This window comes from Chenopodium album, chromosome 15 (assembly GCF_948465745.1).
Source record: "Chenopodium album chromosome 15, dcCheAlbu1.1, whole genome shotgun sequence".
Classification (NCBI taxonomy): domain Eukaryota; kingdom Viridiplantae; phylum Streptophyta; class Magnoliopsida; order Caryophyllales; family Amaranthaceae; genus Chenopodium; species Chenopodium album.
In genome coordinates, this window is record NC_137848.1 from 42,252,904 (window position 1) to 42,324,992 (window position 72,089).

Sequence of the window (72,089 nt, forward strand, 5' to 3'; positions counted from 1 at the left end):
CTGTATAAGTATTCCCTTTTCTTGTTCCTTCTAAAACAGCCTTTCCTGACTTATTGTTGATGATGTTGCAAGAGTCAGAAGTAAAACTTACAGAGTTTCCTTTATCATAAAACTGTGATATGCTGAGCAAATTGTGCATTAAGCCCTCGACCAGGAACACATTATCAATGGAATGAGATTTTGATCTTCCAATTTTTCCTTTTCCAATGATCTTGCCCTTCTTATTATCCCCAAAGGTTACTGTTCCTCCAGGGTAGTCTTCTAGTGAGAGGAATTTTGATTTATCACCTGTCATATGCTTTGAACACCCGCTGTCGAGATACCACGAGTTATTCCCCCCTTACTAGGACCTGCAAGAAAACTAAGCATTAGGATCAGGAACCTAGGTTTCCTTGGGTTTTTTGGACGTGGATGCAATATCAGTTTACTTGACCCACACTTGTTTTACATTTCTTTTATCAGCTTCTTCTCTTATTCTACATTGACCATAGATATGTTCAGTCTTTCCACAAAAAGTGCATACCTTCATGCTAGGAAGCTCAACATATTTCTTTTACTTACCTTTTCTCTTGGCCATGTAACCAAGGCCTTCAGTTCGTTTTCCTTGTGCTTCAGCTATCCACTTAGGTATGACCTTTGGGTCAATACTTCTATCCTTTCTAGCATTCAGTTCTGATTCAAGTTGATCCTTTTGAGTTTTTAAAGTAGAGAGTTCATTTTTCAAATTTTTAAAATCAACATTGAATTTAAGCAACTGATCGCTTGAGGAACTGCTAGAACTGATATTAGAATTCATGAGCTTATACTGAGTTAATTCAACATTCAGAAGAATACTTTCATTTTTGATTCTATCAGCTATCTCTGTTATGTGTTTATATTTAAAATCAAGCTCTCTTAATTTGCTTTGAGACTTTGCATAGGCTGTTTCCAACCAAGCACCATGTTCTTTGAAAATCTTAAGAGCTTTTTCACATTTGTTCAGTTTCACACAAGTATCTCTAAATAATTCTTCTTCTTCTAGACATATATCTATTAGGACATCTTTAGAGAGAGTTTTAAGCTGTTTAGGATCAAGAAATACCTCTTTCTGGAGTTCCTCAAGGTAGGCCTTTTCATCATCTGATTTAGCCATCAGACAAAGATTAGCCGTCTCTTCTTCTGGTTGGTCATCCTCTTCTTCTTCACTGTCTGAGTCTCCCCAGGCTGCTATCATGGCCTTCCTCATGTCTGACTTTTGGTAGTTTGCTTTGCTGTATTTTTCTCTTCCTTGTTCCTTAGCCTTTCCTTTTCCTTTATCATTTTCCCAGAGGGGACAGTCTTTGATAAAGTGATCTGGGGATCCACACTTGTGGCAGCTGTAGTCAGGTTTTAGATTTGAGGTCTTTTTCCCGAAGTTCCTTGAGGTGCGGCCTTTCTTGAACATCTTCTTGAATCTTCGCACAATTAGGGCAGCCTCATCCTCATCTACTTCTGAGTCTTCTTCCTCATCAGCCTAAAGATCCAATCCCTTGTTCCTCATGGATTCGTTGTTGACTCCAAGGTGCAGCTCATGAGTCATGAGAGAACCTGCTAGTTGTTCAATGTTGAACTTGGTAAAGTCCTTAGTTTCCTGAAGGGCTGTCACCTTAGCTCTCCATTTCTCATCTTGCGGAAGACTTCTAAGAACCTTCCTAACCTGCTCATCTATAGGAATCTGTCTACCAAGGGAAACCAACTCATTTATGATGTTAGTAAAACGGGTTAGCATCTCTTGGATGGTTTCCTTAGGTTGCATCTCAAATCTTTCATACTTTGACATAAGCAGATCGATTTTTGAGCGTTTAACCTCATTGGTTCCTTCATGAGTAATCTGCAGCAAATCCCAGATTTCCTTAGCGTTCTTGCACCCCATAACACAATTGTGTTCATGAGGTCCAATTCCACAGTGGAGCAATTTCACAGCCATAGCATTGATTTCCATTTTATCAAAATCCTCTTTCTCAAATTCAGACATAGGCTTAGGGATTACCTCATTTTGAGCGTTTGTTTTGGTGACTTCGAAATCACCAACCTCGATGACCTTTCAGACTTGGTAGTTCTCTGCCTTGATAAAGATATCCATGCGGTTCTTCCAGTAGGTATAGAACTTGCCGTTGAACATAGGAGGCCTCTGAGTCGAGTATCCTTCCTCGAGCTTTTCATGAGTATTCATTTTCTCCAAGACCTTTCTTCTTCAGAGTTTCCTGATTTTCCTAGAAGTTAGGCTCTGATACCAATTGTTGTTTCAATGAATACTACAAGAAGGGGGGTTGAATTGTAGTATGAGAGTTTAGCCAAACTTTTTGCGGAATTAAAACTAAGTAAGCTAAAGGAACAGAAAGATAAACTGAAGGAACTAAAAGATGCAAGAGAGATTTTTACGTGGAAAACTCCTTGGCCCTAACAAGGAGTTTTCCACGACCACTTGGGATTTTGGGAAAAGAATCTTCACTAGAATAGGGCAAATGGTCCTATTACAAACTAAAGACTCAAACTTCAAGTTCCTCAACGAACTTGAAACCCCGAGGAACAAGTCACCCAACTTGTTACTCTTCTCTTCTCTTTCTCTCTTCTCTTTCTCTTCTCTTTCTCACTTCTCTTTCTCTTCTCTTTCTCTTCTCTTTCTCACTTCTCTTTCTCACAAACAGAAATGCACTCAAACTTCCCCATTCCCCAAATTACAACTCGAAAAATAAATAACTCTAGTATAAGAACATAAGAACACTCTATATCACTTATGTGGAATTGACACTTAACTCAAATTAAAGCTTGAAAACTTATGTGAGTAAAGGTGAGTTTTTCCAACTGATTTCAAAGACTATTTATAGATCAAATTCGTTTAGGAAAAACTCCTTTGTGCAGCAAATCCATTACGCCACTACTCCAACCCACTAAGAAGATCATGTTCCTAAAATTAAGGAAACATGAACTCCTCAATGTGCAAGACCATGACTTGAAGAAGATCATGGAGGAGTAGGCCGCAAGTTTTTAGAAAACGTGGAAGATTTTATTTGCAAAAGATATTTTCAAAAATCAGAATAAATAAAATCTTTTAGTTAGAAAAAGATAACCGTTAGAAGATAACAGTTTTCCTAAAAACTAGCATGCACAATTTTATCAACTTAGACCAATTCCACATAGCTTTTCCGAGTGTAACTAATTTCTTATACTTACATAAATCCTAAAATATAAAAATATATTTAGTCTTCATGTCTTCTGGTGAAGCTTCTACTCCGAGGCTTCTGTTCCTCAAGGGGAACTTCTCTTCTCCGGTGAAGCTTCTACTCTGAGGCTTCTGTTCCCTGAGGGGAACCTTCTCCTCTCAAGTCTTCATTTCTGAAGCACCAGTTCCTGCAAAGGAACTCTTCTTTTTGGATAGCTTTGCTTCTGGCCTTCTTGTTCCTCATGGTATCTTTGCACGACACTTAATTCTCCTAGTCATTGCATCTGATCACACACTTAAACAATCAAGCTCTTATTAGTCTGTAAGTAAGTGAGGTTGTGTAATCATCAAAATCATTAAATCCAACATTCCACCTACACAGCTCATCCTTTGGGACAAAGATTTCACTGATGAGGAGATAAGGAGAGCGATCTTTAGCCTCAATGGTGCAAAAACTTCGGGGCCAGATGGTTTTATGGCAGAGTTTTTTAAGAAACATTGGAATACGGTGGGTTAGACAGTTACTCTTGTGGCCAAGAGTTTCTTGAAGACAGGTTTTCTTTTGAAAGAATGGAATCATTCCATTCTGGTAATGATTCCTAAAGTTGAGTCACCTGAGACCGCTTGTCAACTTCGGCCTATTAGTCTTTGCAACACTATCTATAAGTGCGTGTCCAACTGTTTAGTTAACAGATTAAAACATGCTATGTCGGACTTGATCTCAAATACTCAACATGCGTTTCTTACTGAGAGACAAATGACAGATAACATTCTTTTGAGCCATAAGGTATTAGATAAGATAAATAAAAGGAGGAGGGATACAAATTTTCTGGTGGCGGTTAAGATTGATATGAGTAAGGCTTATGATAGGGTAAATTGGACGTTCTTACTCCAAGTTTTACAGGCCTATGGGTTCCCTCCTCACTGGATTCACATGATCCATCAGTGCATTTCTATAGTTTCATACAAAGTTCTACTAAATGGAGATACTTCTCAACAGTTCAAGCCCACAGGAGGATTACGTCAAGGAGATCCTTTATCGCCTTATTTATTTCGTTTCTGTATGGATATCCTTTCAAGAATATTGGATATAGGTTGTGCTTTGAAGATGTTTGAGGGCATTAAATTGGCAAGAAGAGGTTCCTCTATTTCCCACTTATTTTTTGCAGATGACGCCCTTCTCTTTTTCAAGGGAACTGAAAGTAGCTGTCAAACTGTTACTAATATCTTACACAGGTTCTGCAAAGTTTCAGGACAACAAATAAACTTGGGAAAATCGCACTTCAAAGTCAGTCCCAATACTCCTCTCAATGATCAAAGAATGTTTAAAAACATATTGTGCATGGGACAGAGGTAAGTCAGCTTGATCCGCATTTGGGGGTGCCTATTGATATGGTAGGAACAAAGGCAATAGCCTTTCATTTCATTGTGGATAAGATTGGTAAGAAGATTGTTGGGTGGAATACAGTTCCCCTCTCCCAACCCCAAAAGTTAATTTTGATTAATTCAGTGCTGATAGCATCAACAGCCAATATTCTTACTTGTTTTGAGATGCCAGTTTCTATTGCTAACAAAATTGATTCTCTTCTGGCAAGATTCTTCTGGGCGTCTATAGGGTCACAGGGTATGCATTGGGTTAATAGAAATACAATTCAACTGCCTAAGGGTATGGGAGGATTAGGAGTGCGTAACTTGGCTTGTTTGAATAGTGCACTTCTTATGAAACAGGTCTGGAGAGTGAGTAACAATCCACAGCTTTTGTTGTCTGAGGTGTGCAGGGCGCGTTTTGTAAGCCCTATTCTCTCATGGAAACCAGCTTCTTTGGCAAACAAGACCTACTCTTGGGGAATGAGAGATTAGTTAAATTTGGGAACATTTTGGTTAAGGAGTGTGGTTGGAAGTTTGGGAATGGGAAAACAATTATGGCTACGAAAGATAGGTGGATGGAAGGGAAGATTCTGACAACGCGGTCTTTGGATACGACGAGCGAGGTTTGGAATTGGAGGGCTAAGGATTTGTTAGACCAATATGGTACAGGATGGAATCACAGAAGACTCAATTCTTGTTTTAATCTCAAGGATGCGACTGTTATAGCATCAGTGGAAGTGCCAGTGTCAGAGGCAGAGGACTACATGTACTGGTTAGACCATAAGTCTGGTTGTTATACAGTCAAAACGGGTTATGCTTTTGTTAAAGGATTGGAATCTCAGACAGGAAATGTGGCGGTTTTGGAGTTTTATAAAGTTATTTTAGGCTCTTCATATACTCCCCAAAAGGAAACTTTTTGTGTGGAAATTATTCCATAATGGTTTGGCCACAAAAGGTAATCTAGGTAGAAGAGGGTTGGATATTCAAGTTTACTGTGATCTTTGTGAGGATTTGGAGGAATATATGCAACATATTTTCAAGTTTTGTACGACGGCAAAAGATATTTGGAGGGGTAGAATACTAGGCATCCACTCAGAAGATAATGCAGACCAGTCCTTTGTAGATTGGAATCTGTACTATATCCAGCTTTACCTTAGCTTGGATGGGAAACATGGCCATAGGATTACCTTCTGTTTGGCCACTTTGTGGGGTTTGTGATATGTTAGGAATAACAGGGTTTTTAGGAGGTCAGGGTCGAGTTTGTTGTCGACTACGACAATTATTTTAGAGGGATTGCGTCAACATGATCTTTTTAGCGGTAATGGAGAGACGACCTTACGCTGCCTTCACCCTCCAGAGAGTTTACATGATCACCCGCCAGGATTCATACGGGCAATTCAAACTAATGATGGAACTCAAGAGGGGTCAACTGTAATACAAGTTGATGGGTCCCGGAATAGCAGACAAGGAGATCAGGAATGGGGTGGTGCCCAAACGGGGTGGAGGAAGATGAATTCGATGGTCTCGGAGGTGCGACACATGGCCTAACTCAGTCGGCCGTGCAAACTGAGATGAATGCTTGTATCCATGGTCTTAAGTGGGGAGCTCTTCGACATCCAACGTCGATAACAATTTACACGGATTCGGCAGAGAATATGGTTAGGATGCTGAGAAATAATAGCAACATCGACGTTGATCTAAGATGGACAGTGGATCATATTCTTCATTTGGGATCGGCCTTCTCCTGGTGTAGCATTCATAAGGTGGACAGGACCAAGGTGCAAAAGGCACATTTGCGGGCATCGACGGCAAATACTAATTTACTATCTTTTAATAATGTTTAGTAGTGTAGTTTGTTTAAGCATATGTCAAAAAAAAAAAAAAAGGATTATTTTGTCTCAAAACTTAAGTTGTCATCAAGGAAATTAGCAAATGAGTGAAAACCTAGCGGCACGTTTGGTGAACAGTTGTAAATCATGAAAATGTTAAACCAATGTGCAAATACTTCAAAAAATGTGTACAGTATATTATTACATGTGGTATGTGAGATCATCTCTAAGCCATGTTCCTCATAAAATTTTGGGCCTGTTCATTTCAGCTTAATTTTAATTCAGTTCAGTTCAATTCAGCTCCAATCAGTTCAGTTCAGTTCCTAATTTCATTCTCTCATAAAATATTCATTTTCGCTCTATTCAGTTCAGTTCAGTTCAGCTCCAATCAATTCAGTTCAGTTCAGCTCATCTCAATTCAGTAAATGTGAAGAGGTCCTTCACTATTACCATTTGTAAGATGGTATTGATGAGAGGTAATAGAGATTTATGAAGAAAATTCACTTGTATGTGGATGGAGTTTCATTACCATGATATCCAACTTATTTAAGTGGAGTAGGAAAACATAGCTAAATAGCTAATGAATATTTGAAATGGTTAGATGCAATGTCTAATTCATATTTCTAAATAGTAAAACAATTTTTGTCATGTATTAACAGTATATTTGTAACTGGCCAAATAATATGATACAAGTATATGTTATTACTGTTTTAGGCTAAAGTCACACCTCACACGTGATACATATACTAGTAATCGTTTTTTTAATTCATTTTTTTATACCAAATAGTATACTTGCCACTGACTCATATTTCCACCGTAATTTTAGTCGAAACCATATGACTTTTACACTATTCATACATTATACTTTGACTCGTTTTTGTGATTTATAAATAAGATAAAATATAGTTATGTGGAATTTTGTTTAAATCGTCTTGATATATATTTTATTAATATCCATTTTTTATAATCTTACAATGTTGATATTTATAGTTATTAAGTGTTAAAAATATGCATTGACAAGCGTGATAATGGAAAGGTGTCAACTAAAAAAACAGATGAAGTATAAGGTGTCATGGGTTGCTACTCACCTATTTGTCATAAATATTGCCCACTAATTAAATATCTATAGTGGAACAAACCATTTTAGCACACATTGGCATATCAATATAGACAAATAAAAGCTATAAAAACCACTTGATAATTAGTTGCCCTAAATTGCGTGGGAAAAAAAACTTGAGCTTTTGTTTCGTTGTCTCCTCCGGACACCCTACCATTAAAGGAATCACTCCCAACATATGAACAATTATTTAGGATGCTTTAGGGTTTCCATTTCTTATTTCATAGTTTTTAGCTACTTGATTAATTATATTGTTGATCCATACTTGCACATTTAAGTTTTAGTTTTAAACTCAAATTAATTATATACGCTATGCAGCTTAATCAACAAATATTATTGTTTTTGCCAAATTGGATTGCAATTAATATTGAGGATTAATAGCACACATTGAACAAATTGATTAATGTGTTATATTTAAAACATGTGGATTAATCTACACATAACAAACTAACATATATATATAAAGTACATTTTTATTTTTTACAAAATTTATCGTAAATTGTAGGATAATATCATAGATTAAACGACTCCCCTGGCGAACAATATTGCGGTAGGCCGTTGTGCTAGAAATTCAACAATATTATCGTCAATGGTGTTGCTACTTCGATAGTAATCAGTGCGAAAGGAGTTATATTTCATTTTCTAAATGCTATGATAATCTTCATTTGAAGATGTCAAAAAAGAATAGAGTGAATTTTTAAAATGCGTGTATTGAAATATATATTATATTTTTTTATGAATAATGTTTTGTATAATAAATAGTTCAATTTTAAATAATTACAGAGGTTTTTCAGCGTGGCAGGCCACATGGTGCGGCAGGGTTTACTTGTCAGGTGTTACTGGTTTTGTCAAAGGTTACTTGTAGGTGTTACTTGTATTTTGGGATTACTTGTATGGATTACATGTAGGTGTTACTGGTTTTGTCAAAGGTTACTTGTAGGTGTTACTTGTATTTTGGGATTACTTGTATGGGTTACTTATAGGTGTTACTGGTTTTGTCAAAGGTTACTTGTAGGTGTTACTTGTATTTTGGGGTTACTTGTATGGGTTACTTGTAGGTGTTACTTGTATTTTAAGTAACCCCTACAAGTAACCCCAGACCAAACCCACATACCAAACCAGTAACATCTAACCAAAACCAGTAAGACCATACAAGTAACCCCAGAATACACTATACAAGTAACACCCTCACCAGAACCAGTAACACCCTACAAGTAACCCCAGAATACAAGTAACACCATGTGTTACTTGTATGTGTTACTTGTATTTTGGGGTTACTTATAGGTGTTACTTGTATTCTGAGTAACCCCTACAAGTACCCCAGACCAAACCAGTTACACCTAACCAAAACCAGTAAGACCATAATACAAGTAACCCTAGGATACAAGTAATACCTACAAGTAACACCCTGACCAAGACCAATAACACTTTACAAGTAACCCCATAATACAAGTAACACCTACAAGTAACCCCTGCCACACCATGTGGCCAGCCACATACAAAAATTTGTAAAATAACTATTATTCTCTCAATAGAAAAATAAAGTTGCATGCACGATGCACCAAATTATATAAAGAAGAAACCAATTTAGAATATGTTTTCTTCACCTTATTAAAATATAGAATTTGTTATATACACCTGGGTGTACCGTACACCCAACTAATCTAAGGTTAGTTTTTGCTCTTTATTTGATGATAAAATAAAAACACAATCATCCAAGTGAGAACAAATACTCATGGGTGTATGGTACACCCGAGTATATATAAAACATTCTCATTAAATTATGTTACATGTCTAATAAGTTCGGATAAATTTAATAAGGTTCATAAAGTTCTAATAAGTTCGATAAGCTCTAATAAGTTCCAATAAATTAAATAATGTTATGAAATATATTTGTGGATGCCTATTACACCATTGTATTATTCCAAAACTTTCTAGTTATTCTCCAAGCAAACCCTATCAATTGTACTGTTTATATATATGTATACCTTCCTTATATGAAATACAAGTAGAATAATCATTTTATTCTTTCTCAATCTCTGATGTTTTTCCTTTATTTATAACACGTTATCAGCACCAAACTAATAAAACAATTGATTTGAGGAGGCTACTAAGAAATTCACATATTGTCGACATAATTCTGTAAGTATCAATCATGTTCATGCCTCCCTATTACTTTTGCTCATGAGTTATTGGCTTATATGGAAAAAAAAAATATTATTTCCTTCACATATTAGCATCTCTCGGTGTAAATTGCTTAACGATTTAGAGTTCAATAGTACGTATTGATATGTTATCGAGTCATACGATTCATTGAAATGGAGTTAGATAAATATATATATATATATATATATATATATATATATATATATATATATATATATATATATATATATATATATATATATATAGTATCTCTTTAATTGCTAATTATCATCATTTCTTTTACGCAAGTAATTTCGTAAAACAAAGTTATATTGCATCCAATAGCTTTAAATGTTGATAAACTTCTAAAAATTATCAAAAGATCGGCCTAGGCTTTTTACCAATTCTTTACTCAAAGTTGTAGGCAAGTTGTTAAATATGTATAAGTATGAATTAATCCTAATACTTTTGTTTAATTTTAATTTCAATTCACATTATTACTTCTTTTAGTATTTATTCCGATAACAGGTTTGATAAAATATATCACATATATCCTAAGGTATCATATATTCTATCAAGGTTCATGATTAAGTTTTCACAATTGAAATCCATCGGGAAGTGATGAATAAAGTTAGGCTATTTGACTTGAAATATGGAGGATAATTGTTTTACTTAATTTTTTCGTTTAACGGAGGATAATTGTTTTACTTATTTTTCGTTTTCTAATAAGTTCCTTGTGAACTTATTGACAGTATGATATGATTTGTCATTTCAGTCATTTGTTCATATGAATCATAAAAAATAAATTTTTGTGGGCTTGTGGCCATTACATTAGTCATATTTGCATTTTAGGTAAACTTAATTCTTAGTGTAATTATGTGTATGAAAGTTATCCATACTAATTTTCTCTAAATTAATGATCTTTGGATTAATCGGCTTAACTTGACTTTGATAATAAGTTAATATTGATAGAATATAATGTCGTTATATTCCCCTTGTATATCTTTAAGTAGATCTTTCTTTTTACACTCTATCCTTAGTTAATTAACTATGAAATAAGAAAGTCAAAGTTTGTTTCCATAATGTTAGTGATAGATGTATCTAATCTTTTTAGTATTGATTTTACCAATTACGAATTATTTATGATTGGCTAGTGTTTATAATTGTATTTCAATAAATAGTTATAAATTTTGGAAAAATCATATACAATTGTTTAAATATGGATTTGAGAACAATCTCTTACTTTGTTACTTAGATGAGAACGGAAGATCGAGTTGATTCATGAATATAATTTTAGTTTGTTATGATGATGAATATTTTCACGAGATATTATTCTTTCCTATGAAATAGGTAAGATGAGTATTAAAGGTTTATACTCTATAACTGCATTATTCCCGATTTTATTTATTTTATTTTTTTTACTATAAGTTTTGGATTTTTTTTTTCACGTACATGAATTAAAATTACAATTGACATGAACTTAGTATCATGGTCAAATTATTAGTTAAGTTGATAGTGTATTATGAATCATATTGTCATGCTGATTGATATACGATTGAATCCAATTATATATATTTGATACTATATGTCTACTTGAAATCAGATCAGATTATTTGAATAATATTTCAATTGAACATAAAATCTCATATAAATATGGAGTTGAAGTCCCTTAAATTTTAGACGGACCAAAAACCACCATTGACAAAACTAATGTGTTCCTATATACACAATGTCATGTATAATATATGAATTTTTTTTTCTTTTGTCATGTATAAAGGGTGAGATTTGATTATTCGTAACTAATTAATTAAATTTACTAGCTCATTTCCAGAAGTGAATGACAAAGTACATAGTTGAAATAACAGCAAAGTAACACTTTACATGATGTTTTCTTAATTATATAATATTCTTGGAAAATTTATAAGAATTGTAAACATGCATAAGATTAAATTTATGAGTTAAAGAGATTCTTAGTTGAAATATGTATTTATTATGCCCATAGTTTTAAAAAAATTTCAATATAAAGATTAATATAATTGGACAAGAGTTACGAGTACAAGTTTATAAAAATTTATTATGTTTGATACATGCATTGTTAAAAGAATTTATGGCTTAAAAGGAGCAAGAGATTTAAAGATTGTTGGACTATTTTTATACCCCCATATGCAAGGATTAGGGGGAGATAGTGTTTATTCCATTGTTTTTATGTAATCCTTGCACATGAATAATTAAATATGTTGATGGTCAGTTTGGTACATACACTAGCCTAAATATCAATAATTTATTTAATAGAGGTGGCCACATGATAATCAAATATTTAGAATGATACCATCCTGAAGATGGATATGAATAAATGTCATTACCTATATACTAGCTATAAATATACATATTAAGTTGATGTCCTAGATGGACAAGATCAGTTGCTATTGAAGTAGCACACCTGAAGTGTGGAATCCTTGGAAGAGGAAAGGAGCACTAATTGACAATGAAAAATTTGAGAAAGTGACACATTTTGATGTATCTCCTGTAGAGATCATTTCTAATACATTAAAATGTGATATGATTATATAAAGTACTCCAGAAGAGTATAAAATGTTGTCCAACAAGGTTAGCATGTATCAAGATTAAAATCAATGCTCCAGTGGAGTATGAGTAATTGAGTATTAGATAATTGTCTTGTCAGTTTTAGAAAGAGATACATTGGTGTACTTATATCACATCATATTCATGGCCATGCATAAAGTATTTTTAATAAGGTGATCACCAATATTATATAACTGACCATAATTTAAATACTAAAGGAAAAGTGATTGGATGTGATAATTAATAATTAGGCCATCCGGGGTTTAATAAATTCCCGTTATGAAAACCTTAGGTTTCATTTGATATGAAAGAAATAATGTGCTGACGCTCTCTCATGTTAAATATATGAAATAAATTGAATGGCAAGACATAACATTGAGATTGAGCTATTGTGGTTTTTAATAGTTTGTGTTAAAAGAAAAGTTTAAGAGATAATATATTGGTTTTTCTGAATAATTGGTTCACTAGAATAATTTATATGTTGACAAATATTAGGTGACCAGAAACTCATCACGTACAAGTTATATGTGGAAATTTTAAGTAACTAGTATCATACTATCAATATTTCTAATGATCCCAAAGATCACAACCTAGTGAAATTACAAGAAAGTTTATATTTGTTTAACAATTCTCTTAGTTAGGGCTATTGTATGTCAGCACATAAGAAATAGAATAAGAAATTAGACAACTGCACAATTTATTATCACCCCTCTATTAATATTGATATCTATAAGAGAACAAAATTTTATTATTTTCCAGAAGAGATGGAAATTTGTTGAATATATATTATTATCCTACGAGATGAAATTTGTTGCACATGAAATTATATTCTAAGTGGGTGAAGAACGAATTGCCTCAATATTTGAGATATTTTACCAACTTAGGGGGGAAGAATTGAAGTAAGTTGGCAAAATTATAAAATTATAATTAGTTGATCTCTCTAATGATACTTTGTACAGTTATATATATGTCAACTTTTGTATCAACATATGTTGCACATCTATGATTTGTTTTGTACACCATTATGACCCATTTAGAGGCATAAAGAGATATATATTGATTATAGTGATAATGATATTATGTGCATACATTAAGATAGATCTTGCCAATTTTTCATTAAATCACTACACCTGAAGTGTAGTTTGTATGATCGGTTCCAATATAAATATGCGATATATGCCAAGATAGTGCAGTTGATACTTGTAAAGTATAATAATAGTATATTATACCATAGTGTAAGAAATACCCTTGGTAGGTGGTATTAATATCTGAATTATTATAATATATGGCCTATTATGTAAGAAAAATTATGATGGTATCAATGAGAAATGTATTCATATCTCATTGTCAAAATAGCAAGCAAATTAAAATCGTATCTTGAGAAATTATATGATATCGGTATAAGATGGAACCGATATATAATATGCATATGCAGAAGGAATGGACTTGTGACTAAGGGATCAGAAATATATGTCAATTTGATGTCGACGTGAAACTAAGATAATGAATTAAAAGCTTATCATGGACAAGATGTCCAACGAAATATGAATGCTAATGATCAAAAGTTTATCACGGACTGGTAGTCCAATTAGAAAATGGATTTCTGAAATCCACACCGTACAGGTGTTTGCATTTTTGAGTCTTTAATTTATGTGCATATTTGAGTTTTATATTTATACATTACTCATTGTATGTGTAGGATGTAGTTTGATGCATTACTCATCACATATATATTTTGTTTAATATTTTATCATGAATTCTACATTTCATATTGTATGCAATAGTACTAGTTCTATACAACAACAATTGTGTTATATGTGAATGTTTGTGGTATGACGAGTTTAGAATTATGATGAAGACTTACAAGAAGAAACTTTTACTCTGATGGGCTTATAATTGTGATGAAAGATTATATGATGACGATCCAATTACAATTGCATGTTATGTATCACGCATGAAAAGTTCCCGAAGAACTTGCACACAACGTATTCAAATATCTAGCTTAGCCCTTAATATTCTATATTCTGAAAAATGAAAATGTTGATATTGTTATCAAACTCATGGAGAGTATTGGTGACTAAGTTATTAAGATATCAACATGAAGTTTAACCATGTAAGAGTTAACCGATTTTTATATTCATTGGAGAACTCTCGTATAAAATGCAAAATAATGCGTAAAGAAGAATAGTAATGATATATATTATAGTAAGAATAATCTTCTTATGGTCCAGAAAAACCATGAGTAAAGTATGTAGTAATTACTTATGTTACATTATTACTAATTCATATAAGTTTAGATAATGATATCAAGGTATCACGAGTTGCCATAAATTATTATTAATATTTGATTATCAATAACTATTTTTATGACCTCCAGAAGTAGGTACTATTTTGATGGCAAGGCAACTTGAAACAAAAATGTCATATAAGGTAATGGTAAACGCAACATAGATATTGTTCTCACGGGTATGGAGAAATGAAGATGCCTCACAGTGAAGATTTGAAGATTCAAGTTTGATCATGGAAGATCAATTATCAAGGAATGTTATTCAGCTACAAGTTTGAAGTTACTTAGGCATTGGATCACTATATTGGAAGATCTCAAGTTATGCATTCATCAAGGGGAGAAAATACGCGCTGCATTCTTTTTCCCTTAACCATGGTTTTGTCCCACATTGGGTTTTCCTGGTAAGGTTTTTAATGAGGCAGCATTGCAAGCGTATTACAAAGAATGTTGTACTCTTTTTCCTTCATTAGGTTTTTATCCCATAGGGTTTTTCCTAATAAGGTTTTAACGAGGCACAGTCTTCGATAATGGACATCCAAGGGGGAGCGTTATAAAATATATTTGTAGATGCCCATTACACCATTGTATTATTCCAGAACTTTCAAGATTTTAGGGTTTATTATTCTCCAAGCAAACCCTATCAATTGTACTGTTTATATATATGTATACCTTCCTTATATGTAATACAAGTAGAATAATCATTTTATTCTTTCTCAATCTCTGATGTTTCCCTTTATTTATAACAAATAAGGTTTTATAAGTTTTATTAAATTCCATTTAAAAAAAAAATTATTGTGCTTAGTTACTCCGTGCTATACACATAATAATTAATGAAAAAAATTATTAGAATTAAAAAAAAAAAAATCAAAGTAAGAATTGTATTTTTTTTTTCATCTTTCGACTTTTTTTTTTTTTTTGAAACAAGCAAGCGAGGTTTTATTTAAAATAAGTCAATCTCCGAGAAAGCGATAATGCTTTCCAGGAAAGTTCGACAAACAAATACGTTCCGATGAGATCGAAGTATCCCATCTAGCTACACTATGTGCAAGCACATTCCCCCCTCGCTTCACATGTAAGCATTTAAAAGAAGAAAAGAAGATTTACTACGAACAATATCATCATAGAAGAGGAACACAGGTGCAGCCCCTTTATTTTCACTGTTAATGGCATTCACGACCCCCATTGCATCACATTCAAGGACAATTTCATCAAACCCAAATCTGGTAGCTAATTGCACTCCATAAGCAGCAGCCCTTGCCTCTGCGTGCTCTGCAGACCAACGAACCTCAAGGCGTTTCATAGCAGCCACCAAGAGCTTGCCAGCAGCATCCCTGATCACTACCCCATAGCACACTCCCACCCCACTCATTATATGAGCATCGACATTGACTTTGACAGTAGAAGCAGTTGGTGGTTTCCAGCTTCTGTTTGAGATGCTATAACTCGGCCCTGTGTGATTCACCTTGACCCTCGCATTATACAAACGATAGTCTGCACAATGCTTCACATAACCCACTGCCACACCCACGGGATCAGCCACAATCTCACCACCAAATATAGCCTTATTGCGGCAGTGCCACGCCGCCCACGCCAAGGTGCAAAACAAATTCAACTTTTCCCCATCAACCCGATCAGCCACCCATAAGAACATCTCCGCAAACGAGCTAGAGGGAGCATCAGCAATTAATTCCAAAAAATTACTCTAAGCCCAAATTTTATTGGCAGACTTACAGTGGAATAGAGTGTGTATAATTGATTCACCACCATTGTTGCAGATGGTACAAGCTTTTGTTGGACGAATGTGGCGATTATACAGCACCTCAAGCACACCTAGACTCCCCATACATGCCCTCCAAGTAAAATGACAGAGTTTAGGAGGGGCCGACATGCTCTAAATCTTCTTCCAGAGCTCGAAGGAATCACCATTGAAGAGCTCCCAAGTACGGAGGTGTCCCATTCTGCCAAGCCTATAGCCTGATTTGACTGTGTAAATCCCATCCTTTGTTGGCCACCAATAACGAGAGTCATGCTGCCACGACCTTGGTAAAGGAACATCGAGGATAGCTCGTGCATCATCAGCATTAAACTGAGCAGAAATGGCATCCGAATCCCAGCAGCCACTGTCATAATTAATCAGATTGCACACTCGAAGCTCCGGATCATGGTTGGGAAGAGGAGTTGGGACGTGATTTTGGAACTCCCTATTGCACCAAAATTCATCCCATACCCGAATAGAACTCCCATTACCCACTCTCCACTTTAGGCCTTCCAACAAAAGAGACTTTGCTCCCCAAATACTCCTCCAACTGTAGCTCGGATCATGACCACGAGAGGCATCAACAAAATCAGAATTTTTGTATTACCTCGCCTTTAGAGTCGCATGAAGTAGGGAATTACCATTTTAATGCAGCCGCCAACATTGCTTTGCCAGCAATGCTTGATTAAAGCACTTGAGATCTCTAAAGCCAAGCCCACCCATTGATTTTGGCATACACAATTTCTCCCAACTATACCAATGTATTTTCCGTTCTGATCCAATCGACCCCCACCAAAATCGGGCTAACAATGCTTGAATTTCCTCGATCAAACCATCAGGAATTGTAAAAATGCTCATCATATAAGTAGGAATAGCTTGTGCAACCGCTTTAATCATTACCTCTTTCCCGGGCCTAGACAACAACTTTTCCTTCCATCCGTGCAATTTCTTCCAGATTCATTCCTTAAGGCAAGAGAACACCATTTTCTTCGATCTCCCAATAATGGTCGGCAATCCCAAATATTTCTCATGTCTATCGACTTCTCTAACTCCCAAAGCTCCAACGATTAAGCTCCTGTGATAAGATGAAACTCCCTTACTAAAAGCCACTTCAGTCTTGCTCATATTAACTTTCTGACCCGATGCTCTTTCATATGTACTGATAATATCAGCAACCTTAGAACATTCTTGCAAGTTTGCTTTGGCAAAGATAACACTATCGTCGGCAAAAAACAGATGTGAAATCTTGGGAGCTCCTCTGCAAATCCGAACCCCACTAATACTCTTCTCAGTTACAGCTTTGGAAATGAGGGTAGAGAAAGCCTCGGCACAAAGGAGGAAAAGATAGAGAGAAATCGGATCTCCCTGTCTTAAACCTCGGGAAGGAACAAGAGACCCCTAAATCATCCCGTTGTACTTGAAAGAAAAGGAGACACTCGAAAGGCATTGCATGATACGGTTGATCCAAGCAATCCGAAAGCCAAACTTCGCCATCACCTTCTCTAAAAAAATCCATTCTACTCTATCGTATGCCTTACTCATGTCAAGCTTTAGGGTCGCCGTACCATCCCGACCTATAACCCCTCTCTTCATAGCATGAAAAACCTCGAAAGCAACAAGTGCATTATCAGAAATGAGTCTCTTCGGAACAAAAGCACTCTGTTGAATAGAGACCACCAATTCCAGCAAGGGCTTTAGCTTATTTGCAAGAGTCTTCGAGATTATTTTGTATAATACATTGCATAAACTAATAGGTCGGAATTCCGTCATACTCTTCGGATCTTGGCATTTTGGAATAAGAACAATACAAGTAGCATTCACCTCATGTAGCATGATATCACCCCTCCACCAACTCTTAACAAAGCGCACAACATCACCACCCATAATTCCCCAAAATTTTTGAAAGAAAACAGCATGCATACCATCGGGCCCCGGGACTTTGTTTGGGTGCATTTGAAATATGCCTCTCTAACTTCCTCATCAGTTGGCTCAAGCTCTAGATTATCGTTCATCTCATCTGTGATAAGATGATCAATTCCAACCAAAGCATCATCAAAATTTGTCGGGGTGCTTATGCTAAACAACTCATCAAAATACTCTGCAATGGTCCTCGTAATCCCAGCTTCCGAACTCTGCCAAACACCATTTTTATCATTAAGGCCACTAATTCAATTTCGAGCCCTTCTTTGGCTAGCCTTATGATGAAAATATTTGGTGTTTTTATCACCATCACGCATCTCATTTTCTCTTGCTCGGGCATGCCAATAAGATTCCTCAAGGCGACGAAGATCATCAATTTCATTAGCTACCCCATTACATGGCTGCAATCGAGACGCATCAAGTCTGCCTCCTTGTAGACCACTAAGCCGAGATTCAGCATTTTTAATTCTCTTTTTAACCACCCCAAATTCCTTATCAGCCCAATCTGTAAGTTTCCCAGCAACATGATCAATTCTATACTTCATAGACATGGAGCTACTATCACTCCAAGCATTCTCAACCACCTTACCACAAGCATCACTCAATAACCACATAGCCTCAAACCTGAAAAGTCTTCCCTGTCACTTGTCTTCAAATTTATCACTAAATTTCAGCAATATGGACGCATGGTCTGAATGACAGATAGGGAGGTGCAACATTTCCGAGTAGGGGAACAAAGAACACCACATATCGTCTGCAATATATCTATCAAGCCGCTCTCTAACCATAGTGCTCACCGAAATGCCACGTTGCCATGTATACATATTACCTTTGAAGCCCAAATCCCTACAGGAACAATCATCCACGGCTGCCCGAAATGCGTCAATTTGACGCTCGCCCCTTACCGCACCACCGTCCTTTTCATTCATACCCAATATTTCATTAAAATCCCCACACATCATCATAGGAATAGTAGTGGTCGACCTGATACTTCTCATCAAACTCCAAGTGAGGTGCTTATTGCCAGCTTCCGGCCACCCGTACAAACCTACCCATTTTCCATTTCGGGTTATTATCAACATCATGGATCGTAGTCTCAATGTGGTGAGCCAAGAAGGAATTTATAGCCACATTTAAATCCCTCCACCATAAGCCAAGGCCACCCGACCTCCCATTACTATTTAGACAGAAACCACTAGAAAAAACACATCTATTTCGAATAAGCTCAAGTCTTTGTGCATTGATTTTTGTCTCCGACACAAACACCAACTCTGGTTTATCTCTCCAACACCAATCTTGGAGAGCTTTGACTCGCAATGGGTTGCCAAACCCATTGCAGTTCCAGCATAAGGTTTTCATTGTTGTTCGCGGGGTTGGTGTGATCCAACCTCCGCTACTTTCTTCAATTCGTTCAACTCAACATCCATACCACTCTCCTTCACCCTTTTATCACCTGGAAGCCCCTCTTCCCTCCCCCTTATCTCCACCCCTTTTCTTTTTTTCACCCCAACAACACTTAAGCCACTATTAGCACACTCCATGTGTTCATCGAAGGGGATTAGTCGAGGGATTTTTTTAAAGGTTTTTTTGTAGCTAGTAAGAACCATTCCTCCACTTCCCACCAAAGCTATAGTACTTTGATGTAAAGCAGGCTGTTCAGCATTGATAGGAGAGTTTATTAAGTGGCTGCTAATCACATCCTCCTTTCCCCACTTCTTTCTCACCAATAAATTCAAGTAGAGTAGGGATATTATTTTTTGTAACATCAGCATTCTTTTTTGTCACAAAAGTTAATTTTTTTGAGACACTTAGCTTGTTCACCTCTTCCATATTATTCAACCAACCTTTCCTGGGTGAAGCCTTAAGCCAAATACCCCACCCATTACCTCGATTCTGTGCTTCTTCAGGTACATTCAAACAATCTTTCTCACTATGCCCCATAACTCCACACATAAAGCAAAAGAAAGGTAAACGTTCATACTTCAATTTTATTTTAGCAATGTTACCTTCCTTGTTCAAAATATTCTGAAAGCGTCTCAAGGGCTTACGAACATCAAGACATACCTTCACTCGCCTTGCTTTGTTGATTCCCAAAGAGTCCTTCTCAATCTCCAAAACATCTCCAAGATTGCTAGCAATGGTTCGAACATGATCATCCGACCTATAGTTGAACGGCAAATCTTCCAGTCTAACCCAGAACGGAGAGGTGTCTAGCGTCACTGTATTTGGTTTCTCGTCCCCTTCAATCTCCTTTAGGATAAGCAAATTTTGTTCAAAGCACCAAGGTCGACCGGCCATAAGTTTCTCTTTATCTTTCCAATGAAAGAATTGGAAAGCAAATCTATTCGCCCCAATAGAGTGAATAGCAACACGTTCGTTCAATCCCCATGATCTCATCATAGTTTTCTTGAAAGCATCTAGGTTAACTCCACGATCCGATAATAATCTCCGCACCAATAATAGGGACACCCTAGCATCATGTTCACTTGTATTAACACCTCCTAAATCAACAACGTCCTTCTCCTCGTCATCAATAGACAAATTGGAGCACTGAGCAATCAAGTCATCAGCCATGGAAGCAAAGATTCGACCACACTCGATGGTAGAACAGCCTTTCTTTCGAGGTAACGTGCCCTTTCTTTCGAGGGAGTTCTTATTTTTTAATCTTTGATAATTTTCATCTTTCGACTTGAAACTGCCTTCTTCTGTAGTTCGTAGCTTTTTTTTTTTTTTTTTTGACGAGCTGTAATTCATAGCTTAAAAAAGCTTAATAAATCTAAAATTTTAATTATCTGTCAAACTAAATTATGTACAAGAAATCGGATTGCCTCTATTTAATGATCACACTCACACAATTTAAAGTCACGTAATAGAAAAAAACAATTGTAGTACGTGTAATCAATAACTTAATAACTATATACAAAAAGACACACCAGTAATGACATGTGTCATCTCCTAGCGTGTTCTTATTTTTTTTATTTTTTTATCTAAATAAAATTATATTATATAGCAAATCTTATACAAAAATAATTCCCTAATCTTATACAATATGATTACTTAAAATAAAAAAGCATTCTTAACATAATTTTGATAATTTTCTGTATCATTTTATCTCTAACATATCTTTAGTAATATTATATTTTATCAAAATTTATCAACTATACTTTTAGATTTTATTTTGTTTATAAAAATTAAATTATAATAATAGTTTGATAATGGTTATTAAAAATTATTGTGCATGGCACGGGAATTATAGATAATTTGGATCAACAAGTATTGAAGGAGGAGGATAAATGTTGCGTGCGTTTTGCCAGAAAATAATTGTATTTAGAGGGTAGCTGCACCATTGTGGCATTGTGCAGCTGAGAATCTGCCATAGATTGGGATGACAGTCCAATTCGAATCTAACCTTGGCCCGATCCTATTTGGAGAAAAACATCTGAGCTAAATTCGAGAGCTAATAATCCGAATTCAACTCTGAAAGTCGGAGCGGGAGTGCTTGTTAAGGATAATTATTGACTTTTGGGATCGCATTTGTAATTTTTTTTTTTTTTTTTTTTGACGAGAATAAAACTTAAGGGACAATTAGTTATACGGAGTAATATTTTGCACAATGCTACAATGGTGGGACAATTAGCTCCACCATTGTGGCATTGTTTTCAAAAAAAAGTTATACGGAGTAATATTTTGCTGATATGATTAGTTGTACAAATCTTCAAGTCGAGGTGGCCATATCATATAATTTTTCAAGGCCAAATGACCAATTCGGTAATAAAAAAAATGACACTTAGGAGCCTAGCGAGGGTAAAAGTAAAAAATTTAACTCTTACGTCAATTTGATAATTAAAAAATTAACTCTATACACTTAGGGTTTGTTCATTTCAGTTTAATTTTAGTTTAGTTTAGTTTAATTTAATTCAGTTCTAATTAGTTAGTTCAGTTCAGTTCAGCTCCTAATTTACTTCTCTTATAAAATATTCATTTCAATTCAGTTCAGTTCAGCTCCAATCAGTTCAATTCAATAATGTGAACAGGCCCTTAATAAAAAATTATAAAAAATAAAAAATAAAAAAAACTCATGCCACATTTTTTTTTTTTTTTGACAAGCCTGAAAAACTCTTCAAAATGTCTAATCTAATTCATTTTTCCATAGTTAATATTCCATCCCTTTTATTTCGGAAAATCTCTAATTACAAAACTTTTTTCTCATTCCTTTTTTCTTAAATGAATCATATGGTTGGGAAATTGAGTGCAAATTAATACTCCTATTTATACCTCTTTTTTTCTCCAACTTCGTATTTAAGTGGAAAAATACATGAGAGAGATAAGTTAAAAAAATAAAAAATAAAAAATAAAAAATAAAAAAATAAAATAAAATAAGAACAGCCACAAAATTTAAATTAGACATTTGAGAGTAGTTTACTGGAAAATTTTAGTAGATTTTTTGGGACAAATGTTGCTTGAGTTAATTTTAACCAAATTGTTGTTATGAGTCATTTATTATAATACCAATTTGGTCAATTCGCCCATGAATCTGATTGAACAAATCGCTTTCTATTTCTTTTTCTAGATTTGTAGATTATACAAGTATAACTCTGCATTATTGAACTAATAATTTGAGAGTATAATCTGACTGATGCAATAACAGTATGCACAATACCTGAACTCCTGAACTACTAAATTAGGATTTGTTTGGCATCATTTTTTGTTTTCAGTTTCCTGTTTTTTTGAAAACCAAAAACCAAAAACAGGAAACAAGAAAAAGATATTTTCACTTTTCTGTTGTCAGTTTTCAAAATTATCATGATTTTAATAAGTTTAAATAATTTTTAATTCATTATGGGACACATCATACACTTTTAAAAAACAAAAAACAAAAAAACAGAAAACCACAACAATGTCAAACGAACCCTTAATAATGGAATTTGTTAAAGATCGAGTCGCTTCCATATATAGTGTAGCGGCCGGATAGGCCCTTCCCCTTACCAACCAAAAAGAAAAACATATTGTGCAGTGTTTAACTAGTTTTCAGAAATATGCAGCAGTCAGCAGAGACATCTCTTAGCTGTTAATGGTCCGATTTCAAAGATTGGTTCTAAGGCTAATGTTAATGTTGTGTCAGATTTAAGGAATCCTTCTGGGAAGATTTAGCTTCAATATTCTGTTAAATATATACGTATGATTAGAAAGTTTCTGATTTGTTCGTTACTAAGCAAGCTCGTTCGTATGTTCTACAGTAAAATTTCTGTGAGAACAACTCTGAGGAGTTACTTTTATTGTTCCTTATATCTCACCAGGGCTGAACTCACAGGTTCCTAACCACAAGAACTTCATCGACATTCAATTCAATAAGTTAAATGTACAGTCCTTAACCTTGTATAGTTACTGCATAAGATAAGAACGAAACCATACATCATGTCGTTCACGTTTTCCATCAAATAGTTCAGCAAAAAATCTATACAGATGATTGCAGCCCAATTACACCTGCAAAATGGTTAAGCATGCAGCATGGTTATCAGTCTTTCACAAGGAGATGATGTGGAAGGGTCTCGCACTTAACAGATAAATTAATAAGCTTAAGAGAAAATGTCGAATATGAACCAACTATGCCACATGGAATCAGCTAACCGAATCTTGCAAAGTTTGTGTTCCGGGGTTAGAACTCAGGCAATATCGTCTTTTCAAATTTTTAGCCTAAAATTCAAGAATTTAAGCAACCGTATCTATGTTAACCTAAGAGCTAAATTGGGATAATAAAGGCAGCAATAAAAGCAAGAAGGTTACAGCTTACAAATGCTGAACTTTCTATTTTGAATTTCTGGGTTTCAAGAAAGTGTTTGAGATGTCCATATGTACCAACAGGAATTGGATGGTCAGAAGGTAAGCTCTACAGAAATAAGGTAACGGCCTATCTTTTTCTTTATATCATTATTTCTAAATTTAATCAAGGACAAAAATGAATAACTGCAAATGAAGATAATTACCGCATCCTACTCTAGCACCAGCATTCCCTGTTGTTTTGCTGAGTTCATGTCCACCTGTTCATCAATGAATATAATCAGAATAGACTAAGAGAGTGCAGCCAGACCAAACAAACCCCCAGAATTATTTCCTAATGAAGAAAGGTATAAGGAGAAACCATGGCCCTCGAGTAATTGCTATTTGTTTGTCGACAGTAAGAAAAGATTTTTTTTTCTGCTATTCGGCTCAAATGAAACAGGTCATCGGAGGTACAATGATCTCAGCGACATTAACCCAAATCATCCACAAATCAGGAAGATGTAGGACGTTGCATGTAATGATGTAATAACATTATTACAAATTCATTTAAGCTAGGTATTGGCGTGGTCAACATTAAAGAAACTTAAAGAAAAAACACCAAAAGAAATTCTTCTCACATAAGACATCAAACATATGGTCTGGAAATTTCTCCCCTGCGTAGACAAGTACTTATATAGTCTTTTTAATGTGGTTATACTACTAGCAATAGACAGCATACAATCCATTGAAAGATTTAGTATCAAAAAATACAAAGGTAGAACTTATAACATATAGAGGTTATTTAGGATCAACAAGTCACTTATTGATTACCGACAATAATAGGTGGAAGTCAGACTACAAAGTAAACAGAGAACTCTGAGAACCCTTTAATTATGATGAAAAGGGTAACAGGATTGGAAAAATTCTTCATGTACAAGGTGATGCTTGGTTGAATCAACACAAGTTCTGTGTAGCCAAGATGTATAAAGAGTTGGTTAGCCTAGTTGGTTGGAAGCCCTCCTTCCACCGCCGTGAGGCTGTGAGAGGGGTTCGATTCTCACCCCAAGCAAGTGGGATCCCTACTTCCCCCCTCCCCCCTACTTTTAAGGGAATTCTCCTTACCCAAAAAAAATAAGGAAAAAAAAAAAAATGTATAAAGAGTTGGTGGAGCTTGTCAGCCTAGCCAGAGACTACATTAGAGTATATTGGTTTGGGATCATATAAGTGCTCCTAAACACTAGTGCAGTAGTGCACAGTCTGGCTAGAGCACAAAAGATAGCAAACCAGACAAAAACTTCAGAAAACAGTAGCATAATTCAGATAAATGTTCGAATTTTGATCAAGAGGTGGAATCACATCAGCATATGTTCTTTGATTGTACTTACAATAGGCAATCCATACAGTGATACAGGGGATTAAGAATTTGGTTAGGTGTGCACACCAGGGCCAAGGAACTTCCTATACCTCTTAGCTAGGTAGAGAGGAGAAACAAGAGCTCAAAGTTCAGAAAAAGGATCTTAGTGGCTGCTATTTTATCGGTGGTGCACAAGATTTGGATGGAAAGGAATAATGTTCTCTGGAAGAGAAGAATTATTACAGTACAGAAGGTGATTCAGGATGTCCAGTATAATGTAAAGAAAAGAATGCCAAGACTCAGATTTTGATTGTTTTCAGTTTCTTAGATGTTGCTCGAGGATGGTTGTAATTCTGCTTGTTTTCGTAGTTTTGTGGTGTTTAAATGGTTCTAAGCCTTAATATTTCTAGCCTTGCGGCCGTTCAAAAAAAAAAAAAAAAATAATGGTTCTAAGCCTTTTTTCACTCCTTATGGATGTAATTAAAAAGTCAGCAACCAGTTTTATGTTTAGCTTAAACAAATCATTGCCTAGTCCAAGCACAAAAAAATTTCAAACATCTTAAAAATACTCTTTATATATTGCAAAAGGAACTTCCACAAATGACATTAATTATTATGAAAAGATGAAAAAACAGAGAGCACAGCGAGAAGGAAATTCGCAAATTGAAATTAAAGAAAAGGAGATGTAGATGTTAAGCAACATTCAACATGATTAAAGACTTTCTTGGCTCACCTCTTCCTAGATCATCTGGATCAGCATGCACCACAACAGCCCTCCCAAGAATTGAGTGTTGCCCACTAAGTGGTATCTAAATTACCAAACGTAACAAGATTATGAGAAAAATAGCTTGCTTTAACAATCCGATAATGCTACATGTATTTGTTCATTTTTTTTTTACAGGAAATACTAAGTGTTTTACAAGGCCAATAGGCCATAATCAATCAAATTAACCAACTGGCTAGCTCTATAAAGCTAAAATTAAACATTCACCCACTAAATTACACCCTACTCATTCTATGTTAAGCATTCGTGTTAGATAATCAAAATTTTGGGAAAATTAATGGTAACTATAACATAAGTACAACCATATCATTATCCATTACACTCAAATCAATCGGAAAATCTCACCAATTCAACTGGTGCTAGAATTAAAAGCAATGGCATTTCTAATTATAAAATCTTACCTCGGAATCAATAATTGAAACCTCAGCAACCCCTAAAAACACAAAGAATATAAGATCATGATATTATCAACCAAATAATTCAAAATTTTGCAAAAATAACAACCAAAAAACTACTTACCATCACTGTTTGCAACAATGTTTCCCAGGTCACCCGCATGTCTCTCTGAATCAAATGGAGCTCCATGATCCTTCTTCAACGGATTATAATGAGGCCCTTAAGAAAGAAAAACATTTCAAATTTCAAAAAATTATGAGTTAAAGAAAAACAACTCTGGAAAAAAAAAACACCCCATAAATTGATAAACTCCCTTGAGAAAAAAAAAAAAAAACATTAATTAATCAAATTAAAATAATAAAGATTGAAAAATTTAAAAGCAAAACCCAGAAATAAATTTAATCAAGCTATCATACAAATAATATCAAATTAAAAAAAATAAAATAAAAAAATCAGAAAATACAATTAATCAAGCAAAATCAAAAAAAGTTAATCAAATCAAAAGAATTGAGATAAAAAATTATAAAAATGAATTTAATCAAGTTATCATAAAACACCCAAAAAGAATTTTTATTTTAATCAAAGTAAGAGTATAGATATAAAAACCAATGAATATGGATGATTAATAATAAGAATTACCAGTGGAGTTGCAACCATTAGTGGTATCACCAAGAGAATGAATATGGAAACCATGAAGACCAGGAGTGAGGCCTGTAATTCTTCCTTTTACATGAGTTACCCCTGATTTTTTTCACAAATTACAATATTCAAGTGATTGATTTTTGGGTAAAAATGGAGGAGAGAGAAAATTTAGAAAGACGAACCATTGGAGTTTTGGATGAAGTGGAGAGAGCCGTTGATGGTGTTATTGGCGCCGGAGATTACTGCCACTCCTTTCACTGTGCTCATTCTACTTGTCCAGCTTTTGGTTTATTTCACAAGAAATGGATAGGTCATATACTCATATATATAAACTGATGATATGGTTAATTATGATTGGTTAAGGATTTGGGCCCTAAAAATAATCTATTTTATTATTTTATTCAAATTTTAAATTAAAAAATTCAAAATATTTCAAATTAGTTTGTGTTTTCAATGTAAATTGAATGATCCTCACATTTCAAACCACCCCTTTTTCTCTCCTTTCATTATTTTGCCTGTGTTAAATATAGAAGAGAATTATAGAGAAATATAGAGAGATAGAGAAATATATTTTTACGTTGTGTATATTCTTCCATACTGTACGGGATATATATATACATGAATAATATCTAGAGTTCCATCAACGGATAAGATCAAATACCCAACTCTAGAGTATTCTAGATGGTACATGGGATAATAGTCATTCATATTTTGATATTTTCATAACACTACCCCTTGGATGACTATATATTACATAAAACAATAACTAACATAACCCGTACAAAATAATACACTATAATGCGCATAAGATGCTGCCTCGTTAAAAACCTTATCAGGAAAACCCAGTGGGAAAAACCATGGTTAAGGAAAAAAGAGTGCAGCGCGCATTAACTCCCCCTCATGACTACATCACTTGAGATCTCTAAGACGACGCAATCCAATGCCGTAAGCTAACCTTTTGAATGTGGCTGTTGGGAGCGCCTTAGTAAACAAATCTGCCAAGTTTTCACTCGAGCGGATCTTAAGGACTTTTATATCGCCATTTTTCTAGAGATCATGAGTGTAGAAGAATTTTGGTAAAATGTGCTTCGTTCTATCACCTTTGATATACCCTTCCTTAAGCTGCGCGATGCATGCTGCATTATCCTCATATAAAATTGTTGGAACTTCTTTCTCGGAATTTATGCCACAATCTGTTTGAATGTGTTGAATTACAGACCTTAACCATACACATTCACGACTAGCCTCATGGATTGCCAAAATTTCTGCATGGTTAGAAGAAGTAGCTGCAATTGTTTGTTTCATCGAACGCCAAGAAATAGAAGTACCTCCACACATAAACACATATCCAGTTTGTGATCTAGCATTATGAGGATCAGACATGTACCCTGCATCTGCAAAACCAATCAAACTTTCTTTGGATAGATTAGAGAAAAACAAACCCATATCTTTCGTACCTTGAAGGTAACGAAATACATGCTTAACCCCATTCCAATGCCGTCGGGTGGGGCATGAGCTAAATCTTGCCAACAAATTTACTGAAAATGATATGTCAGGTCGTGTATGACTAGCAAGATACATTAATGCCCCTATTGCACTTAAATATGGTACTTCAGGACAAAGAATTTTTTTGTCATTCTCCCGAGGTCGGAAGGGATCTTTTTCTACATCAAGTGTTCTAACAACCATAGGGCTACTCAATGGATATGATGTATCCATAGAAAATCTTTTAAGAATCTTCTCTATATATGTTGACTGGTGCACAAGGATTCCATTCTTAAGGTGTTCAATTTGTAACCCTAGGCAAAACTTAGTTTTTCCAAGATCTTTCATTTCAAATTCTTTCTTTAAGCACTCTACTGTTATTGAAATCTCTTCAGGGGTTCCAATGATATTCAAATCATCAACATATACTGCAATTATAACATATCCTGATACAAATCTCTTTATAAAAATACATGGGCATATAGGGTCATTCTTATACCCTTCTTTCAACAAGTACTCACTTAGTCGATTATACCACATACGCCCTGATTGTTTCAATCCATATAGAGATCTATTTAATTTTATTGAGTATTGTTCTCGAGAACCTGAATTTGCTGCTTTTGGCAGTTTAAATCCTTCTGGGAGTTTCATGTAAATGTCATTATCCAGTGGGCCATATAAATAAGCTGTGACTACATCCATCAAGCGTAAATCAAGTCCTTCTCTTATTGCCAGACTGATTAGAAATCTAAAAGTAGTTGCATCCACCACAGGAGAGTATGTCTCCTCATAATCAATACCGGGTCTTTGTGAGAATCCTTCTGCACCTAATCGGGCCTTATATCTTACAATATCACCATTTTCATTTCTTTTTCGTACAAAGACCCATTTATATCCCACTGGTATTACACCTTCAGGTGTACGGACTACAGGTCCGAATACTCCTCTTTTTTCGAGAGATTTCAATTCAGTTTCAATTGCTTCTTTCCATTTTGGTCAATCGCTTCTGTGTCTACATTCATCAATGGATTTTGGCTCATGATCCTCATCATCATTCATGACATCTAATGCTACATTGCATGCAAGAACATCATCGACGTCGATTTGGTTTCGGTTCCATGTAATTCCAGACATGATAAAATTTGTTGAAATTTCTTCATTGTCAGGTACCTGAATATCCTTTTCCATCATGTCTAAGGTCTCTTCTGGAGATCCTTCAAAATTAATAGCTTCCTCGGTATGGCCATTGTCAATTGTTGCTCCTTTTCTTTTTCGAGGATTTTTATCTTTGGAACCGATGGGTCTACCACGCTTCAGGCGTGCTTTAGAATCATTTGCAACTTGGGCTTGTCCTTCTGGGACATCAATTTTAATAGGAGCATTTTCAGCTGGTATATGTGACTTTGTCACTTTCTTTGGGTCAGTAAATGAGTCTGGCAATTGATTTGCTAAGTTCTGTAAATGAATTATCTTTTGGACTTCCAACTCACATTGTTTAGTACGAGGATCTAGATGAGATAATGATAATTCATTCCAACTAATTTCCTTTTCCAGCTGTTTGTTTTCTCCCCCTAATGTTGGAAAAATTGATTCATCAAAATGGCAATCTGCATAGCGAGCCGTAAATAAATCTCCTGTAGTTGGCTCTAAGTACTTAATTATCGATGGAGATTCAAATCCAACATATATCCCTAGTCTTCTTTGAGGGCCCATTTTAGTGCGTTGTGGTGGAGCAATTGGAACATATACTGCACATCCAAATATTCTCAAATGGGATACATTTGGTTCCTGACCAAAAACCAATTGTGATGGGGAGAACTTATGATGACTTGTCGGCCTGATGCGAATTAGTGCTGCTGCATGTAATATAGCATGCCCCCAAGCAGAAATTGGGAGCTTAGATTTCATAAGTAATGGTCTAGCTATTAACTGCAAACGTTTAATTAATGATTCCGCAAGACCATTTTGTGTGTGAACATGTGCTACAGGATGTTCAACACTGATCCCAATTGACATGCAATATTCATCAAAGGCCTGGGATGTGAATTCACCAGCGTTATCAAGACGAATAGCCTTAATAGGAAAATCTGGAAAATGTGCTCGTAACCTGATCAACTGAGCAAGTAGTCTCGCAAACGCCAGGTTGCGAGTTGATAACAATGATACGTGTGACCATCTGGTTGATGCATCTATTAAAACCATGAAATATCTAAATGGCCCACACAGGGGATGAATTGGTCCACATATATCCACTTGTATACGTTCTAGAAAAGTAATTGATTCGAAATTTATTTTAGCTGGTGATGGTCGAAGTATTAACTTGCCTATTGAGCAAGCAACACATGAAAAACTATTATGAAGAATCTACTGGCTCTTCAATGAGTGTCCACATGAATTTTCAAGTATTTTTCGCATCATTATTGAACCGGGATGGCCTAACCGGTCATGCCAAACCTTAAAGTCATCAGTAAACTTCTGGTTTACTATAGCATGTGATTCAATTGTATTGATTTTTGTATAGTACAAACCAGTGGAGAATGTAGGTAATTTCTCCATAATAAGTTTATTGCCTTGAGCTATACTCGTGATTTGAAGGAATTCATCATTTCCTTCACTAATTGTCTCAATATGGTATCCATTTTTTCGAATATCTTTAAAACTTAGTAAATTTCTTTGAGACTTAGGGGAGTATAATGCATCAATAATTTCCAATTTTGTTCCCCTTGGCAATAAAACACTTGCTCTTCCGGAGCCTTCTATAATTTTTGTACTACCTGATATAGTACTCACATTAATTTCTTTCATCATCAATTGCGAAAAATATTTCTTATTCTTAAGTATGGTGTGAGTGGTAGCACTATCAACTAGACATAAATCTTCACCACTGGTTGATGATTGAGCTCCAAAAGAATTCATATTCTAATAGAATTAAAGGAACTAAAATAAGATTCACAATATTAAATAACTTAAATTAATAAATGATAATAATGAAATATCCGAAAACATAAAAATGTCCAAAAACATAAAATTGTCCAAAACAAATATCCCATAAAGCATAAAGTCATAGTACTATGATAAAATTATAAAATAAATGCAAGCTAATTAACAGAGTTTATTCGTCAGTGGATCATAATTTATTCAATTGTTTTCTTCAAGATTAGGTAAGAAATCAGCCGCTTCTAGGTGAGTTGTATCACCGCAATCAAAATCACCTTCGCCATCTTCATACACCAAATTTGTTTCCACTTTCTTTCCTTTCTGTTTGATTGATTGTTGATAAAGGTCTACTAGATGTTTTGGTGTACGACACACACGAGACCAATGGCCTTTTCCTCCACAACGATAGCATATATTTTCATTTTTATCCTTCTCATTCTTATTTCCATCTTTGTTGTCCCACTTCTGGTGGGAGTATGAGTTCCTAAAACGACCACCTCGACCACGACCATATCCACGTCCGCGGCCGCGACCACGACCTTGACCACGGCCTCGACCACGACTGTTGGCGTGATCTCTAGCCTTTTGCTCTTTCCCACTATGGGATGTCGCATTCGCTTCAGGGAATGGAGTAGAGCCAGTTGGGCGTGATTCATGATTTTTCATTAATAGTTCATTATTTTGCTCAGCCACAAGGAGACAAGATATCAATTCAGAATATTTTTTAAAGCCCTTTTCACGATATTGTGTCTGCAGGACAACATTGTTTGCATGAAAAGTAGAGTATGTTTTTTCTAACATTTCTACATCCGTGATTTTCTCTCCAGATAATTTCAATTGTGATGTAATTCTAAACATGGCTGAGTTGTATTCACTCACAGACTTAAAGTCTTGTAATCTTAAATGTAACCAATCATAACGAGCTTTTGGTAATATCACAGTTTTCTGGTGGTCATACCTTTCCTTTAGATTACTCCAAAGGACTTGTGGGTCTTAAACAGTCAAGTACTCAGTCTTTAGGCCTTCATGAAGGTGATGGCGAAGGAATATCATAGCTTTAGCCTTATCTTGGCTAGTTGCAGTGTTGTTTTCTTTGATAGTGTCACCAAGTCCCTTTGCATTTAAATGTATTTCAGCATCTAACACCCAAGACAGATAGTTGTTTCCGGTAATATCAAGGGCAACAAATTCGAGTTTTGCAAGGTTTGACATGATTCACTGATATATAAAACAATATTATAAATTAGGAGGGCTTTTAAAAATAACATACTTACATTGTACCATAATGATTATCTATGATATTTAGATAATATATATGTCAGATTGATCAAATTGAACAAATAGAATACTAGATATAAAATTTATAATATTAGTACTAACCATATAACGTGAAAATATGATCATGAATATGCTATTTACACAATATTATTATTAGGCAAGATAATTATTGAAGTAATAAAGTAGGTAAAGTGGGTTCCAAAATTAAGTGAAACATATACATAAAATCATCTAAAGTAACCAAAAATATATTACGGCAAAATTTAGCTAAAATTATCATTATTTCATTGATCTCCTGTTTTATCAGTCTGACACAAATTAAGGCAAAATTACGGAAAATATCATTCGGAAATGTCCTTCACAAAAATAATTACGCATGGCACAAGATTATAGTCGGTGATGGTATTTACAAAATCTAATACGAATTATTGGTAGTAATTACCATCTAGAATACTTATGCTAGTTTATAATCAATTGAGATAATATAATACAGTATATGCAAACCTTTAATTGCTATTGAGATCTATTTTAATTGATTGCGATAAAAATTTTATCAATTATAAACAATCAGGCTCTATTGGGAATTGTAGGCGGTGATAATAAATTCCTAAACAAAAACATGCTCATACATAGTTTATTAAAACGAAACTATAAAATCAAATGATGAATAATAGAATTAGTAGTGTGCACACAAGTCAATAAAGCAATGGAAATATATACTTTGCAGAAGCCAATCTTGTTGTCAAATAATCCAAATATTACTCCGTATTTTAAAACAAGTGCGTCTCAATAAACCAAATAAAAGGCCAATTTCTATGTATCAAACAATACTAAATAACTTTATAATAATTGCTTCACAACACACGTCATTATAATAGCTTTCAAATCCTAATTCCATATCAAAAAGTATAATAAATATTATTAAAGTATAAAAAGGTATAGCAGAACATACTAGTTTGGTGGTAACTACAACAAAGTAAATGAACAATTCAAAACAAATTTATATAAAAGATTATTGCAAATCAGAATACGAAATGCATGCAACATAATATTGTGGCTACGACTAATACGAATGAAGTATTTGGTAATTGTATAATAGTTACGTTATATTAAACGTACCTGAATTTAGAGTAGGATAACTTAATTCAACTAGGTAGAACTATGGTGCTGATAACGTGTTAAATATAGAAGAGAATTATAGAGAAATATAGAGAGATAGAGAAATATATTTTTACGTTGTGTATATTCTTCCATACTGTACGGGATATATATATACATGAATAATATCTAGAGTTCCATCAACAGATAAGATCAAATACCCAACTCTAGAGTATTCTAGATGGTACATGGGATAATAGTCATCCATATTTTGATATTTTCATAACAGCCTGATTATTTTTTGCTTTTGTTTTTCTCTCTTCTCTCTCTTCTTCTTCTTGTTCTTCATGTTCGTACCTTCAAATTTAATTTTTTTTTGTCCGATTTTTTTTTCTGTATTTTTTTATATACAATGTATATTATATATGTCATGACTAATTCATCGCATATTTATCTTTGGCTTAAAATTTTTGCATTCCGAATTTCGATTTTATCTTTTTCTTGTTCTTCATGTTCTTGATGATTTTACTAAAAAAAATTCATCCTTGGCTTGAAAATATTTGTTTTTTTTTCAGAAATTCATTTAATATACAATGTTATGTTATACAATAAATTATTAATTGTTATTTATTTTTATTTTACAGATCTAGTAATTCATAATTTGATTTGTAGGAATGCCTTGTTGTTACAGATCTGGAAAATTTTCGTTGTTTTTTTTTTTTTTTTTTTGTGTGTGTGTGTAGATTAGCTTCATTGTTTCAATTTTTTTTTATAGACAAATTATGTATAAGTATAAAATTCACCAAGATTAAATATCGTGTGTAGGGAATATTTCAAGCATTATGATAACCCCAAACTTGAACCCCACTGTGATCATACACTAAAGTACGGTGGCGTTCCAAAGGGAAAGACAAAGAGCAAAAAGAGTCGCCAACAAGTTTTAGGAACTTGTAAACCCAAAAGACAATCCAAAGGACCGTCAACTACTCCATAAGGTCTTGAACCAAACAGGGTCCGGGGATGAAGGTACGAATCCAATCTACAAAAGAAAGAACCCGCCCTATAAAATAGGCCTCTACTTTGTTCTGCTCGTATTCATGCGCGTTTTTCGAATAACATACAAACATTATATTAAACCTACCCTGTTTAATCTATGTTGGTTGAATATTAATGCACAAATAATACTATTATTGGTGATCACTTGAATTAAAATCACATTAGCCTAAACCAAATTATTAATTATCTTATTAAGCGTGATTTCAAGTACAAATTCCCTTTAAACCTGCATAAAAGGCGTGATCAAGCAATAACAATAAAATATAATATCAAGCAACATAAATAATAAACAATAAATAAATAATAACAACGATAATAGCATGATAAGGCATAATAAAGCTTGATAATAATAGCAAGATCCTAGGCATGATACTAACAAGATTAATAACAAACCCTAGCATGTCACTAAACAATAAATATCAAAGCTTTAAACCTAACATGGTACTAACATGATATTATGATATTAGAAAAGAGTAAAGGCACCCTAAACATGATACTAGAAAGCATAAAATAACATCCTAACATGATACTAGGAATTAAATACATCCTAACATGATACTAGGAATCATAAAATAATAATAAGCATGCAATCTACATTGTGAAAGAAGTAGGGAGTAAGCTAATCTACTTACTTTGAAGCCTCATACCTCTTTCTAATAACAAAATACACAAGTTAGTAAACTTCAATGAAAGTAATAAAGAACAACTAAGGAATTAAATTGAAATCAAATTAAATAAAGTTTAGACTAGATTTGGACCAAACCCTCAGAAAATATCAAACCTTGCACGTCTAGGGCGAAGGCAACTTCGAACTTGGCTAAGAGACTCTAAGTCTTGTGAATGCAGAATATTGTATTTGAAAAAAGGTTGTTTAGAAAGAGAGAGAAAGAAAAGAATTAAGTAATTCTTGAGAGGGAATAGAGAGAATTGATGAGAGAGTTGATGATTGTGAATGATTAAAAACGGAGGTTTGAGACCCTATTTATAGGAAAATAGTCCGGAAAATCATAGAATTTGATAAGGAATAAAACTCCACTCTGTCGCTAATCAAACCGACCTTGTCGCCAAGAATTTATCTTGTCGCCAGGCGACAGAGTCTGTCGCGAGGCGACAAGCCTGTCGTTTGGCGACAGAGACAGTTTTTGCGGATTTTGTTTTTATCATATCTTTTGATCTAGAAGTCCAAATAAGTCATATAATATGTCGTTGGAAAGCTCTTGAAGTCTACTTTCTAATGCAATTGAAATCAGATTAAAATATTTTGTATATAAAAAGATATGGCCGAAATAGTGAAAGGGTGTCAGTTTTGGATAGAGTTTCGTATATCTTTAATATCTTTTTCGTTATAGCTCGGAATTAATATTATAATATATCATTGGAAAGATAATTTCAAGATCTATCCAACCATATTAAATTTGGGTATAAAATATGAGGCACGAAAATAATATCTGACTATCTTGAACATCTTTAAATCCGAATAGAATTAGGAAAGTTTTTAAAAAGGAAAGTTTATATTCAAATCAAATTCCATGATCTTATCTTTTCAAAAAAGGATAATTAAGATATTTTCGAAACTTATAGAAGATTCTAATCAATCCTAATTAGTTTAGGAATAGGATTAAACCTTTGGACCCTCCTCATGATCATTGGGTCGTAGGTAAAATCCGGTTTGGGCCCAGTTTAGTATTTTGGCCATAACTTCCTCATTATTCATCGGAATTGGGCTTATAATATATCGTTGGAAAGGTCTTTTCAAGCCCCATCCATCTACACCATTATTGGACCCTTATCATGGACCAAAATAAACTGAATTGGACGTTTTCAAATAAATAAAGTCATTTTCAAAAACAGAGAGAAAAGAATTTAATTAAAACTAAACCACAACACTTGGCTTTCAAATCACTTTCACCTAATTCGATAATAATACAACGTGCAAGGCATTCATCACTGGGTTTGGTTTTGGGGAGACACAAATGGGTGTCTACATCGTGCTATATCATCCGAGCTTAAACATCGTTATTTCCAATGTTTGTCCATTTACCCATTATTTGTTTTGACGAACAATTTTCCCATAATTTAAACATCAAACCTTTAAATTCCTGCAAGTTAGATTATTGGCCGATAACATATGTTGGACATTAGTATTCAATTTTAGCACCAAACTCTTGAAAACAAATTAAAGTAAAACAAAGGGAAAAAATTGTAATTATAAAATAGGAAATAAAATTAAAAATAAATAAATAAATAAATAAATGGGTGGTAACGATTGTAAATTTCTAATTTATTTAGTAACACCATCAATTGTTTAGTATTCATTAACCTGATTACGGTAACAAGATTTATTTAAATAGTATTTAAAACCTATATTATAGTTTTAAAATAATGGCGGCCTATACTATAAAAATGTGGAGTTTGAAGATGTTAACATGGTGAATGATGTCACTTATTTTATAACATGTTATTGATATTTAGTTGTTAATATCTCAGTATTAACAATTATAATTTCATTTTTAAAAAAAACAATTGATCAAGAGCTATGGAGAGTTTCTATTAAGTGTGTATGTGTAGTTTATAATAATAATGATTAATCTAATATTAATATTAACCGACGAAAACATAACTAGTAATGCTAGTTAAAAATTTCCTTACTAGATGTAAACAAACATTCCAAAACTTTAAGTACTATTAATATGTTTTAAAATTTTTGATTGGTAAGCATTTTCAATCCTTTTTGAAAAAATGAAATATTTATTAGTAACCGGTAACTATTATGTTTAATCTAAATTTAGTATATTTTAACCCTTCACCATTGCACTTTGTAAATGATAATTTTTGCATAATCTTACTTTTTGCTAATAAAATTTATCGAGTGATAGAATTTTTATATTACAATATTAATAATTGTAATTCATATTAATAATCAATTATTATCTAAGATTTATATGAAGTAGCGTAATTTCATATTTTGGTAAAGCAATTCATCGAGATTTAGTATTTGTATTATTATAAATGGAGGGTTATTTCATTATTAAAAGTAACTAGTGATTGAGCAATAATTTATAACATGTTATTGATATTTAGTTGTTAAATATCTCCGTATTAACAATTATAATTTCACTTTTTAAAAAAAAACTATTGATTGAGGGTTATGGAGAGTTTCTATTAAGTGTATATGTGTGGCTTATAATAATAATGATTAATCTAATATTAATATTAACCAACGAATACATAACTAGTCATACTAGTTAAAAATTTCCTTATTAGATGTAAACAAAGTTTTCAAAACTTTTAGTACTATTAATATGTTTTAAAATTTTTGATTGGTAAGCATTTTCAATCCTATTTGAAAAAATGGAATATTGTCTAGTAACCGATAACTATTATGTTTAATCCAAATTTAATATATTTTAACCCTTCACCATTGCATTTTGTAAATGATAATTTTTGCATAATCTTACTTTTTGCTAAAACAATTTATCGAGTGATAGAATTTGTATATTACAATATTGATAATTGTAATTCATTTTAATAATTAATTATTATCTAATATTTATATGAAGTAGCTAATTTCATATTTTGGTAAAGCAATTCATCGAGATTTAGTATTTGTATTATTATAAATGGAGCGTTATTTCATTATTAAAAGTAAGTAGTGATTAAGCATTAGTTCATAAACGATCTTCTCACTTGCAATCTTTTTTTCCTAATTAAAGGCGATAAAAAATTTAAGTACGTTGTGACCACTTATTATTTTGGAATGATGTACATTTGACGACTTATTATTTTGGAATGATGTACATTGAGACTTTTTCATTTTTGGATTGAGACCATTAAAATGAGAAAACTATAAGAAACTAATTATTGAGGATTTAAAATAGAAAGTTGGAAGATTATTTTGCAAAGAGGGGAGTATATTACAAGATTAATAACATTCGCGCCTTATCATAATCAATAAATATAAATGCTAACATAGAAAAAATTATAGTAGTAATGCTAACATACAAAAAAGTGAAATTATTTCGCAATACAAAGATAAGTTATAAATTTACTTAGAAGATTTGTTTTTGAAAATTTTAAGTTTTATCATTAATATGATTTTATAAAGAGATATTTTATTTGCATATTAATTTTTGTTTTTTGACAAAATGATATATAGTTTAGTAACAGATAACTATTTCTCGTATTCCAATCGATATATTTTATAACCCTCCATAGTTTGATTATAACCCTTCAAGCTTCAGTATGTCGTTTAAGCCCTTCAACTGAAATTTGGTTTTAATTTTTTTGGATAATATTCATAATTGGTTATACAATTGATCGAGAGTGAATTACTAGCTACATTACAATAATAATAATAATAATAATAATAATAATAATAATAATAATAATTTTTTAATTTTTTAATAATAATAATAATAATAATGATAAGATTTTAAATCCTAAAATTCCCTTTTATTCCTAAAATCGTTTGTTATTTAAATCCTAAAATTATATATCTAGGGATATTTTAAAACATTTATATCGTTATAAAGTGAAATATCATATTTCCCTCATAAAAAAAATTAAAAATAATGAGATACCATATTTTTCTATAAATATGTTATTTTATGTATTTGTATTTAGAAGATGCATTTTTTATCATTGTAGCATTGTAAATAGTCATAACTCATTTTTTATGTAATGCAGATATTTATTTTCATTACTTTATAAAATAAATTAATTATTACATTATTTATTTTAACTAATAAATTACATATTTGTTTAGTAAATATGCTTGGTTCAATCATTTAATAAGAGTTTCATATGAGTTTTATATGATCAGATATTTTAACACATTTGAAATTGTTTATTCGTATCAAATTTGAAGTGAACATTTACTATTTACTTCATTTATCTATCAAATATTGTATTTTTTTTTTTTTTTGCAATTTCTGAAAAGAAATGCGTTGCTTGATCTATTTTTTTTGTAGTTTAGAGACATTTAAATACTAATTAATCCCCGAAATCAATAATGTCTTATCAATTTGATCAAAGGAAATAAAATTTTAGATACAAATATTATTTATTTGGTACTATTTTAATAACAAACATAATTGTTACAAAGGGTAGTGACACCAACTTAAAGTCATAACATTACTTGTCAGGTTTTTTAACATCTGTATCTATGATACTAAAATATTGTTTAAAATTACTATTTTAATCTGAATCTTGTTAACACGAACTATAACTCAATAAATGTTCTTATTGGGGTTCTCTGAATCTCTCTCCATCATCAAATGTTATGTACAAATTCCAATTGTCAAAATCAGATTAGAAGATTCATATAACAAAATAATTACCGTGAGATTTATTTGGATTCAGTATGTAACGATTTCAATTGGACTAGAAAATTCAAGGTTAGCACATTGGCAATAACTTAAATTCCTAGTTATAGACTGTTGAATGTTTTATGCACCAAACAAAGTAAAAGAACTAAAATGAGTTCAATAACAGTATGGAGTGTATTAGTTCAATATGAGTAAGAAGTACTCATACTGCTTTCACAATTTACGCTTTTTATTATCGGAAAAAATTAAAATCTCTTCATCGGAAAACTCACCGTCGTTAATGGCTTGCATACTTGTAGTTGTATTCTCTGGCCATTAATTTTGAAGTATGAACAACCTCTTGATTTTTTTATTGAAAATATGTTGGTGGGATTATGTAGCATTAATTTAGGCATGGCGCCAAGCTTTTCTCCCGCCCAACAGAGCATTTTAGCGCCTAAAGCCAAAATATTTCCCCCTCTCCCCCAATTTCCCTCTTTTGTTTTTTGGCTTGCATTGACTTGGCAGCTTTTTAGTGGGAGTTTATGTTTGCCCCACATCAACTGAGTTTATGTGTATCTTCTCCCATTTAAGTGCCCCAAATATAATTGAATTTGGCCTATTCATATATCCGTTTGACTTTTATGAGTATAAATAAAATTATGTAGGGTCTACGAGTACTAGTTAGAATCGTCTAAAGGTAAATATCTACTTTTTATAATTTAATTTATTGAAACTAATATAATGTAGTTGAGGCTTTAGCGACTCTTATTATACTATCAAAACTTATAGAAATCTTATTTGCAAATGTGTTCTAATATATCAACTCAATTTTAGCTTGTAAAAATCATCTAATTTATCTTCATGTTCATACTACCTGCATTTCTGAAAATTCGACTCACTTACTATACATGTAGTAACTTTGACCACATGTTATGATTTATGGACAGTTTTCAAATGGCTACAATAAAAATGTGGCCATTGTAACTGAGTGAATCACAACCCTCGATTAATAAAATTCATCATATCCATCCTTTTAGTTGACTTTACAAAAAAAAAAAAAAAAAAAAAAAAAAAAAAAAAAAAAAAAAAAAGAAGAAGAAGAAGAAGAGTAGAGAGAGAGAGAGAGATTTTTTTTTTAAAAAAAAAACACACTTTTTAAATACCGGAAAATTTGGTCAAAGGATGAAATTTCTAATTTATCTTACTTGATGTTTCCAAATTTTTTCATCTTTAATGTCAATTGATTGGTTTCTTGAAAATTAGAGACAAATTTCGCAATTTTTTTTTTAATCATCTTCTTCTTTTTTCCTCCCTTTTTCTGGTTTTCTTTAACAATGGAGGATGATTCTTTTTTTTTTTTTAAATTTGATGCAAAAATTATGGACTTGTAATATATAATGCGGTAAATAATTATTGTTAATAAACTGTAATCAAATATTGATTTTTAATGGAGATGGGAGAATTATTAGAACTTAGAAATTGGTAGAATATGCATCAATGGCAAAGTTCAAAATTTTTGCATTAGAAACTGTAAAACAGTTTTTTACTCGTGATCAAGAAAACTGTTTTATTTATTTTTTTTAAAAAAATAAAAGTCAATTGGATGAATGAACAAGATTGAACATTAAAAATATAGGGCTAAGATTAAAACTAATTACAATAGCTACAATTTTATTATAGCCAACAATAATTTAAATTAGCATGAGGGATTTTATTAGATTCCCCTTATTATAAAAGTTTCAAATATCAACTTTTTATAATTTTCATTTATATATAGTCGAAGATATTCATGATAAAAGATTTTCATTGGAGACCGCGCAAATGCAAAGTGAGTCAAATTTTCAGAAATGGAGAGAGTATATATTCTTTCAAATCATCAAATGCCTTTTTCAAATAGTCGGCAGTGCTTTTCTTTTTTCAACGTTATATTATTGCGTAGCTCCTCCAAGCTTGGATATTATTGTTTTATATAGAGCATCAACACTCGTGGTATAATTTTATCACAAATGTTTATTAAAGGCCGTTTTACACTAATTTAGTGTAAATCAGCTTGTTAAAGGAAAAAAAATTTGTTTCCTTTTTTATCACATGTGCCAGGCGGTTTTTTAAATTTTATCAAAACAATTTTTCTCTCTCTTCTTCATTATTCAGCACAACTACTTTCTCTCTCTTGTTTCTTTCTCAATTCGGCATTTTCTCTCTCTTTGAACGAATCTTCGCTCTCCTTAATCGCTATTCTCTAGTTGATTGTTGCTCTCTGCGTTTCAATTTCGAAGTTTATTTGCTAATTTTAGGTTTGTTTATTTAATTTTTTGCAATTTTTCTTAGTTTTAGTTATTTTTATTCTTCAATTTTTAGGTTTTTTGATTTTGTTTTTGTTTTCGATTTTTGTAGTGTTTGATCTGCAATGGTGAAGAAGAAGAGTACAAAGAAGACTTCAGATGCTGAAGAAGGTGTGTTTACTTAATTTTTTCATCAATTTTTCAAAATTTTCAGTTCAATTTCGCACATATATGTCGAATTACTAGTGCATGTTATTTTCAGAGTTTGCATTTGCCTTTTTGCTTATTTTGTATGCAGATTATGGTAATAGGAGTTGAATTTTGAAGTTAATGTGTTTATTTTTGTTTTAATTTTTTGTTTATTGTATTTAATTGGTTAAAAATTGCTTATTCATGTGTTGTTATGTGTTAAACAACTTTTACATGTTATTTTTGCGAATTTGCACTTTGATTTTTGCCTTTTTTTTTAACGGAGATTATGATAATTTGAATTGATAATTGTATTTACTTGTTGTATGTCCATTAACTAGTGCATGATATTTTCAGAATTTGCTCTTTGTTATTTTTCAATGCTTAGATATTAGGTCGAGTATGCTAATTGGAATTGATCTTGGTTTTAGGTTGAGTATGCTAATAGGCAGTATGTCATTGTGTTTAGAAGGGTCACTTTATGCATATTTTTAGGGTCACTTTTTGCTGTTAAAAGGGCCACTTTGTGCTGTTAAAAGGGTCACTTTGTGCTGTTAAAAGGGTCACTTTTTTCTGTTAAAAGGGTCACTTTGTGCTGTTAAAAGGGTCACTTTGTGCTGTTAAAATGGTCACTTTTTTCTGTTAAAAGGGTCACTTTTGTAGTTTATAGTTTTGCTAGGGTAACTTATGAATTGTTAATTTGTGTTAATTTTTTCTGTATTAATCAGATGTAGGTGGTTTTGGTTCTATAGGTGGATATCGGTATAAAGAGTCTGTTGTGAAGGCAAAAGCAGTACCTAGGAAAGCCAAAGCAGTCTCTAAGAAAGCTAAAACAATGCCTGAAGAGTCTCCTAAGGGTAAAGTAGTGCCTAAGAAGGCCAAAACTTTGACTGAAGAGGCTCCTAAAGGTAAAATAGTACCTAAGAAGGGCAAAGAAGTGCTTGAAGAGTCTGCTAAGGAAAAAACAGTACGTAAGAAGGGAAAGATGAGTCCTCAATTGGAATTGGATTCTGATTCTAACTCTGATACTTCACTGTAAGAGAACTTGTTTTGCATTTGTTTATACTTGATTTGACTGATACTTGATTTGATCTGACTCTGATTTTTTAAAAAAAAAAAATTATATAGGGACCAGAGACGTTTAATTACAAGGTGTAGACCATATACTTTGGAAAGCTTGGTGCAGGGCTTTAGTGTTAATAAAAAACAAGCTGTTCAAGAAGTTGGTTTTGGTGGTTTATTAGATTTAAAGTTGAAAAATCTCTGTCGTAAAATGCTTCCTTGGCTCGTCAAAAACTTTAATAGTGGTAGCTACATGTTTACTATTGGTAGTGGTAAAGAATTTGTAGTTTTTAGGAATGATGTATGTGACGTGTTTTGTTTGCCTATGAGTGATATTCCTGTTCCTGAACTGAAGATGCAAGTTTAGACAACTGTATTATTCGGGCATGGAGATCTGATTTTGATATTTCTGATAAGCAACCTATTCCTTTGTCAAAATTGGAGGCTTGGATGAAAGCTTTGGTTGGTGGAGGGAAGGAATTTAAGAGGTATTTTGTGATTCATGCTATGTCTAGCTTTTTGGCTCCTACTACTAATAGGACTGCTTCATTGAAGTTGCTAAAGGCTGTTGAAGAAGTTGATGAAATCAAAACTTTTGATTGGTGTTCTTATGTTTTGAAGAAGTTAAAGAAATCTGTTGATAACTATAACAATGATCCAGCTACTCAGAATGTTAGTGGATGTTTGGTGCTTTTGCAAATTCTGTATTTTCATCGTTTAAATTTTCAAGGAGTAAAGGAGAGTTGTAGCATTCCTTTGATTCAGCATTGGACAGATGCTAAGATTAAAAGTCGGATTAATTTGGAGATTAAAGCTGGTGGTTTTGGACAGGGACCATTGGATACTACTACGTATCCTGTGTCACAGTCTCCTATTAGCCAATCTGTTGTTGTTAAGCAACCTCTTACTTTGGGATCTGCTCAGTGTGGTTTAAGAATTGGTGGAGGTTCTTCAAGTGGTACAATTGGCCGCTTTGTTCAGTTTGAGCTTCCAGAAGGTGTGATGACTGGTGATGAAATAAAAGAAATTTCAACTAATGTAAGTGTTTTTTTTCATGTGTAGAAGTTACCCTTTTATGTGCATAAAAGTTACCCTTTATGTGCACAAAAGTTTCCCTTTATGTTTACAAAAGTAACCTTTTATGTGATCAAAAGTCACCCTTTTTGTGCACTAAAGTTACCCTTTCTGTGCACTAAAGTTACCATTTTTGTGCACTAAAGTTACCCTAAATATTCAGTTTCAGTTACTTTTTTTATTATTTTTCTTTGTCATATTTGTTTAATTCTTGCTTTGTTTCTATGTTTTGTAGGCTATTCATGAATCATTTCTTTTGCTTAAAGAAACATGGATGTTCTATCAAGTGTTCAGGCAAATGGTTTTAAAACCTTGAGTGATTTGGTTTCCAATGTTCTTTCTGAAAGAACTGTTTTATTATCTTCTGAGGATCCTGTTGTAGTTTCTCAAACTCAACAGCTACTCTCTAATCCTCATTACCATAAGCTTATAGATGGTATTATTGAGGAGTGTATTAAGATAAAGTCTGCACATGAATTGTTTCGTGAAGCGTATGGTGGTAAACAACAAAATAAGGATGAAAATGCTGATGAAGTTGTTCCTGAAGTTAATGCTGATGTTGGTGGTAGAGTTAATGAAAATGTTTTTGTTCATGATGTTAATGAGGATCAGGGAGGAGGAATTAATGAAAATGTTTCTGTATCTAAAGAAGTTGTTTCCAAGCGTATTATCAGATCGAATAAATCTTTATGCTCAGTTAACTGTGGGCCATTAGGTCAGAATGTGCCTGTTGTTACTCTTTTTTTGAAGGTTAATGCTCGGATTTTCAACGGTTTGCCTCGGTTACATTTGGAAGTTCTTGATTATTGTTTGCTGAAGGATGAATCAATGCATAGGAAGTTAAGTGTCATTTTCTATGAGTATTATTTTTTTTCCCTTTTATTTTTTTAAATGTTGATCTTATTTTTTATCGTTGCAGTTAGAATCTTGTGACATTTGGAATGAATTTTCTAGTTCCAAGAGAAGATATGGAGTCCCTTAATGCTCCCCTTAAGATTAGATGGTGCATTATTGATTGCTTTGCTCTGTATTTGAATGAGAGAGCTTGTTTTGAGTCTTCTGGTCCTCGAAGATTCTTTTTTGGTTTGAGGAAAAGTGTAAGTAACTTGATATTTTTATATTTAAACACATTCACTTTATATTTGTATATAAACAAGATCTTATACTTTAATAGTTTACGTTATTGCATGTTTGTGAAAACATTGGCCGGCGTGACGTTTCTAGTGCTGTTAACGATTTGCACGGTCTATGGGAAGGGTGGGTCAGCTACGAGAATCCTGAATGTGATATAATGGATGCTGAACTGGTATGCTTCATGCTAAACTAATATAATACCCTTAAAAGAGTTATGTCTATGAAATGCTTTGTCTAAATCACTTTTAATTTTTCTGTTTCAGATCTATATTCCTATTCTTATTGAGGATCACTACATTTTGTTTGTTCTTGATCATTCAAAAGAGTTGATCTATTATCTTGACAATATTATTTGGCGTGATTCTAGTCTTGATTCCATGAAAGATTTGTCTGCTCAAGCGGTACGTTTCTGGCTAAAAGGGTAACTTTTTTTTAGTTAAAAGGGTCACTTTTTGCAGTTAAAAGGGTTAATTTTTACTTTAAATTTTAACCTTTTTTTTGTATTCAATGTATTCTAAAATTTTATATTTTTTTATTAGTGTAATCAATTTGGTGCTTTTCTTGGCAAAAGAAATCATCCAAAGAGTTCTCAGATACCTTCTTATCACTTTGAAATTGTTGAGTTGGAATGGAGAAAGTATAAGGTTGACAATTTGGACTGTGGGGTCTTTGTCATGTATCACATGCTCCATTTTGTTGGTAAACCATTCAAATTAAATAATCTCAAAACAGTAATTATTCATCTATCTGTCTTTTGTTTTTCCCTTTCTGTTTTATTAATTTCATATTGATAAGTTTTTGCGTGGAGAGATCCGTACCACACTTGTATTGTGTGATTTGAATGAATCTAGGGCTGATGTCTTGTCAGAAGTAGCCAAGTTCAATGAGAGGAAGAAAGATGTTGCTTATGTTCAGGAAGTTGAAGCAAGATTAAATGCTGCAATTGCCGAGAAGAAGAAAAAAGAAGCTGATGAAAGAAAAAAGATAGCAGAAGAACAAGCAAAGGCAGAGGCAGAAGAAGAAAAGCCCAAAGATAAAAGGGAAAAAAGCAAACAAAGAAGTACACTCCTTTAAAAGACTGAAATGACTTTTTAGTGATTATGTGTAGAAATATTTTTTGAAAACTTAATGTATATGCATACATCAAGTTTAATGATGTAATTAAATCTTCTATGGTATAGTGTTTGGTGGGTTTTTTTTTAAAATTGAATGTATTTTTTATATGCTTTGTTTTGAAAACCGAATGTATGTGCATAAATTAAGTAATTTGAAATTTTATTTTGTACATATCTTTCTTTTTAATTGTGCATTTATGCATTAAAAGGGATAAACACTTTATGCAGGTAAAAAGAATTACTTCATATAGGTAAAAGGTTCAATTTAATTTTTTTATGGGTTACTTTAGTTTATAAAAGGATAGCGTCTATGCATGAAAAAGGGTAACTTTTGTGGGTAAAAAGGGTAACTGTTTCATTCTAGTGAAAACTGAATGTCTATGCCTTGTATTTAGAAGCACCTAAAAGGGTAACTTTTTGCATTAAAAAGGGTCACTTTATGCACTAAAAAGGGTCTCTTTTGTGGGTAGAAAGGGTAACTGTTTCATTCTAGTGAAAACTGAATGTCTATGCCTTTTTTTTTAAAGCACCTACATTCAAAGTAAGTGGGTAGCTTTATGCATCAAAAAGGGTCACTTAATGCACTTAAAAGAGTCACTTTTGTGGGTAAAAAGGGAAACTAAACATATGCTAATTAAGTAATAAGAGCATCATTCAAAGTCATAGAGTAAAAAAAAAAAAGTATAGCAATACAAAGTAATATAACATTGATAAAAAAAAATGTTCTAAGGTAGGTAATAAATTTTTCTGAATGAGGAGGTGGCAGTGCTGATTTCTTTTTTCTATTGCCTTTTTCAAGTCCTCCTTTTACTCTCTTGCTTCTTCCTTTTGTTACAACTCTTTTAGGATCAAGTATTGTTGGTACATTTGTGCTTGTACTGGATGCCGAAAAAACATCATTGCTCTGAGTGCTGTCTGCCACATCAAGAATGTCAGAAGCAGCTTATGCACCTTCTTCTCTTTAAGCAGCTGTAGCAAGTAAGTCTTCCACTATTTTTAGACTATTTCTGAAGCTTTCTTCCATAAATGCTCTTGTCTCTTCATTTTCTTGACTTTTTAAGATTAGATTGTAGTATTTCCTCATCATTGTTTGCCTCCATGGTATATATGGCTATGTAGGATCTTGACTCTTTAACCTATTCCATGTCTCTGTTTTTGCAAACTTAGTCCATCTTTTTGTAACATACTTGTTTGGTATTCTTTGTTATTGAATGTAGGTGTAGAATTCTGATGCAATGATAACATAACCATCCAGATGCTTCAAAATTTTTGCAAGTACACCATACACTTTGACTCTCTTGTATATAGTTTACTTGATGTGCAGACCGTGGCTTGTCTTCTAGGGTTACTTGATAAAGTATGTATTCTTCAATTGTCCCTATCATTTGAACAGTTGTTGCCATAGAGTATCCAAACTCCTCTTCAAAGTCTCTGAAGAGTGACAAAGTGAATACCTGTCCACCAAAATCATGAGTTAGATTTAAGCTGTTATATATTATGTGTTATTTATGAACTTTTGAGTGAACTTTTTACCTGTGCAGCATGGTTTAGCATTCCAGACAGTGGCAATGAAGTGAATGCTATTGACTTACTACAGGTAAACTCATCATATTTCTCTGTGATTCTCCCACGATTGGTTGTCTTCTTGAATATGGTATAAAATTCTGTCAGGGTAGTTACTTTACTTGCTTTGAATCCTGTAGCATGATTAGTGCTTTCACTCCTTTGTGATGACAAGATTCCTACTGAAAAGAAATCTCTACTAAGGGCAGGCCACCATTTCTCTTTCAATTCGTACACTCTTTTGTACCAAGAGTGTGCTGTCAAGTTATATTTCTGCATCATTGCCTGCCACTTTTCTTCAAATTCTTGTTCTATCACACACCACTTTAAGCACTGGTTGAATGCATACTTGAACTCTTTATCTTTTTTTAGAGCCCCATATCCAGTTATTGCATTTTGTTCCAAATGCCAGCAAAGTCTATGCCTTGTATTGGGAAGCACCTACATTTAAAAATAGAGGGTCACTTTATGCATTAAAAAAGGTCACTTTATGCAGTAAAAGGGTCACTTGTCAAACTAAAATGTGTAACTTATTACTTAGTGTCACTTTATGTAGTAAATATAAACTTATTACCTGCTCAATTGCATTTGCCATTGCTTGGTCCTGGTCAGTGAATATTGAAGTTGGTGTTTTACTCTCCATAGCTTTCAAGAAGGTTTCTAGTAGCCACACAAACGATTCAGTTTTTTCATCCCCAATAAAAGCACATGCAAACATACAATTATGCCGGTGATTGTTTATGCCAACAAATGGAGCACATATAAGATTATACCAGTTGGTTCTATATGTTGTATCAAAGACAAGAACATCTCCATATATTCTATAGTCTTCTAGCATCATCGAATCTCTCCCAAATATATTGGAAATTCTTCCTTCATTGTCAAACACATAATATTTTTCACTTACTATTTTTGTCTTTGTGATGTATCTAGTTGTATGTTTTCTAATTGAAAACCTGAGCATAGCTGCATGCTTTTCATACAATTCCAAGATTTCTTCAAAAGTTTGTCTTACCACACCAACAAATGATCCTCTAAGATCTAAACCAGAAGCATCAATTGGATTTGCATCTGTGATTTAACACTGTCATATCAGATAAGCAGTAGCAGCATATAATTATGTTTAAAGAAATACTATGTTTTATATGGGTCACTTTTATGCATAAAAAGGGTTACTTTTATGCATAATAAGGGTCACTTTTATGCATAAAAGGGTTATATTTATGCATAATAAAAGGGTTATGTTTATGCATAATAAGGGTTACCTTTATGCATAATATAGGTTACCTTTATGCATAAAAAGGGTTACGTTTATGCATAATAAGGGTCACCTTTATGCATAATAATTACAAGGTTGATTGTACGTTTTATAACAAAAAGGTAACATGTGAGTTTACAAAAGGGTAACATTTGTGTGTACAAAGGGTCACATTTATGCATAAAAAGGGTAACATTTGTTCACAGAAAGAGTAACAAAATTCAGCACATTAACTTCAAAATTTAGTTTCATTTCAAGATTGATTGTATCGAAATTACCTTCAGTTTGATTTGATTTGGATGTTTGTGCTAAATTTGAATCAATTGACTTACGAGGAACCACTTGATTTTCTTCTGCATTGTCAATTTGATTACCTCTAGTGTCCTGATTCGTGTTTATACTTTCTCTATCCTCGTTCATTAATGGCGCTTCTCTGTGTTCATCATCAATTCGAGTAGTTTCGATGTTATCTTCTACAAAATTCTCTGTTTCATCTTCTATTATTGTGCGATTTAGGTCGAAATCACCTAACAATGGTGTTTGAATTTGCCTCTGTTTTTGTAGAAAATCGTGGATCAAATTACTGCAATTTGATAAATTGAAGTTTGCTGATGAATCCTCCATTGATGATCGAATCGATTGAATCCCTAAGGTAATCAATTTTTCTCTCTCCTCCATTGTTCTCACTTTTCGCGTCTTTTATGAAATTTAAAAAAAAAAAAACCCGTACGTGTGGCGGTGCTCGATTTACAATAAATTATTGTAAACCGGGTGCATGCAAATTTTTTTGTAATTTTATACCACGGTGTAAAAACTCATCAAAAACCTGCAATTTTTTACTACATTTGTGGTATAAAACTATACCATTTGATGGTATATACCATCCCATGGTAAACATTTGCTTTGGTCCCCATGAAACATGAACCAATCAGGTTATGCCATGGGCCTGGTTATCAAGTATCTTTTTTTTTTTTTTTCAATTGCATTTTAAGAAAAAATTATAAAGTAAAAAATTATGAAAAAATTATCATAGTTCATAATTTTTCAAGACCTACACATAGACACATATATTGATATAGTTTTATATATTTTTTCGAATTTGCTTTTAACTACCTAAATTGCTTATTTTATTTAATTAGTTATTTCCAATAATAAAATGAAATATAATTATAATTACAGTAAATTAAATGTATTATTAATACAAAAGGAGAGAGAAAGAGTGGTGGTTAACTTTTTTTATACCATGGGTGGGAAGATTTTTGGAGAAAGTATAATGTATTGTACGGTATAGATGATGTGGAGGAGTGAGAAAGTGGTAGAGAGAGAGGGATGGTATAAATTTTTATATCATGAGTGATGATTACAAGTAACTTTTAAGCCTTTTCCTCATTTAAAAAAAAAAAAAAATTTAAGCCTTTTAAAAGAGAAATTACAAGTTGATCTCTAAAATTCATAACCTTTTCTTTTTACAAAAAAAAATTACAAGTTCATCTCTAAAATACATAATTATTGTTTATCACATGACATTTTTAATGGTGAAAATGGTAGAAATATTTTGAAGCCCCAGCATGATTTATTGGCATGATAGATATTCATTAATATTTTTTTAATCAATCATAATACTACTTCCGTTTCATATTATTTGCAACAAAGAAATATTATGTCTCATAAATAATACCCTTTTATTGCAAATAATAATATGAAACGGAGGTAATATTTGATGTACATTTTGTAGGGATTCATATCGTCCACAAGAATTCAGAACTATATAAGAACACCATTTTTTACAAAATTCCACAGGAGAAAAATAATTTTGCTCCTAAACATTAGGAAACAAAATTAATTTAAAATTTTTCATCACTTTCCAAATCCTCTATAAATAACTCAGAAAATAAAGGAGCCTTTCAAAACCTGCCATATAAACCAAATCATAGAATCCTAATTAACTAGCTCAAAGTAAAATCCTCCTTTTATGAAGAAAGGATCAACTCTACTCATAGTAAAAGGCTTGTATCCACATTTTTCACCTTGCATACTTGTATAAAAGGCTTGTATCCACATTTTTCACCTTGCATACTTGTATGGGGTGTATTAAAAAATACAGTGAGCCACTCTATAATGACGGCACTTGGAATCAAAAAGAAACAAGCTATGCTTAAAAATAGCGGAGTGATTTTTGTAAGAAGACAAAATAAACAACCACGTTATGGTTGAGGTTACAATTTCCGCAATGATTTCATAGTCTCCAACTCCCACAAATGTAACTAATCCAGCTATCACTAAGGATGGCTTCATCCTACCCCAAAAGAATCATGTAATTCTAATCCGATAGTTTTTGCTAATTTATTACAGTTCCAGCAAAATTTGAAAGGTTGAATGCGATAAAAGATAAAAAAGACTGTTGCTGAGGCCTGAAACCAGCAGCCAGAGTTGCAATATTAAGGTTGACTATTACGGCAGCATGACCTTGTCTCTGATCCTACAAACCAACTTTTTTCTCAAACTTCTGAATTTGGTTCAGGAAAATCCATGTCATCTGAAAGCAGATCACTCAGAGTTAGATTATGTTGTAAAAGAAATGACCGGAAAGGAAGAAATGAAATTTAAGTTGTGTTTTGCCACGAGCAAGAGAAATGCAGAAGAACTCCTTCGAAAATTAGACTATAAGTTAACAGATACACGTGGGCCTGGACCAGGCTCCCCTATCTTGGGTATACAAGCTCGCCAATGTGGCAGCTCCTCTTGCCCTGGTATATTAGGTACACAAAAGGCATTTTTTTTTTTATGACTTGCTCATTTAGGATGGTCTCAAATGTGAAAAGGTAGTCCCAAATGAGCACAGTAAAAATAGCCTTGGTACACTTAGGAGCATAATTAATAGATGCGCTCATAACAGGGTTGAAAGGTAAGTATCCTTGATTCTCAGACAGTTGTGATTATCAGACAAGTGAGGGCGTGAGGCGTCAACTTACAAGCATTTAGTCCAATATACCCCGATGATAACGAAAGAAAGAAATAAGACAAAATAGAGAAGGAGGGATGAAGAATTATATACCATGACATGTGGGGCAATTCTAACACAGTAGACAGGGAATCCAGTGTAGAACTTCAAGGGTCCACCAGCTTTCAATGTTTTCATTGCACAGTCCAACGAACCAGTATATGGGTACTTCCCGGTAGCATCAGGTTGCATTTTCTGAATTTGTGTTTTCACGTAATCAAATGGTAGACTGCAAGCAGAAGCGAAGAATCCAGAAACAGCACTAGCACCTGTATGGCAATAAGTGGATCAGATAAACTACATACAAGGGTCTTACAGAGAATTATTTCTCATGCTTCAATGTTTGCACCAACTTGAACTGAGAAAGTACTTGAGCCAGTTCAACAGCAGACAAATACTAATTGTCTTCCAGGCAAATGAGTTTAGAAAATGTGTGCCAAATATTCATAAATTTTAGTTATTTTACTGATATCTCCGTTTTTCTATTAAAGTTTATTTTACTAATAAAACATTTATTTTACACTGAGGTAAGATTTCAATACTACGCCAACTATGCAATCAAGAGAATAGACGAATCAAAGATAATATATATATATATATATATATATATAAATAAGAAAGTAATTAGTGCTAGCTTATGCACTTTCATCTCCAATAGTCCAGTCCAATCCATTGATTACACTTTGCACTTGATCACATAAAGTTGTAGTGTCACGCTAAGTTAGACTAGACTAAATACTAAAACCTTTCAGCCTGTTCAAATATATCTCTCTTTACAGAAGTATATGAAAGACTGGAGCTAGGAAAATGGATAACTATAAATAAGCATGGAGAAAAGTACACTTGAACAGGAAAACTTGCACAATATAAAGCAACTAAAACAATTATTAATTTTTATGGTAAATCTATCTAGCAAAGTTTTCACATTGACACTAGCCTCATCCAAGGAAATGGCATGACAAGAGACCAATAAGAAACGTTCAGGTATCAGCAAGTAGTATATGAGATTATAAGCTGATAATCCATCACCCAAAAGGAAGTAGGGTTTCTTGGTGTTTGTTTGTTTGATAAGTTTAAAAGTAGGCTAACAAAAAAAAGCCCAAAAGATACATCCACTACTCACCGAAAATAAGAGCTAAATTGGGTGGAACAAAATATGTCAAAACAGAGTGGTAGCATGAAAAAAAAAACTTGACGAAGGAGAGAATGGAGCACCAGTTCAGCAAGTAGGTGAGCAAATCATCTTACCTACAATAGTAGCAGCTTCACCGAGGCCAACAGAATCCCTAAAGAATTCCACAGATTGGTCATAAGAGGCAAGCATTCCCATGTTCAATGCCATAGCTCTTACAACAGTTGGACCTGCACCTTTCCAGAGTGACAAAACTCCCTCATCGGAAACAATTCTGTAAAGGGCATGGAATGCGTTCTTGTAATGTCTCCGTTGTGCAGCTGGCAAAGTAGCATCAGCTTGCATACGAATGAGTGCAAGATCAGCGGGACTGCCAACAGATGCTCCAATAGCACCAGCAGTTAATCCACATAGAGCCTTTTGATACAAAGGCAAAGGCTTTCCATCATTAGCAGTTATAGCTTTGTTCGTCAATATCCTGAAGACAATAGGAGACTAATAATTAAAAAAATGATAAAAAGAATGGAAGATGGAACAAAGTTTTTTGAATTCTAGCAAACTTAATATTTAAAACACTCAATAATACGCTCTTGAAGAGCATTAATGCTTAATACCTCCCATCACACATTATGTCAATCAATACATGATATTGTGATTTGTGACACCAACTTGTCATTATCATATAACTCAAGGTCTTTTCTTTCATAAGGAGCAACTTACAATAGAGCTTGATACATATGCACTATTGCACTATCAATCATATCACCAGAGTAGGATCATGACACCAGGGAAGGGTGACAGATCAGAGGACTAGAGGAGCTACATGTAATAACACTTTCTTATGAATCAAATTAGATACTTAGATGGTAAACAAACCGAAGATTACAATGATTGCACATCAACCAGAAATTATTCTTACCTGAAAGACCCAAGTCTTGCTGTTGTGTATGTGGCCTGCCTAAGCAAACCAGCAGACAGACCCTGCACCAAAAAGAGTCCATATGAGATGATGACCCATAAGAGCATTAAAGAAGCCAAAGGAATTACTTCAAATAAAACCCAATTAATACAAGGAAATACATCTAACATTGCAAATCAATTGACAAGTTGACATTTTTAATCATCATAGGATAACATGAAATTTCCATGATTAATTCATGTCCCATCATACTATCATATTGCCGAAGAACCAAGGTTCTCCGCTATGAAAGCGGAAAGGAGATCTAAAAGCCAACAATGCAATAAAGAAAAACACTTTAAACAAACCACATACAGCCTTGCAAATCACTCAATATGCTAACAATAATCATACATTGCAGAACAACACCTAATCAGACCACAACATGTTCAATTCTAAGATTAATCTATACTAGTCATTACACATTGGTTTGTCAGCTTCCAAACCAAAATGAGATCAACAAAACCAACAATACATTGCAGAAAAACTACTAATCAGGCCACAACATGCAAGGTAAACTACTCAAAATGCTAACAACCATCAGATGATAACACATCTATACCCATGATTATTCCATTTGCCATTATAACGCCGGTAAACCAAGCTTCCTCAAAATCGAAAGCAAAATCAGATAAACAAATTCCACCTTTTGTGCACATAAATTTAGAAAACAGATCTATAAAGATTCAGACTTGTAACGTACTGTAAACACGAAAATTGCACGTACAAAAATTGACAGAAATCGAGATAAAAGATCGAAACAAACCTTGTAGAAGGTACCAATACCCTCATTTGCAAGCATGTTCTTGGTAACTTGAACAGCTGATCCTTGACCCAATTGAATTCTCACCTACCCATTTCACAAAATCAACCAAAAACATCAAATACAACACCAGATCACATTATTTCAACTCAAATAAAATACCCATTTCATAAAATCAACCAAAAAAATCAAATACAACCCCAGATCACAAATCCAAACTAAATAACAAAAACCCCAAATCAAAATTTCAACATAAAAATTCAAAATTCCCAAAAATCAAAACCCAAATGTAAATTCATGAGAAGGGAAAAACCTTGATCATATCGATGGGTTGAATGACACAGGTAGCAAGCATACCGGAAGCACCGCCATTAACGAAAGGTTTAACAGTGGGCCAAACTCCGGCAGGCTTAGAAGATTGATCTGCTGCTGCCATTGTTATTGCTGAAACTCTTTCTCTCTCCTCTAGAATAAACCCAGAAAGCAGAGAGATCTAAAGAGAGAGAGAGAGATTGTAGTGAAGTCAATCGAAGAGAGAGAAGAAACGGCGCTTCTTTCACACTTATAAAGAGTGTGAGAAGTGTTGGGAGAGGCAGGAGAACGAGGGTCTTTGGGACGCTCGCCAAAATTGAGAGAATGAGGTATGACGTTGCGTTTTCTGTAAGCCTAAGTAAGCAAGCAATGCAAAAAGAGAAGTGGAAAGGGATGGGACCTATATAAAATGTTTGAGATATTTGCTATGAGATGTGTTAGTTGTTGGCATGCTTCATGTTGCCTAGCTACCTTTTTTAAAAAAAAAATTACTTAGGCCTTGTTTTCCTCGCCTTTAGTTTGATACAAAGTAAGATTAAAGGTACTCTGTAGTTTATATACGGCAAGATAAAAGTTAATGAAATTTGGTAAGATAAGATTAAGGATAATGAGTTCAAATTATATGTGTGAGGTTAATCATATAAAATGATATAATATAAGTGAAATTCAGATAAAGTAAACAAAGATAAAACAGTAGTTAATGAGATATCATAGGATAAGACTAAGGTTTGTAAGTTCTTACCAAATTTGATTGAAATGAGGTTAACCACATATGGCCATATGGGATAAAATAAGAGAAATTTGGGTAATAATACATTCTTTAATAAGTATTCTTTTATTTAGAGTGTGTTTGGTTAAAGAGAAAAAGGGAGGGGGGGGGGGAATGGAAGAATAATAATTACTTTTTCTTCCAAATATCTCTAATACTCCCTCCACCCCATAATATATTTCATGTTTTCTAATTTTGGTGATCCAAAATGTTGTTTCTTTTTCTATTTTTGGATCGTATGTAAAGATCTTTATACCCTCACTTTTTAACTTTATTCATTATACTTTCTAATTTATCCCAGAATTTTGCACATGTTTTGTACTTTTTTCCACTTTCTCACTCTAACTTTTGTCTATGATTGTACTTTTCACTTATTAATGTATTTCATCCACTTTCTCCTCCTATTTCTTAAATATCGTGAAAAAACACAAACAAAAACTATATTATGGGACGGATGGAGTATTAGATAAATCAATTTCTTACTCCTCCGTCTCTAAATTAAAAGTCTATTTCTTTTTATTATGTGAGTAATAAATTAGATTAGAATCCGTGCGATGCACGGATTATATAAAACCTATTTTTAATTTGTACATTTTAAAAATAAATTGCTATTATACATGAATATAAATAAGAATTACGTATATTTTGTAATTTTAAAATTTTTTATTTTCATCAAAATTATGATATTGTATCTGTTCAATGTTGTCTAATTCAGAGTTCAATCTAGGAGGTCATTTATTAGAGCAACTCCAATGGCAAGCTAATTGTCAAATTAGCTTGTCATGCCGCATAAGCATTTAAGCTAATTGTCATTTCAGCTCCAATGGCTAGCTAATAGCTTACTATTTAAATGGACCACACCTCCTTCATTTAAGTTGATAAAATTCATTTTATTTATTCTAATTTGTTTAATTTTAGCAGTTTTTTTCCAAGCAAATTAGCTTGACCAAGCTAATTTACTTGGCCAAGCTAATTGCATTTTTTAGCTTCAATGGTTAAGCTAGTAGCTAGAGATCATTTAATATTGGAAGCAAGTCCCTAGCTACAACCATTGGAGTTGCTCTTAGTGTGTTATTTAAAATTATTTCAATTTTCTACGATAAATTGATAGGTTAATGTAGATGCTTCTAATATTTAAATTTCAAAAATGTTAAATATGATAGCTCTACAAAAAAAAAAATGACATCATCATTGTATTTAGGCGGGAAATTTTTTATTGAGAGAGCGACACATGGACAATGGTGACGTCAGCATCTTCTGTTTTAGTAATAGTTAATAGATATGAGAAATAGACTTCTAATAAAGGGACGGAGGGAGTATTGTTTAATCCCTCCTCTAATTCCCTTTCTTTTTTCTTAAAATTTAATCCCTCCCTTTCGACCTCTTCAATTCTCTTCCTTCTTAATTTGTTATCCAAATGAAAAATACTTCATCCCTCCATTTCCCCTATCTTCTTTTCCCTCCCTAGCCTAAATCATTTCCTTAAATCGTATGATAAAAATATTGACACCAATTAGAGGTGTTAGACTTTTTCTAACATTTTAGGTGATATAACATTATGAGCGAGATGTTCAGATAAGATAAACGATAATAAGCTTAAGTAAAATAAGATCAAGGCTAACAAGACAAAATAGTGGAATTCGACCGAAGGATGCATTAGGTTTTCATATTTAACTCTCATGATTACACAAAATTATTCAAATTTAATGAGAAAAATCTTACGGCAAACCCTTTCCTTTCACTCCTTCACTTCTTCTCTCATCTTAACCTCCACAAGGCCACAACTGTAATTCCCCGAATTTTCGAAAAATACTTTATAAATTATTTTATAAATTTATTCAATTATTTGAATTGGAAGCTAAAATTTAAGTATCTAATTGTTTGAATAATTAATTTTTTTTTTTGTATTTCTAAATTATTAATATTTATTAATCTTGTTAAATTATCTTTTATTAGACGTTCCATATTTTATTTAATATTTATGTTGTACATATTATTTTCTGATTTTTTATTAATTATACTTAACAATTTCAATAGTTTTACAACCAAATTTGGCTTTGATATTATCTAAGGTATTTTACTTCATTTATTTTGCAAATGATAAACTTGATTTGTTTACCAAAATTAATTTTCTTTATTAAAATATGATTTTTGTAGGAATTAAAAAAAAATAAAAAAATTTAGCTTTTATAAAAATTAGTAGCTGGCCGAAAAACTTGGAAAAAAATTAATTAATATTATTATTTTGTGATTTATCTTATTTTTAACTTAATCGTTAGACCTTTTTCATTATCTTATTCTTATTCCTATCTTCCTCCTTCCAATCCTCTAATCAAATGAACTTTTATCTAATTTTCCTACTCATTTTTTATACCCAACTATAAGCCTAAACTTAATTTGATTCAAGTACTTTAACAAACCCCAAAGCTTATCATATTTTCTAGTAATCATATCATACCTTAAGCTCTAACCCTTCCATTGGCGGAACCAGGGGACTGGGGTGGGCTTTGGCCTCCCCCTTGGTTTTAGTTATCTAATAAATGTTGAACTAATTTATGTTAGTTGTAATATAGATGAGTTGGTCTTGGGTGAAAATATAGAGATATTTTTCTAGCTCCAAGTTCAAACCTTCTCCCTAACATTTTTTTTTGGGTCTCATTCTTTTTTTATATTTCAATATACTCCATACTATTTTTATACGAGGCATATTACTACATATATTGCGCTCGGCCCCCCTTATTAAAAAATTCTGGTTCCACCATTCCCTTCCACACTCTACACGCTATAAATAGACACTTAATCCTCCTAAATTACTCACACCAAAAATCAGAATTTTCTCCTCTCTTATTCACCCAAAACACACGCCCTTTCCTTTTCCTTCTCTTCTTGATTCTTCTTTCCCCCTCACTGCCCACCGAACAACCACCTCTGTTGCCACCTGCAAAGACCACTGCTACTGTAATACCCCTATTTTTTTCAAATACTTTCTTAATTATTTTAGTAATTTCTTTGATTATTTTAATTAGAGCCAAAATAAATTTTAAATTTTGGCACCAAAATTATTGAAACAATTAAATATTTTCATATTTCTAAATTAAATTAATATTCTTGGTCGGTCCTTATTTTATTAATTAATGTTGTACATCATTTTGAAATTAACTATATTATTATCCGGATTTTATCTTAATAATATTTAACAACCTTAGCTTAATTATCTTATGATTTACAACTAATTTCGATTTTGATATTATCTAAAATATTTTATAGTTAAACTTGATTTAATTATCAAATTTAACTATTTTTCTAATTAACTTATGATTTTCGTAGGTAATATATATATATATATATATATATATATATATATATATATATATATATATATATATTTATAAAAATCTATTGCTGGTCGAAGAACTTGGAAAAACTTTTTTTAAAAAAAATTATTATTATTTTGTGATTTATATCTTATTCTTTACTTAACCATTAAACCCTCTTCATCATCTTATTTTTATTCCTATCTTTGATATATCTATTTTATATAGTGATTTACCCCCGTTCCTTAGTCATAATTAGGAGTATTTTTGGTTCTTTAGAGCCACTTTTATTACTAATATGTGTTTTCTAGTGTTTTGGTAGTTTTGATAGTGTTTTGTAGGAAATTGCATATTTGGAGCATTTTCCCGGAATTATTTAGAACAATTACGAGCATTGGAGGAGCACGACCATCTTTTATAGCCCAAGTCTAGTTAGAGTCATCAAACCGGTGATTATGGGCTTGACATATAAGAAGTCGAGGCATTGGACCGAGTTATCAAGCCCCAAATAGGAAATTCGAATCGGGCTAAGAATTGAAGCCCAATCGAAGTCCAAGGAGAAGTGTCCAAGTAGCCTTGCCCGGTCAAGCACCCTCACCTTGAGGCGCGCCCGACCGGGCGAGGCGGAAGAAGGAAAAGCAACCCTTCGTCTGAGCTCGCGCCCGACCGGGCCCGAGAGATGCCCATTGAGGAAAAAGGCAGGCCCGATCGGGCAGAGTACCGCCCGACCGGGCGTGTGTTTGGAGAAGAATTTCCACGTTCGTTTACTTAGTTTCTAATTAGGATTTTTATGTTGTATAAATACGTTTTATTTAGTTTTGATACAATTACCTCTCTTTCATTAGCTAAATTCTCTCTTAAGCTTAGACTTCTCTCTTGTTTCTCTCTCTACAACTCTTGGTTTTAATTTAATTCATTATTTCCGTTAATTTTGGTAACGATTTCTTCCCTTTTTAAATTCAGTAATTTATTTGCTTTTGTTCATCATGTTTTGCTTAATTGCTTTGATTAGTTTAGATTAAATTATGTGTGAGTAGATTATTTCCTAGGGTTGGGGGGATCCATAAATAATATGAAGGGATAATTTATTATTGTTGATTGTCAATGCTTGATTAATTTCCTATTGATTGATTTAATGCTATGCAATTAGATTAGGCCTGGTTTAATTGTATGAGTTATGCAATATTGATTTGAGATTCGAAAGATGAGAATTGATGTTTAGGCTTAGTTTCAATAGGCAGGTTAATTTATAAATGATTAAGTTAAGATTCGAGAGATGAGATTTAATGCCGATAGATTAATTATGTGATTGTAATACGTAGCAAAAGCCCTTTATAATCTGATTAATTGATGAATTGATGATTGATTATTGTGTTTTACCCTGGAATATTATTTATTAGTGAACCTATACCCTAGGCTTTTATTATTTGATTTTCTCCCTAATTTAATCTCTGTAGTTTAATTCTTTTACAACAACAATTTGGTTACTTAATAATTTAGATTATTTTAATTAATTAGGAATAAATTGACTTTTTTCCCTGTGGTTCGACCCTACTTCCCTATCTACTTAGTTAGAGGACTTAGGTAATTACTTTTGATAAGGTGATACAACTTTAGCCTGTCAAAATTTGGCACCGTTGCCGGGGAAACGATTTTATTTTTATTTCTGATTGTTTTTGTAGTTTAGATTATTCCCTCCCGTCTCAGAGAATGCAAGTTCTTTGAGACAAATTCCTCATATGTGTTTGTTTAGTTCTGTGTTTATGCCCAGGGATTCTAGATCAGGTTACATTCCATTCGATCCTGAAATCAAACGATCTTTTCATAGACAGAAGAATCTTTACAGACAGGTATGAGCTACTTCCGAGGGTAATACACCTTTGGAACCCCCATTTGATTCTAGTGATTCGGAAGCTTCTTCAGAACCTGAATCAGAGATGACGACACCACCACCTCCTCCACCTCGCAAGCTCAGCGATTATTTGCAGCTGTCCCTGACGGATTTTCCACATCTTACTCCTACTCCAGCTCTTGATGGAGTACAATTCGAGATCAAACCCTAGTTTATCACGATGATCAAAATAAAGCAATTTAGTGGAGCTAAGGGTGAAGACCCTAATCTTCACATTGTAGATTTCTGTCAGTATTGCAATACCATTAGGCAAGCTGGGGTCACGCAAGACCAAATCAGGGAGATTCTTTTTCCCTTTTCTTTATGTTATAAAGTTAAATTGTGGTGTAAGGGATTAAATAGAACTACACTTGGTATTACTGACTGGGAAACTCTTGCTTTGAATTTCTATAATAAATATTACCCTGTAGAAAGGACAGTTTTATTGAGGACTGCAATTCAAAACTTTTCCCAAGAGCCAGATGAAACTTTATATGAGGCTTGGGAAAGATTCAAGGATCTGTAGAGAGAGTGTCCCCATCATAATTTAGCACAGTGGCAGTTAATCCAAGCCTTTTATAATGAGATTGGAAATTTATCCAGAACAATTTTAGATTCTGTAGCTAATGGTAGATTTATGAATCTAAATGTAGATGATGCAGGTCAGGTTATCGAAGAGATGGCGATTCATAATTCCCAATACGGGAATCCTAGAGGCTTTGCAAACAAAGGTAAACATAATGTCGATTCAATATCCTTTTTGCAAGCTCAATTAAAATCTATTAGCCAGAAATTAGATAATCTTAGTACTGCTATTCCTACTTCTATAGCTAATGTTTCTACTGTTAATAATTCTAATAAAGCTTTTTGTGAAAATTGTGGAATTGTAGGACATTGGGAGCAAGATTGTAGGAGTTCCATGGAGCAAGTTAATGCCTTCCAAACCTATAGGAAAAATAACCCATACTCCAACACTTATAATCCTGGCCTCCGGAACCATCCATATCTTTCCTACCGGAGTACCAATGTACAAAATCCTCCACCTCCATAACAACCACAACAACAACCACCACCGCAGCAGAAATATTACCATCCTAACTCTAGACCAAAAACCCAATCACAAACCCCTCCATCTTCTGACCCTGCTTTGTCAAAAATTAGAGCGATGCTATCAAATATGCAAAGCACATGGAGAGTAGGGATGCAAAAATTGATTCAATCCTAGCTCATAATAAAATTATGGATAATAAAATTGTGCAGATTTTATCTACCCTACAAACTCGTTAGCAAGGAGCCCTACCATCGCAACCAATCTACCCTATGGATCATGCTAATGCAATTACTCTAAGGAGTGGTTCACACTATGATGGGCCTCCTATGCCCAAAGATGATGAACTTGTTTCAACAACAATTGTTAATCCTGATTCCCTTGTACCAAATGCTAATGTTACTAACCCTGTAGGGCTACAAGAGAAAACTAATTCTTCTAATGTTTCTTTGCAGGGTAAATCTCAGGACAAGGGTGGAGATGTGCAGGGCCTAGTCATCAAACTTCCATTCCCAAATAGACATTTGAAGTGTAAGTTTGATAAACAATTTGGTAAGTTTTTGGAGGTTGTGAAAAATTTGCAGGTAACAGTTCCTTTCACTGATTTGATCACTCAGGTTCCTACATATGCTAAATTTATGAAAGATGTTTTGACTAGGAAAAGGGCCTTTGATGAGGTAGAAACTGTAGCTTTTACAGAGGAATGTAGTGCTTTATTGCAAAATAAATCCCCTCCTAAATTAAAGGATCCTGGTAGTTTTTCTATCCCTTATCATATTGGTAATGTCTTCATTGATAAAGCATTATGTGATTTGGGTGCTAGTGTTAGTGTTATGCCATCATCTGTGTGTTCTAAACTTAATATGGACGATTTAAAAATTACTAACATTACTTTACAGATGGCAGACCGATCTGTTAAATACCCTTTAGGTATTCTAGAGGATGTCCCTGTCAGAGTTGGTAAATGTTTTATCCCTGTAGATTTTGTTGTTTTAGACATTGCTGAGAATACAAAAATTCCCATTATCTTAGGTAGGCCTTTTCCTCCACACTGCAAGAGCCATAATTGATGTGAAAAATGGAAAACTAACCATTTCTATTGAAGATGATAATATCACTTTTAATTTAGGGAAGGTTTTGAAAGGACCTATGCTAGAGGGAAATTGTTGTTTAATTGATATAATGGATGATATTTGTAAAGAAAGCTTACCACAGGTACTTGCAAGAGATTCTTTGGAGGAAGTTCTTTGTGGTGAATCGACTACAGGTGATGCGAGTATTTGGCGTAGAGAGGTGGACGCCATAGAAAAAGCTCTCGCTATTGAAGAACTTGATCCTATAGAGAGCAAGAACGTAGTAAAATTAGTTCAGGAATCAAAACCTACAGAGGTCAAGAAACCTGAACTAAAACCTATCCCTTCTCAATTAAAATATGTTTTTCTTGATGAGCAGGAACTATACCCTGTGATCATTAGTACTGCACTTGATGACCCACAAACTTCCCAACTTCTAGAGGTTTTTCGAACCCACAAAAGGGCAATAGGGTACAGTATTGATGATCTCAAGGGTATTAGTCCTGATTTTTGTATGCACATAATACACTTAGAGGACAACTATAAGCCATGCATTCAACCCCAAAGGAGGTTGAACCCCAATATGCAAGAAATAGCCAAGAAAGAGGTTATGAAATTACTTGATGCAGGTATTATCTATCCTATTTCTGACTCAAAGTGGGTAGTCCTGTTCAGGTGGTTCTTAAAAAGGGTGGGATGACTATTATAAAAAATGATAAAAATGAATTAATTCCCACTAGAACTGTTACAGGGTGGCGTATGTGCATTCATTATCGTAGATTAAATATCGCCACTAAGAAAGATCACTTCCTGTAGACACCAAATTTGATCCCCTATTTTTATACCTTTTTTTTTTTTTACTTTCAATCAACTAATAAATTTTGCTTAATTTCATAATTAAAATAACGAATTTAATTATGCTAACAACAACAATAATTAGAGATGAATGCAAGTGATGTTTATTTATAATTTCGAAGTACACAAAACTCTTACAATTTGTACTTCTAATTTACGAATAAAACACGATGTTAATTTGAAACACAACTCGAACCTTGTACACTCCGTGCCGAAAACTTCAAGTCGTCATTTATTCATGATTATGAAAATCATTAACGCCATTAGTAGCACCACTAACGCCATAATTAAAGCTAAATATAAATTTAGCACTCGAAAATGCTCGTCGAACAGAGATGGAGCTTGACGGTTTTGGTTGCCGGGAGCCATGGAAATCGAAGATGAAAAGGTAAGGGGTGTATTTTTGGGTAGATAAGGGGGTGAATGGTGATTTCGGATAAGGGCAATCTCCCTTTTATAGGAAGTAAATCTTATCCGTATTTTTATCATATCCCAATCGTGTAATCGTTTAGTCTAATAATAGTAATAAGGTTATCTTTTAAAAATAAAATAAAAACAATGTTGTTACCACTGACATATGTAACAATTATTCCGTTTGACATATCATGGTCGAGAGTATCAAATATTGACCCTCTAATCCGTACAATTTTAAAACCGTGACCGTTTCTATATTATCACTTTCTAACCCCGGATAAAGTTTAGCACTACTGATTTTATGTATCCTATTGTTATTATTATTATTCTAATATTTTTAATCACCTTTTAATACATAATAAAATTAAAAAAAAAAGGAAAATTGATTCAAAACAAAAACCACAAAGGACAAATGAGCCTACTTTGATAATGAAAAAGCATGCATTACATTATCAAAGTATGCATGTAATCATTACATTAGTAGTAGTGTTGGTTTATAATATATATATATATATATATATATATATATATATATATATATATATATATATATATATATATATATATATATATATATATTATAAACCAACACTACTACTAATAGATATTGCTGATGCACATTTTCATTATTGTTTTTCAAGTATTTTCGTCTTTAATTACTACTTTGTAGTTCCTATTATTCCATATGTGTGTGTGTGTGTGTTTTTTTTTTTTTTTTTTTTTGGGTGGAATGTGTCAAAGATTAATTCATTTCTGGCTGTGTATAATTCTGTGTGTGTGTTTGATTCTTTGGTAAGCCTTAACCTTAGCAGTAATCTCATTTGGGCAACTATCCCAGAACAGATTTCTCAGAGCTGCTGGTATCCCCTCCTTTCGAAGTATATGCATTTGTTTGATTCTCTAAGGTTCCACATTATCTTATAAAGTTGATTTCAAAGTATATGCATTTGTTTGATCTCTAGTATTTTCGAGGTAAAGTTGCTGGTACCCCCTCCTTTCGTCGTTCCTATTGTCTTTTTAAGCTTAAATGAATTAAAATCTTGGTATTAGTTGAACTTATATCTATCAAGCTGTTTTTGCTTATGAAGCATGTATATATATATGATTTCTTCACTATTGTTACTTTGATAAGAACTGAACATGTGCTTATTTCTGCCGTTGTTATAATACTCGAGTCTTACATTCCTTGCTTATTGGATTTGTCTCTCTACTTGCTGTCAATGTGCATGATCATTAGTAGTAGGGTAACCATTGAACGGCCCTGGTGTAATTACTATAATGTCTTTTGCCTTCGCTTCTAATTTCTCATGTCATACTCTAATAAACTGATAAATTTGTGACAAACTTGATTGAATTAGATATGGCAAATGAGTCATTTGTATTAGCTAGTGTGAGTCGATAACAAGTAGGAAGTCTAGGGAGTAGGGACACATATGTGGGACTTTCTTACTGATTTTAAGGCTATGCATGATCTCTGATTTTTGTCATTATAAATTTCTGTATATGTAAATTTATCTTCATTAGATTCATTTTATTAATTTAATTTGTAGGCAAATGCCAACCGTCATCAATCATCATGCCTGTTGTTAGTTCTAAGTTATAAATATGATTGTCGAGAACTATCCTAGTCATGAGTAAATGACCACCTTCCTCATATCCAATGTAATTGCCATTTAGTCTTCTTTCTCTAAAGTACAAATTAACAACTTTTAAAACTTGATCCAAATGCCTAAATATCATCATTAAATACCTGCAATGATTTTTTTTTTTTTTTTTATGGGGTAAATTCCTGCAATGATTTTAATCGATTATGTTTGAGTTTACAATAGAGTAAAATATGAATTTTAGACTTTTAGTCTTTTGCATAGATATAAGAACTCTAACACCCATATACCATCATTAAATGCCTGTATATCTAGCTATGTTCAATTATTTATAGCTATGTACTCAATTGGTTCATTTTAATTCTAGTCTTTTGCATAAGAACTCTTACACCCAGATACCATTGATAACTGCAGCGCCAAAAGTTGGCACAATTACAAATGAGTTTCGAGTTCCAAAGTTTGAAATCCTTGCTGGTGACAATGATATGGTTACAGAGGTGAAGCAATATAAGGCGAAATTCAAGCTTGATTACAACTTAGTGACTGTTCGTGTCTCAATTAGTAGCTGTTCTTCCAAATGCTTCTGATGATTGCAGCAGAGAGTCTAAACGTGAAGCAGAAAATGGGAATATAGAGAATAATATTTGAGAAGTATTGTTCATCTTTACTAATGCGGCTGAGATTTTCTTCTGTCACTTGCACATAAGGCTAAATAGTTATAGAAAAATTTACATTTTTCCGGATTATGCAAGAGGCAGTAGTGAAAAGATTGATATGCTCTTGATTTCTGCTGTTACTACTGGCCTGCTATTGTTTGTGCTCCATTGTTTACTAAATTTTGTAATCAATAGTGTTTTGGACTTCTCAATAGGAGAGTATATAATTAGCATACAAAATTGGATTTGGTGTATATATTGTGTTCGATAATATTTTTGTGACATGAAATATTTGGAATTATTATAATAATTTGGGTGGTAAATGGAAAGAAGAATAGGGGTATTTGTAACTAGTATCTGGAATGCTAGTTACAAATTCCCCTAATTTTTTGTCTTATGAGGAGATTATTCGTAACGGACATTATAAGTGCTCGTTACGAATAAGTAGTTATTCGTAACAGACATTATAAGTGCCCGTTACGAATAACTACTTATTCGTAATGGACATTATAAGTGCCCGTTACGAATAAGTAGTTATTCGTAACGAGCGCTGCCCATTACGAATAACATTGCTATCCGTAACGGCCGCATACGTAACGGTCATTGCCCGTTACGGATAGTCTATTTTTGCCCGTTACGAATAGATATTTTTCCACTAGTGTATATATATATATATATATATATATATATATATATATATATATATATATATATATATATATATATATATATATATATATATATATATATATATATATATATATATATATGTAAAATACAAGTATAGTACACTTAATAATTACCGAATAATATACAATCAGCAAAAGCTGCTTTAATTATTTCCTAATAACTAAAACTAAAACAAAGCAAAAGCAAATCTCAATTGTAATAATAATAAAACAAGTTTACTTAAGACTACCATTAGATTTAAATCATTTTCCTCTAAATTAGTGTGTTGAATAATTTACATCTTCCACCGTTTTTCCGGGTAGCTGCAACTTTGATCTCAATTCCGAGGCTGCCTCCAAACACCATCTTCAAGTTACCTCCAATAATTGTTGGTACCAAGACAACCTGGAAAATGAGCACAGCCAGACCCTAGAAAGAGGAAAACAATTGATAAGTTTTCTCAGTGATGACCAACAACGACAATTAGCATGCACACATACTAAATCTCCTCACTCTTTCAGTAATATAACTACATTAACAATTGATTAATTTTCTCTCAGTGATAACAAAAACAAAAGGGAATAGTAGAGCTATAGAAATGGTCAAATGGAGGCAGTAATTTGCATATCCTTACTTTCTTTCTGTCCTGTGACTCAATTATCAGTATAAACAAAAGGGAATAGTAGAGCTATAGAAAAGGCCATTAATAAATTTCAACAAACCCAACTCAACTTAAACTTTTTCCACCTAAATAAAGCCTCAATATTTATTATTATAAATAAAACATCAAAAAGTAGTAACATTATCATGCCTAATTACACCAATTCATCCTTAAACTTAAAATGAACAATTATGAATTATGATCACAAAAGTTACAGTTTCACATGGAACATATATAAGATCAAAATTCAGAAATAGAATGTATTTTATGCAAAAGGAAAAGATTAATACCTTAAATATATGAGCACATTTTGTAGAATCTCAAGTATGAATAAAGTTAAATAATTATTCAATTCATTTTGCAAATTAACAATCAACTAAGTGACTCTCATTGAATCATTAAGACAACAAAGAATAATTCAAGGAAATGGGCACAATGATATTCCATAATTAAGTATCACAAGTCCTCATAGGGTCCTTCAAGAAGCAATGGAACAGTAGCGACACAATGATATTTCAAATAAACCCAAATATCCACCCAATTATATCATTATATGCAATCCTCTCAAGTCTCATAACCGTGTCAATGTAGCAATAAACTAATACCACTACCACACAATTTTTGATATTAGATTGCAACTAAGAAAGTCAGATCAGAGTTAAATTAATGAACTCTAAATAGTCTCGCAAATTTCGTCAATTCCATCATAATTTTCAATCGAGAACAAGTCAATGATGAGTGATGTTCATAGCAAATTCAGTCACAATTTCCCAAAAATTTTTCCCCAAATTGCCGGCAAATTCAAGAGAAAAAGTTTGAGAATAAAGTTAAATGTACTTGCAGTAATTATTACCTCCAATTGGCATCAAAATCAAACACGCAAACCAGCAATAAGTTGAATAGGATAAGAGATGAATGAGGAGCAACGATTTGAATCAAGAATTGCTGCAAATATCAGCCAATATCGTTGTAAATTCGAACCCAGAAAATCAAAGATCAATTATCTGGAGGGAATTAAGCTGCTCTGTAGGTTCCCTCTCTTTATCTCAAAAAAATTATCATCAGGTACTTAACCACAGGCTGGCTGCGGCTGTCTACTGCTCTCCACGAGGTGGTTGCGGACTAAACTGAATTGATGCACGATAAAAGGGTCGCCACAACTAGGCTGTGGAAGAAAGGAGGTTGCCGCTACCTGCTTGTGGACTAGGCTGTTGAGAGTTGAGATTGATGTGATACGAGGGCTTCAAGCTTTGTGGTAAGCTACATCCACCTGCAATCATATACTAAGTACAGAGGATCAATACAAGGTGGAAAAAACTACATATTATTAAGACTATTAACTACCTAACCCATTAATAAAAACAAGAAATAAAACTACTCTACAATAACATCAAGGAAAAAAAATGTCAGTTTCATTTCAATCAAAGTTCATTGTTCATCAAAATAAACACATTTCCAATTTAGAAACATAAAATACATCAATTGTCATACAATTCCTACCTAATTCATCTACAACAAAATTACTAAAAATGCTAATCAACCCACGAATTATTATCCAACAATTAGTCTAACATTCCAAGCTTCCAACGAAACATAAGAAATTATGCCAATTCCATTTAATTCCTTTAATAATACAACCAAAAGCATATGAATTAACAGCAATTAACCCAATTCAACCCCCCAACAAAAAAATCAAACGAACCCTAGAAAAATTAAACAAATACCCAGTTCAATTCCCCAACAATACAATCAAACTCCAACAAAAAGAATCACAAACAACTTAGAAAACCAATAAAAGGGGTAAGAACAAAAATTACCAAAAAAACAAAATATTAAACATTCGAATCTACATGCTAGTCTAAACCTTCACCCACTGTTTCAAATTCCATCATCAGTGGACCATTAACTATATTTTTATTTTATGCAACAATTATTCTTAGATAATTCATTTTATATAGCTTCTAAATTCAAAGTATTTTTCAAACATTCAAGTACAAACAATCAAATTAATAAATAACAATAGCCCTAAAAAAACCAAATAATACGTTTCCCTCTCTCTATTTCACCCATTTAATTCAAAATTAGAAAGGATTAACGATAACCTATCCTGAAATAGCAACATTCAACTATCAATTTCTCAGAATTTCATCCGTTTCTCTTCCAAATTACACCATAAACCAATTCAGCTTTGCAAATTTTCTCAATTAAAAAATTTACCCAAAAAAGAGAAAATAATCGAAAGAATTAAGCAATTAAAGTCAATGAAACAAGGATTAATTACCTAGTGAGTGAGAAATTAAGTTGAATTTCTGGAAAAATTTGAAAATGCCCCAAAATCCACTGCTTTGCAGAGATCCGACGGATGATCGCCAGATTTTGATGTTTGGAAACCTGTGCTTGTTCCGTTGTTCATATAAATATAAAAATGGAGGAGATTGAGTGAGGACTTGAGGAGAAGAGAGAGATTGAGTGAATGCGAGAGGAGAGAGGAAAGAGGGATGGGTAATTGGGTATGATGGCTAAGGACTAGAGGAGAGATGAAACCCTAATTATAAGAATGGGCTTTCCTCATAACTGGACGGTCTGGACCAAATTCGATTATTTGTAACGTGCACTATCTTGTCCGTTACAAATAAATAGTATTCGTAACGGGCACTATGTTGCCCGTTACAAATAACATAGTTTCCGTAACGGACAATATAGTGCCCGTTACGAATAATATACATTTGTAACGTATTTTTATTTTGACCGTTACGAATATGTTTATTGTAATGGGCATAGCTTTGCCCGTTACGAATGACAATTTTTCCACTAGTGCAAAAACATGATTTGCACTTTCCTTGATAATATAAAATGCTAGGTATCAGAAAATAGCATGACAAATTCTAACATTTACACTATAATACACTCACTTCAATCTGGAAAGATGATAAGCAGCACCAAAGAAAATTGCAACATTTTAAGGACGTCAGACACAAAATTGTTGATAAACATCATTTTTCAGATA

The 72,089-nt window shown here is 33.1% G+C and overlaps 4 protein-coding genes, 1 long non-coding RNA gene and 1 other non-coding gene across 7 annotated transcripts; all 6 read right to left on the reverse strand.

Moving 5' to 3' along the window:
• Positions 1-15,576: 15,576 nt before the first annotated feature.
• LOC145581208 (uncharacterized) lies at positions 15,577-16,161 on the reverse strand. Its single transcript, XM_081638258.1, has one exon. It carries the CDS (start codon positions 16,159-16,161, stop codon positions 15,577-15,579), a length of 585 nt encoding a protein of 194 aa, XP_081494384.1.
• Positions 16,162-17,223: 1,062 nt separating this feature from the next.
• On the reverse strand, positions 17,224-19,545 carry LOC145581209 (uncharacterized). The gene is made up of 5 exons (XM_081638259.1): positions 19,235-19,545; positions 18,462-18,810; positions 18,189-18,398; positions 17,764-17,925; positions 17,224-17,664 (listed from the first exon to the last, which is right to left on the reverse strand). Exons 1-5 carry the CDS (start codon positions 19,543-19,545, stop codon positions 17,224-17,226), a joined length of 1,473 nt encoding a protein of 490 aa, XP_081494385.1.
• A 3,953-nt stretch (positions 19,546-23,498) lies between these two features.
• On the reverse strand, positions 23,499-27,449 carry LOC145582261 (superoxide dismutase [Cu-Zn] 2-like). 2 transcript variants are annotated; one of them, XM_081639272.1, is made up of 7 exons: positions 27,305-27,449; positions 27,120-27,221; positions 26,604-26,699; positions 26,486-26,517; positions 26,034-26,109; positions 24,171-24,224; positions 23,499-23,670 (listed from the first exon to the last, which is right to left on the reverse strand). In XM_081639272.1, exons 1-7 carry the CDS (start codon positions 27,387-27,389, stop codon positions 23,642-23,644), a joined length of 474 nt encoding a protein of 157 aa, XP_081495398.1. In that variant the 5' UTR covers positions 27,390-27,449; the 3' UTR covers positions 23,499-23,641. The 2 variants fall into 2 exon arrangements, with proteins under 2 accessions (XP_081495398.1, XP_081495399.1); XM_081639273.1 differs by lacking the exon at positions 24,171-24,224.
• Positions 27,450-52,090: 24,641 nt separating this feature from the next.
• On the reverse strand, positions 52,091-56,427 carry LOC145583169 (mitochondrial dicarboxylate/tricarboxylate transporter DTC-like). The gene is made up of 6 exons (XM_081640340.1): positions 56,130-56,427; positions 55,820-55,903; positions 55,015-55,076; positions 54,212-54,573; positions 53,018-53,232; positions 52,091-52,498 (listed from the first exon to the last, which is right to left on the reverse strand). Exons 1-6 carry the CDS (start codon positions 56,250-56,252, stop codon positions 52,442-52,444), a joined length of 903 nt encoding a protein of 300 aa, XP_081496466.1. The 5' UTR covers positions 56,253-56,427; the 3' UTR covers positions 52,091-52,441.
• Positions 56,428-62,544: 6,117 nt separating this feature from the next.
• Positions 62,545-62,651, reverse strand: LOC145583605 (small nucleolar RNA R71). The gene has a single exon (XR_014100232.1). It is a non-coding gene; the product is annotated as a small nucleolar RNA R71 (small nucleolar RNA).
• A 5,885-nt stretch (positions 62,652-68,536) lies between these two features.
• LOC145582262 (uncharacterized) lies at positions 68,537-71,588 on the reverse strand. The gene is made up of 3 exons (XR_014099846.1): positions 71,364-71,588; positions 69,936-70,352; positions 68,537-68,850 (listed from the first exon to the last, which is right to left on the reverse strand). It is a non-coding gene; the product is annotated as an uncharacterized LOC145582262 (long non-coding RNA).
• Positions 71,589-72,089: the final 501 nt, after the last annotated feature.

Excerpts from the sequence above, each read along its gene's own strand:
- LOC145581208 (XM_081638258.1), bottom strand. The coding sequence starts at position 16,161 with ATGTTCTTATGGGTGGCTGATCGGGTTGATGGGGAAAAGTTGAATTTG.
- LOC145581209 (XM_081638259.1), bottom strand. The coding sequence starts at position 19,545 with ATGAAAACCTTATGCTGGAACTGCAATGGGTTTGGCAACCCATTGCGA. Across the intron at positions 18,811-19,234 it reads CCGAAATGGAAAATGGGTAG|GTTTGAGGCTATGTGGTTAT; the intron begins GTTTGTACGGGT and ends AAGACTTTTCAG. Across the intron at positions 17,926-18,188 it reads CAAAGTCCCGGGGCCCGATG|AGTGCTTTTGTTCCGAAGAG; the intron begins GTATGCATGCTG and ends TCTATTCAACAG.
- LOC145582261 (XM_081639272.1), bottom strand. The coding sequence starts at position 27,389 with ATGAGCACAGTGAAAGGAGTGGCAGTAATCTCCGGCGCCAATAACACC. Across the intron at positions 27,222-27,304 it reads CTTCATCCAAAACTCCAATG|GGGTAACTCATGTAAAAGGA; the intron begins GTTCGTCTTTCT and ends GAAAAAAATCAG. Across the intron at positions 23,671-24,170 it reads TGGTGCTAGAGTAGGATGCG|GTGTAATTGGGCTGCAATCA; the intron begins GTAATTATCTTC and ends ACCATTTTGCAG.
- LOC145583169 (XM_081640340.1), bottom strand. The coding sequence starts at position 56,252 with ATGGCAGCAGCAGATCAATCTTCTAAGCCTGCCGGAGTTTGGCCCACT. Across the intron at positions 54,574-55,014 it reads GCAAGACTTGGGTCTTTCAG|GATATTGACGAACAAAGCTA; the intron begins GTAAGAATAATT and ends TATTGTCTTCAG. Across the intron at positions 53,233-54,211 it reads TGAAGCTGCTACTATTGTAG|GTGCTAGTGCTGTTTCTGGA; the intron begins GTAAGATGATTT and ends ATTGCCATACAG.